Source organism: Pseudopipra pipra, chromosome W (genome assembly GCF_036250125.1).
Source record: "Pseudopipra pipra isolate bDixPip1 chromosome W, bDixPip1.hap1, whole genome shotgun sequence".
In the NCBI taxonomy this organism is placed as follows: domain Eukaryota; kingdom Metazoa; phylum Chordata; class Aves; order Passeriformes; family Pipridae; genus Pseudopipra; species Pseudopipra pipra.
Window position 1 is genome coordinate 17405554 of NC_087580.1, and position 68842 is coordinate 17474395.

The following is a 68842-nucleotide window of genomic DNA, read 5'->3' on the forward strand; positions in this document are numbered from 1 at the left end:
CCTCCAGGTCACAGTCCCTGCTTCTCGTGGAGACTTCAACTGCCCTGGCGGCAGCTGGAGAAGCAACACAGCCAAGCACCAAGAGTCCAGCAAGTTCCCGGAAAGCGGTGACGACAACTTCCTGGCCCAGGGGGCTGGAGCCTCTGACAAGCCAAAGGAACGCTGTGCTGCTCCACCTCTTCCTAACACACAGCAAAGACCTTGTTGGAGATGGGAAGGTGCGGGACAGCCGGGGCTGTAGAGACCATGGGATTGTGGTCGTCTGAAATTCCAGCCAGTGGGAAACACAGAAATAGCCAGGAGATCGAGGAGCCGACGAAAAAAAATAAACTTTTATTGCAATAAAAGGGAGACTTCACTGGACAAACCGCAGTGAGGTGGCTCAGCTCAGTGGAGGTCGCAGCCCCCTTTTAGCCCCTTTGAGTGGCGGTCTGAAAAATAAAAGCTAGACACAATCCCAGTATGGGGAACTGGAATAGTTTATTGAACACGAGAACACTATTGTAAAGGCATCTGGGGCTGTATGTTAATGAAGGGGACAACCTATGTTAATTGGGGAGTTACACAAATTTTTACTGCAATTTCCAAATAGTTAATTTTTCTTCTAGTAGGATTACATGGGGGACAGAGGGATTACAGGGGTTTAGACATGGTTTGATACAATCATCTGAAACGTCCTTTCTGATTTCTGCTGGAGCCAAGCTCGATCCATGAGGTAGAACTTTAACAGGTCTTCTGAGAAGGGTCCAGCTCCTTCAGATCACGAGGTTTTTGTCAGCCCTTGTTTTCCTTTGCTGAAAGCTGGGTTTGGGTTCCCACACCTTTGCCCCTTTTTTTTTTATTTTTCTAAAAAAATAAATGCCATCCCGGGACACGGCTTTGATGGCCACCTGCAAGCCAAGGGGAAGGGCGGGTTGAGCTCGCCGCCCGTCCCGCCCTCCTCCTCCTCCTCCTTCTCCTCCTCCTGCTGCACTCACCGGGGCTCCGTCCGCCAGGCAGGTCCCCGCGTAGACGCGGCCGAAGCCGCCGCTGCCCAGCAGCGAATGCAGCCGGTAGCGCTCGTGCAGCGGCTCCTTGGCCTTCGGTGCGGGCGAGACGTGGCCGTCAGCGTTGGGGCCGGGGCCCGGCACGGCCCCCGAGCGCCCCTCAAGCGGCCCGGGCCGGGCTTCCCCAGCCGCAGCGGGCAGCGGCGGCTCGCTGCCGGCGGCCGGGCTGGCGAGCGGCGGAGCTCTGGCCGGGGAAGCCGCCGAGGAGGCGGCAGCGGCCGCGGCGCCCGCGGCCCCCGCCGGCCCCGGCAGGCGCCGGGCTCGAGCCAGGCGGAGCCAAGGGGCGGCGAGGCCGAGCCCGTCCCACAGCCAGCCCCACAGGAGCGCCCAGCAGCGCCACAGCCGGCGCGCCGGGAGCCGGGCGAGGGCGAGACCGCGCCGGGCCGCCCAGGGCCGGGGACGGGGCGGCCCCGCCCGGCACAGGGGAACGGCCGGGGCCATGGCCCGGGCCGGCAAGGGGAGGGGGGACCGGGAACGGGACAGGGACAGCGGGAGTGGGACACTGGCACAGGGACACCGGCACAGGGACACCAGCACAGGGACACTGGGACAGCGGGACACCGGGAGAGGGAGAGGAGGACGAAGAGCTCGAGCAAGGAGAGCACGAACAAGAGTCACAGCGAGAGCGCGTCGCTACAGTCGCTGCTGCTGCCGAAGCGCAGGGGCCGTTGGTCCGTTGGTCCGTTTGTCCGTTCCCCGTTGGCCCCCGCGAGCCCCGGGGGCAGCCCCGGCCGCTCCGCTCCCAACCAGCCCCGGCCGCAGTCACGGAGCTCCCCTTCCTCCCGCCCCCACGCCAAGACCACGGCCTTTTGGAGCTGCTTCACTTTAGTTCAACTTCTTGGCTGCCAAGTTTGCAACTTCCCGCCGCTGCTCGGACCCCATCCCGCCCGCTCGGCCCGCGCTGCTGTCGCTTCCTCCCAGGCCAGCCGGGCTCGGCACTTGCCCCTCAACTTTGGCAAGGGCTTTGCTCAGTGAGGAGCCCCGGCACGTCCGGCCAGCGCCAGGCAGAGCCAGCCCCGGGGGAGGGCAGAGTAGGACGATCGGCAGGGGAAATGCAGCCCTTTGGGGTCAGCGCTGCTCCCCGACCACACCAGGGCTCTTCCTGTTTTCCCGCCTGGTTTGAGGGAAAATCGGCGGCTGCAGAGAGGATCAAGCAGAAGAGAATTAGAAGACTCTTCTTGCTGCCCTTTGGATGCCAGTCCCTCCTAAGAAATGCAGGCTTAATTTGGAATGGACACGATGGAGCAGCTTTTTCAGCACCCAATACTTAACAGCTGCCTTTCAGGGGACAATGGGAAAAGGGGGGAGAACGGGAGAAAAGGGGGACTGGGACCTCCAAAGTGAGCGAGGAGGGGGCTGAGACTGTGAAACTGAGCAGGGCAGGGGGAAGAAACACCCCCAAACCGAGCTGGGGGGGAGCTGGGGACGGTGGGGATGATGGGAAAGGGGTGGGAGAGGGGAGAAAAGGGGTGTTGGACAGTGGGCAGGGGGACAGAGGGCAGGGAGTTCCCACATGGGTCTCCCCTGCCCCCCATCACTTGAGCCCTGGAGCGGTTCCCTGGGGCTCTGGGAGGGGGCAGATCCACCCTGGGAATGTCCACTGCTTCTGTAACCCTTTGTGTGCTTGCTCTGGTGACAATTGTCCACAGATGCCCAAGCCCCCTGTCCGTCCCTGGGGGGCTGATGGGGGGACTCCCCCACTCAGTAACTGGTGCTGCAGCAGCTGTGGGGCAGAGGGGGGTGGGAAAGGGGGGTCCAGGGTGGCCCCCTGAGCTCCCAACCTGCTGGGGGGGCTGAGGGCTGCTGGGGGGGCACCCCCTGACCTGTGTCCCTGCACACCCAGGGCTGTTCCAGGTCCTGGGAAAAGCTGAGTGAACGGCCCCGACCGGGAGAGGTTCCTGCCCGGGTACATCTCCAACTGGGAGCAGCTCAGGCACTTCAGCAGAGATTTGGGCACCTGGGGGGACACCCCGTGTGGGGAGACCCAGGCCAGGCACTGGAACAGCCAAGGGGAGTTCCTGGAGAACAGACAGGATCAGGGGGACATGAACTGCTGGCACAACTACGAGAATGTGGCCCTGTTTGCCCGGCCTGGGAACCCCCATTTTTGGGGTAATCTCCCCCACATCCCACCAGAAACTCCACATCCTCCCAAATATTCCCCTGGATCTCCAAATGACCCCAAATGCCAGTAAAATGGTGGGGCTTTAGATGTCTTTGTTGAATGTCTTTGTTTTAAATTCAACAAATCAGCTCTTCCCACTGAATTTTCCAGGTCAGTTTGTGACCCCATGGATGTTTCTCCCACTGTGTTCACCCAGGTGCCTGTGGGGAACCAGGAGGATGTGGAGACCACCAGCCAGGTGTCTTCCCAATGTGGGAAGACATCACTCCTCCAGTGGGTGATGGAGTTGGAGCAGCAGACAAAGCTCTTCCCACAGTCGAGGCACCTTTAGGGCTTCCCTTACTGGTGGGTCCGTTGGTGTGAGGTCAAGGCAGAGCTCTGGCTGAAGCTCTTCCCACACTCCCCACACTTGTAGGGCCTCTCCCCGCTGTGGATGTGCCGGTGGGTGACGAGGTGGGAGTTCTGGATGAAGCCCTTCCCACAGTGGGTGCAGAGGAAGGGCCTCTCCCCTGTGTGTGTCCTTTCATGCAGGAGGAGATTCCCGCTGGTCTGAAACCTCTTCTTGCATTCCAAGCACTTGTAGGGCCGTTCTCCAGTGTGGGTGCGCTGGTGGCAGATCAGGTTGGAGCTGCAGATGAAGCTCTTCCCACATTCCCCACACATGTAGGGCCGTTCCCCGGTTTGGGTGCGCTGGTGGCAGATCAGGTGGGAGCTCTGGCTGAAGCTCTTCCAACAGTCCAAGCACTTGAAGGGCTTTTTCCTGGTGTGAGGCTGCTCATGGACATCCAGGTCAGGGCTCTGGCTCAAGCTCTCGTTGCCTTCCTGGCACAGGGTGGGTCTTTCCTCCTCAGAGCACCCTGGGCTGCCTTTGGAGACCCTCCTCCTGGGGTACCTTCGTGGTTTTCCCTCCCCGCTGCCTTCCTGCGCCGTGGAGCCCTTCAAAACGGCCTCTCCCACCAGGCTCTGCCGGGGGGATTTGTCCTCCGGGCTCTCCGTCCTCAGCTCGGGGCCTGGGGCAGGAGGGAAGAAGAACAGGGAGGGGATTTGCCTCCGGCCCAGAGGGAAGGCCAAGGACATCCCCCCAACTCCGGCCCCGGCAGGACGGTGGCGGCAGCGGGGTTGTCCTGCAGCCGGGGGCGATGCTCAGCTGGGAGATACAGGACAAGACAGGGGGAAAAGGGGCACTGACTTCCTCCTCACCTGCCTGGGGGTCCTGGGGCATCTTCCTCTTCCTCGCAGCCTCCTCCTCTATTCGGCCAAGCTTTGGGAAGGAGAAATCCTGCTGTGTGGGGAAAAACAAAGGATGAGTGCTTTGGCTGGGGGTTCCTCCTGCCCAAGGCCATCTCTAGATGTTACTGGGCGGCTTCTGGCCAAGAAAACCTCCAAACCACCAAGATTCAGCCCAAAACAACCCTCTCAGCAGTGGAGTTCCCCCTCGCTGGTCCATCCACTTTGGGGTTCTGGGGTCCCTCCTGGGTGGGCTGCTGGAGGTCTCACATGCATTGGGGAACCCCCTCTCCAGGGTTCCCGCCCTCTCTGGGCTGCCGGAGATCCCGGGAATCCCAGGGGTCCTTCCTTTATGGGCTCCTCACTTTGCCATTCTGGGGATCCCCCTTCTCTGGGCTGCTGGGGGTCCCGGGGGTCCCTGGGGCTCCCCTCTCCGGGGTCCCTTTTAGGGTGGTCGGGGGGTTTCGGGGTCCCAGGGTCCCTTCTCCCCTGACTCTCGCCTTCGAGGTGCTGGCGATCCCAAGGTGTCCAGCCCTCTCTCCAGGCTGCCGGGGGTCCCGGCTCCCCCCACAGCCCTCGCTGCTCCCCCCTCCTCTCCAGACTGCCGGGAGCTCCCCCTCTCCGGGCCCCAGTTTCAGATTCCAACCCCCGCCTGTCCCAGGGGTCCCCAAAGCCGGTGGGTTTGTCCCGTGTCCCCCCCACTCCCCGCCGGTATCCGGCGATCGCCACGTGGCTCCGGGGACCCAACATCCCCCTGCTCATCGTCGGGGCTGTGCCGGGAACCCACCCCGGGACCCCAAAAAACACCTCCCGGGGATCCCTAATATCCCCCCAAGGGGCATTTGCGGCTCAGCTTTGGGGTCCTGCAAGATCCAAACATCCCCCCGCCCCCCCAAAAAAAAATGCCAGAGTGCCTCAAGATATTTGGGGCGAGCTCCCCCTCCCCGGTCACCTGCGGGATGCGGGGGGCGATGCTCCCGGGACGCGGGGGCTGCGGATACAGCGGGCCGTGCATCCACGTGCGTTCTTTCTCCTCCTCCTCCTTCCCCTCCTCCCCCTCTCCCTCCTCCTCCCCCTCCTTCTCTTTCTCCTCCCCTCCTATTCCCACTCCTCCCATTCCCGTGGGAGCTGGGGCAGGTCGGGATGGGGCAGCGCTGGGCTCTTGGCCGCTCCCGCCCGCACTCGGCCCCCGCCGCAGCCGCCACGGCCGGGGCGGCGCGGGGGGGCCCGGCCTGGGCACCCCCCACCTCCCCTTTGCCCAAATTCCCGTCCCGGGGGGCGCTGGGGCCGAGGGGGGACCCTGGGGGGGTCCGGGGAGCGCTGGGCGCTGCGGGTCTGGCTGGCAACTGATGAGTCATCAGCGCTGCGCGCTCGGATTGGCTGAGCACTGCTTTGGGGGTGGGGCTGCAGGAAAGGGGGTTCTTTGCAGGGGAAGATATTTGGAGCTGGAAGGACTCCAAAGCTGAGCCGCAAATGCCCCTGGGGGGGATCGGGGGGGGTCCGCGGGAGGTGATTTGGTTTTGGGGGTGTCCCGGTGGCGGTTCCCGGCAGAGCCCCGGCGGTGGGCGGGGGGATGCGGGGTCCCCCCCGCGGTGGGGGTTGGTCTTGTTGGAAATGATCCAACTTGCCCAAAATTTTCGTCAGTGGCAGCAGCTGACCGGGTTTCTTTTCACGGGCTCTTGTCGCTTTGATCTTTAAAGCACCCAAACTTGGAGTTTCTCTGCACTGGCTCTGATGAGCTTCCATAAACAAAGCCCGAGGGAGCTGAAGATTGGACATCTGGGATCTTAAATTCCTGGTCCTTCAAGGACCTGTTGGAGGAACCAGAAGGTCCAAAGGGGATTAACAAAGACATTGCAGCCTGAGAGTTGGAGACTCTGTGTCTGAGGAGGAGTGCTAAGAGGACCAAAGAAGGTGGACCAAATTAGCCAGTTAAGGATAGACTACTAATTAGAGTCTTAATTAATGAAGAGAATTCATTAGTTCATTAATTGGGGTAAATTAGAAGCAATGAACATGAATTTGTTTGTTTGTTCAAATGTAGAAATGTGTGAAAAGTCTGGAAAGGGACAGGTGTGGCTGGAATGATTGGCTCCCTGTCTCTGGGAGCCAGAACAAAGCAGTGCCTGGCTCACCAACACTTCCCAGGGGCGTTGGAGGGTTTCATTTCTTCCCAACGATTTTCAGGGACAATTCTTGGTGAGCCAGGTGGGACAATGCTGTCGACCCTCCAGGGATTCCAGGACCCTGAGGACTCCAGCGAGCAGTGAAAATATTCTTCTGGGAGATCTCAGTCCCTGGATCTGGTGAGTTCAAAGCAAGATCCCTGGAATTTTATTAAGGCATTGCTGAGCATAGAAAAGGTATACCTAAGCATCCTAGAAATGGAGCTCTAGAACAGAATAGAATAGAATTGGGTTGGGAAAGTGATGCTAGAACTGTAAAAGAAGGAGTGTGATATTTGGCTTATGAGAAGAAATCCCTACTGACTGAGTGAAAGGGGTGGGTTCCAGGCCCCAGGTGTGGGTCAGGGGGTGGGTTCCAGGCCCCAGGTGTGGTTCAGGGGGTGGGTTCCAGGCCCCAGGTGTGGTTCAGGGGGTGGGTTCCAGGCCCCAGGTGTGGGTCAGGGGGTGGGTTCCAGGCCCCAGGTGTGGTTCAGGGGGTGGGTTCCAGGCCCCAGGTGTGGGTCAGGGGGTGGGTTCCAGGTTCCAGGTGTGGTTCAGGGGGTGGGTTCCAGGCCCCCCGTGTGCTTTGCCCACAGATCAGTCACACACAGAGCTCTTGCCCATAGAGCTGCTTTGGGGAGGGCTTTGCTCAGGGAACTGTGTTTGTCAAACCCAATGGTCAGTGCTGGAGAAAGTGAAGTGTTTGGGGAGTGTGTGTTACTGGGAGTGTGTGTTATAGTATTAGAATCCTGTCTGACTCAGGGATGCCCATAATAGATATAAAAAAGGAAAATTCACTTGCTGTAAGTGTTAAATGCAGTAGTTTGTTCTTGTGTGCATTTTAAAGCATTTGATGCACATTAAATATTTGAAGGAAGGTAAATTGCCACAGCAGCTGTTAAGCTGGGATTGTGTGTTCAGAGCATTCTTTAGTGTCAGCTTTAGTGTTTGCAGGGGTTGGATTTGTGTTAATTGTGCCAATATTCAATTAGTGATTAGTGAATTAGAGATTCAGTTTGTGGATTATAATACGTTTTTTCAGTTGCTGTTGTTTTGTCAGAGAAAAGAGAAGTGAACTGAAATCTCTAGATTTGTTCTTTGAACTGAGCAATAGTCAGGGTTTGGGAAGGTGTGGTTTGATGCCAGGGAGCAGCAGCAGCTGGGGAGGTTCCTCCAGCTGCAGGGGAAGGAGGCAGAAATGGTCCCAGTGAGAGAGGAGCAGAGGAAAGGATTTGGGTTTGGAAAGCTTTGGAGAGTTTAGTGTGAGAGCAGGGATTTGGAATGTGCGTGGGGAAGGGACAAACAGGAGCTGCCACAGCCTGGACTCCCCCCAGGGCTCCCGGCCAGGCAGGAAGGCTCCTGCCCTTGGAAGGTGTGTGGGGGCCCAGAGGTGTCATCCCCAGCTGAACCTCTGCTCCATGGACACTGGGGAGGGAGAACATGGATTTCTTGGGAGATCCTGGAGTGGCATGTTGGGTTTGAAATAAGAGGAAAGGACAATTTAGTCAGAAACGATTCCTGTTGTTGGTGGCACAGGGCAAAAGGAAAATGGGCCTTTCTTTCAACCATTAAAATTTGGAATTGGTAAATGGGTGTTGGCCCTTCAAATTCTTTATGTGCCTGACTGTGCTGTACCATTCCTAGGCAAGAGATGGATTTAGTGAGTTAAATGACATTTGAAAAAGGGAAAATCCAAGTTAGTGGGTGCAGCTGCTCTGTCATTCCTGGGTTTTGGTGTCATTGTGTCACTCAGGGATCCTGAGGAGGGTGAAGCCCTTCTGTGCAGGACATGGAGATGGTCCCTGGCCTGTTCAAATGCATTAAATGCTGCTGCTGAAGGAGCCCCCCCAGTGATTTTATCTGCATTGACCCCCTGGAGCCCACGGGCACCTGCTCCTGCCTGGACAGAAACCAGGAGTTTCCTTGGACTGGTGTCCCCCAGGAAGGACATTTTCCCCCCTGTTTCTGAGGCTTTTAATAGTCTTTGATCAATAAATATTTCTCCATGGGATTTCTCCTTGTGGTGTCTTCTTGAAGCCTGAAGCAAGCAGAGGAGGGGATGCCAAAGATCCGCCCTCCCCTCTCTATTGTCACTCTGCACCCCCCAGGCCCTTCCTCTGCAGTGTCCTGTCTCCCTGGACATCCCCCCTGGAACTTGTGCCCTTCCCTGCTGGCACGGGTGGGCACACCCCCCATCCCAGTCATGTTCCCAAGCACTGCCAGGGCCACCTGGGTGACCAGCAGGACATGAGTGGGGGTGGCTTGTGAGGGAGTCCCCAAAGGCTCCCTGTCCCCAGAGAGCAGAGCCACGGGGACCAGGGCAGGTCCCCCAGCAGGTCCCACTGCAAATGGCCCGGTTTGTGCTCCAGGGGTTTCCAGGGCTGCCTCGTGCCCAGACACCTGGGGGCCATTTTGTGGTCAGGGACTGGTGGGCTGCTTGTGGTTCTGCTTAAAGTTCCTGATTGCTGCTGCTTACAGTCCTGCCTACCTGCTGCTCCACACAGCTCTGTTGGGGTTGCCCATTGCTGCTCATTGTTGCCTACTGCTCCTGACAGTTCTGCTTCCTCACTGCTGCAGTGCCAAGGTGAGCCGGGAAGAACGTGAGGTGGTGGGAGCAGCCTGGGCTCACTGCCAAGGGACCGTGCGGCCGGGGCAGGGAAACAACCTGACAGGGGGATGGGGACAACCAAGGGACTGCAGCAGCAAGCAAAGATGGCCTGTGAAGGAAGAAAAGAGCGAGGCCTGGCATGGGAGGAGCGAGGGAGTGGTTCTGCAAATCGAAGGCTCTTAAAAGGGCTCGTCCCTCCCATCCTGGGGGTGCTGGAACCTGGTCACGAGTTGGGTGCACCCAACGCTGTTAATAAAGTTCTTTGTTTCACTTATTTGGCCATCTCCGAAATTTTAATGAGAGCTATTTCTCCCAGGGCAGGAGAACACACCTTAGTGCCCCCTCACATACATGTGGTGTGAGTGAGAACAGCCCAGGGCAGAAACACCCACCTGCCCGGGGGCCCCAGCAGTGGGTCAGCACCAGGCTGCAAACAGGGCAGGGCAAAACTTGGCCCTGCAGACCCCACAACCGAGGCCAAAGAGAGACCAGCCAGGCCACCACCCCCAGCCCAGCCTATTGCACCTCTGGCCACAAGAGTGGGGACCAAAGCTGTGCTTCTCCTTCCTCCTCTGCACCCAGGAGCCACAGCCCGGGGCACGATCCTGCCCCCAGCAGCACAGACTGCCAGGTCCCTGAGCCCCTGGGGCAGGAGCTCCTCGGGGTGCAGCCCCTGGGCCCTGCAGCACCACAACCTCCTGTAGGGCTGCCCCTGCCTGGGCTCCAACTGCCCAGCACGAGGGAAACCAGGAGCCAGAGAGCAGAGCTGGGGGCCTGCAGAACATCAGCATTTCCTGCCCTGCACAGCCAGGACAGTTTTCCAGAGCTCACTTAAAACAGGCCCTCCAGAACTTTCAGGGTGTTCCACAGGGCCCAGTCAGTCCCAGGATGATCCCAGTCAGTCCCAGGATGATCCCAGTCAGTCCCAGGATGATCCCAGTCACTCCTGGTCTCTCCCAGTATATCCCAGTTGCCCCCAGCTGCCCCCCCACCCCGAGCTGCCGTCGGACGCCGCCCCCCAAGATGCTGACGGGGGTCGGGGGCTCCGTGCTGGGGTTCCTCTGCCTGGGCCTGCATGGAATGAAGGGGCCAAGGTGACACTGCAGGGCCTCCTGGAACCAAAGAACCCTGAGACATTTGGGAACCTCCTGCAATCAAGGGACAATTGGGAGCCTGCAGGGCCTCCTGGAAAAAAGGGACCCTGAGACACTGTGGAAACTCCTGGAATCCAGGGGCCTTTGTGACATGGGGGCCTCATGGAACCAAAGGAACCTGGAAACATTTGGGAAGTTGTGGAATCAAGGGACCATTGTGACACTGCAGGGCCTGATGGAATTACAGGCACACTGGGACACTGTGGCAGGACATTCCCCCCTGGAATGGGACCAAGACAATGCCCTATTTGCAAATGTATCAGTGCTGGGCTGAGAGGGGCCCAGGCCAGGCCAGGAGATGTTGGAACCAGTCTGGGTTCAACCCTGAATTAACATCCTGATGGTGAGGCAACCCCTGGAGTCCAAGGGCTGTCAGTCCATCACTTTATACTGTAAAGTTCCAGTCCCCTTTCCCAGGGGCAGGTTCTTCCAACATAACCCTTCTTGGGGTGTATGGTTGGAGATTCCCCCCTTGGCTGGGGAACCCCCCCCAAGGTCAGTCCTCGAGGGTGAGCAAAAGAGATCTCCCCAGGAGCCTTGGTCTGGGGGAGTTACATCAAATGTCAACTTAATAGTTATTCATTTTTTGCCAGCTTTAGTATAATTCCTTCAATTATATTGTACTTATCCTGTACTACTGATTGTTTTAGTGTTTTATTGTGTAGTAAATAATTCTGATTAAAATTTTTTGTCTGTTCATCTGTGATAATGATGAGTTCATTTTATATCAATATATCTGATTTTCCATCATTAAAACCTGCAGGACAAAAGTGGTTCAATCACAGCTCTGTAATTCCTTAAATTCCAACCCTTGGCATAATCCAGGGCTGAGATTGGATCCAGCCGCCCCCAGGCTCCTCTCTGAGCAGGAGTTTAGAAAGCCAGGGAGTCCTTTCTGCACCTCGGGACTCAAGGGCAGGACTTCTTTAATGAACTTTGTCTAAGCCTTCCACTGCCACCGGCAACAGGGGGTGACAGGGAAAAGGGAGGGGAAAGGGGAGAAAAGGTGGGAAAAGGGGGTGAGACCCCTTCAGCTGAGCGGTTGAGGGGGTGGGACCCCCAGAGCAGAGCACGGGGAAGCTGTGGTTTGATGGGATGATCAGAAAGGGGTGGGAGAGAAGGGAAAAGGGGTGGGATCCCCAAAACTGAGTGTGAGGGGGGTTGCGACCCCCAGCCTAAGTGGGAGGGGTTGGGAGCCCCTGGCTGAGCACGGAGGGGGTCTGGAAACTGGGGGGACGTTGGGAAAGAGGAGGGAGAGGGGGGAAGAGGGAGGTGGGACAGAAGGTCGAGGGGTCCCTTTGTGTCCCCCATCACATGAGGCTTGGAGGGATTCCCTGGAGCTCAGGGGGGTTGGATCCACACTGGGGGAGTCCCTGTCCATCCCTGGGGGTCTGATGGGACACGTCACAAGACCCTGCCCTTAAAAGCTGGGGCTTTTCTCGTATAAAGTGCTGGACTGTCAGTCAGGTGTGTCCAGGCTGTGCCAGCCCAGCAGCCTTGGAGAAGTTCTCAGGGGTGTCACCTGTTTGTTCCTTTGCCCGGGGATTTTCCCAGCTCTGCCACATCTTCCCCTCTCTCTCAGGATGTTTCCCTTTGGAATTGAGGAGTCAGGCTGGTTTCAGCATTATTCAACCCAAAAGCAGCGTGACTCCCCTTCTTCATTTCCTGCCGGGGGTTTTGCAAACAGGGCCTTGTTGGAGTTGTTTTACCCCATTCCAGGCAAAGCATCCTGCTACAGGACCCCCATGGGACCCCCTACGCCCTGTCTCACCCTTTCCCTCACTGTCCCACCCGTTTCTCACCCTCCCTGCAATCCCCTGCTCCCCCCACAGCTCGGTTTGGGGGTGGCCCCCTCCCCCCCCCCTGCTCAGTTCAAGGTCTCAGCCCCTTCTCACTCACTTTGACGATGCAAAGCGTCCCTTTTCCCCCCTCTTCCACCCCTTTCCCGTCAGACCCCCAAACTCCAGCTGCCCCAGTTGCTCCCACTAAATCTGGGAGTCCTATCTCCCCCTTTCTCTCAGTTTTGTGGGTCCCACCCCCCTCCTTCTCCATTTGGGGACCCCAGCTGTTCCGATCCGCTTCGATGCAGAGGGGAACCAGGTTCTAAAACACTCCCATAAGCCAGGTTAAGGCACAAACGAGGCCAGATGCTGGATCCCAAAACGAGAATTCAACTTTGTTTTGGAACACAAAAGAGCAGAGAGAAAGAAGGGAGATAGGGCAGTGGGACAAGCTAAGGGGAACTGTTAAAAGCACAGGACAGGAGTTAGCAGCACCAGGAAGTGCCGCTGCCTTGCAAGCTGGTAGATCTCTGCTGGGCTTCTGCCCTGGTCGCCTTGTAGCCTCCGAGGAACGAACCCAACCCGCAGGGGAAGGGGGTGGCAGCAGCTCCCGCAGCAGTCCTGCAACAGCTCCCCACAGTCCCCGGGCACGGCCTTAAATCCCCTCGCCGTGGGACCCCTGGATGCCCCCTGGCCCGTTCACCAGGATCCAAGCAAAGGTCTCCTGGCACCGAGATGGGCCCCGAGTGTCCCTTGGCTGGTTCCCCGGTCTCCAAGCGAGATCCGCCGGGCACACCTTCTCCCATTTTTTGATTGTCACAAGTTTTTCTCTTGTTTGCTCCTCTGCCTGCCTCTGCTGGCTTGATGGGTGCCTCCTGGAGCTTTTGCAAGGAGCTCGGCTCCTGCAGCAGCCCGGCTGTGGCACCAAGGCTTTGGAACTCTGCTAAGGGAAAAGGTGAAGTTGCTGTTGGGCCAATGTTCCACTGCTATTGCTAAGGGAAAATGTGAAGCTGCGGTGGATGGGGAGGATGTGGAGTTGCCCTGGAACTGGCCCAGTTGAATTAAAGTGCAGGTTGAAGGGTCGGTGCTGTTGCTAAGAGAGCAGCCCTGTTGCCGGGGAGCAGCCAATGGGGAGCTGCCCAGAGGCAGCCAATGGGGAAGCTGCGTGGTGGCGCAAAGGGCCAGCCAATGGGAGAGTGCGATGGAGCCAAGTGTAGCCAATAGCCAGCCAATGGGACCCCGAGCGGACGGGCAGCCAATGAGGAGCTGTGGCCGGGAAGGTGCTGAGGGACTGCGCATGCTCTGGGCCAGTCCCCGTGGGGGGCTTTTCCCAATTGTCCCCTGTTCAACTCCCTTCAGCCTCCAACCCTGATAATTCCTGGCATCCCCCTGTCACTGCAGAGATCCACGTGGGTTCTGCACTTGACCGCCCTGGGGGAGGGGGTGAGCAGGGCATAACCAAGCTCAGGTGTGGACACCTGACATTTCTGGGGGTACCTAGAAGAGAAGCTTTGGGCAAGGTGACTGTGGTTAAACCTGTCTGGCCATCCAGGGACAGCCAAGTTGCTCTCTCCCTTCCCCTCCTCAGTCAGACAAGAGGAGAAAAGCAGGTGAAGAAATCCTTGGTCAACAGAAAGGGAGATTAACTGGAGAGAGGAAAGCAAAAAGCAAAGGCCACGTGCAGAAACCAAGAAAACCCCTGGGAGGCAAGAATTCAGTCCATGGAGAGGTTTCTTTGGAAGACAAATGTATTAATGAAGGACATCCCCGTCTGCCCCCTGCCCACCTTCCTTTCTGCCTTCCTTTCTCTCAGTTTATTGCTGATCATGCCATCCCATGGAATGGAATATCCCTTGGGTCAGTCCAGCCCAGCTGTCCCAGCCATGTCCCCTGTGAAACACTTGCCCAGCAGAGCCCATTGGGTGGGGGTGGTTGCAGAGACGCTCCCTGCGGGGCCAGCACTGCCCAGGGACAGCCAAAGCCTTGGGCTGGGACCAACAGCGCTGCAGCCACGAGCACCAACCCAGCAGGACAGGGGCTGCTCTGGGCAAAGGGAACTGCAGCCCAGCCACAGCCAGGGCAGGGCTGCTCAGGGGGCTCTGCCAGCCTCTGGTATTCTGGGACTCAATGAAGCTTTTCCTTGGAGAGCTCTTTGAAGGCCCAAGTGAGAGAGAGGCAGAAGTGCAGCTGTCAAATGCAGCAGGATAAACACAGCAGTTCCTGTGAGGAACATTTCTGCCCTCAAGCTGGGCAAGGGCCTGTGAGGTCCCTTCTCTCTGCAGGAGCTGATGGCTCAGCCCGTGACTCAGGGCTGGGCCAGGGGCTCTCCAGCTGCCCCTGCCCTGGCCTGTGACAGCCCAGCACAAGGCCCCTGGCTGGCACAGGCCCTGGGAGATCCCCTGTGCCTGAGGGCCTGGGCTCCCTCCAGCAACGGGGCTTCTCTTTGGGCTGCCCCGTCCCTCGTGCTGACCGCAGGATGGGACAGCAGCAGGCACAGCTGGGCCCTGTCTGTGCCCGCAGCTGAAAGGAGCAGCCTGGGCACAGCACGGGGAGGCTGCTGCTGGCAGGGCACAGCAAAGGGCCCGGGCAGGCTGGGCACTGGCACCCCCTTGTCCTTCCCTCAGCGTCACCCCCCCAAGGCAGTGCCCCCGGCAGAGCCCTGAGCCAGGCGGGAGGGACAGGATCTGCCTTCCCCGGGCTGGGGGTCAGGGCTGGGCCTTTCTGCTGCCTCCAACCAAGCCAGGCTGTGCTCAACATCTCAGCTGCCTGCACAGAGCCTTTGCCTCCCTGCACTCACGGCCCCCAAGGATCTGCTGGAGAGTCCCTGGGGAGGCTTTGTCAGGAATGGCCCTTGGGGGGCTCCTGAAGGCTTCAAGGGACTGCAGGGTTTTCCAAGGCCTTTGGGTTTTGCTTTGGAATCTCGCAGAAGTTTGTGCAACCCTGACCTCCAGTTCTCTGCTCTAATGAGTCCCTGAAGAGGCTTGGTCAGGAAGGGCCCTCAATGGGGCTCGTTAATGCTTGAAGGGACTAAAGGTTTATTCAGGTCCTTTGCCTTTCCTTTTGACTCTGAGTCTAGGAGAGGTTTGATCAATCATGGTCTCCAATTCTCTGCTTTAATTAGTCCCTGGAGAGGCTTTGTCAGTAGGTCCTCCAGGGTTTTTAAGGAGCTTTGGGATTTCCTTTGGAAACTGAGCCTTTGAGAGCTTTGTGCAATCATGGCCTCCAATCCTCTCCTCCAACCAGTCCATGAGGAGCCTGTCTTGGGAATGGCCCTCAGTGGGATCCATTAATGCTCTGAGATACTTTGGGTTCTCCTTCTGACTTTCACTTCTGGACAGGTTTGTGCAATCTCCCCTCAGTACCTGAGGTTCAAGGACTCAGCACCAAAAGCCCCCCGGGGCTCATTCAGATAAAGCAAGTCCTAACAAACCACGGCTCTTCCTGGGATTTTCCTCCAGTCTAGACAGTGAATTAGGAATGTTGTCCCATGGAATCAGGGGACCATTGTGACACTGCAGGGCCCCAGGGAACTCTTTTGCCCGCGACGAGGGTCAGCACAAGAGACACCGACACCAACTTTGGAGAACAAGTGTGTAATTTTCCTGCAGTGCAAAGCAGCAAAGAATGACAAAAGGCTGAGCTCAGTAACGCACCTCATCGTTCCTACCAAGAGTGCCTGGAGTGAGTAGAAAAGCTCCCTGCCCAGTTGCCCTCATCTGTTCCCCTCAGCCAGGCCCGCCCGGCAGCGGGGGAGCCCCGGTCGCAGCCAAGGGTTGGAGAACCCCTCCCGGGCACGGGAAATCCCACCCAGGGCGTCCACTCGTAGGGGAGGGCTCCATCTGTGCTGGGAGGGGGTCCAGCTTTTCTGGCCTTGCAGAAACAAGCTCACAGAGCTACGAGTGTGCAAAACCATCTGGCTCCCTTCTCCTCCTGGGTTCCACCCACAGCCTGGCCAGGGCTTAAGGGGAAAACCCAGGCAGTCAACCTGCCCCATCTGCTGCCAAACAAGGCCACACATCCACTGCCAGGGCCTTGACCACTCTCTAAAGACAGGAAGATAAAGATCACATTTTGCTCACAATCAGACATAAGATTTGATTAAGGAACACATTCAAATATCATTCACTAATGAGCTGAGACTCACAGATCTCACTAAGAAGCACATTTATTTTGTTCAGGGGCAGGTACACGGGGAGTCTTTCCACACTGCATCTTTGACCAACAAACATACACAGTTTTAGCTAAGGAGCAAATACAGGGATAAACAGACTGTTAGGTTGGAAGGTTCATCTAGAGCTCAGCTTTGGCTCAGGGCCTGTTGTTCAGCCTCAGCACTTCAGTGACAGCCACACAGGGCTTTACATGACACACACAGTTTCCAGATTCATTAGATATTCTCCCTTACTTAAGACATAGATGTTACTTTGCTTTACACAGTCAGCCCCCCTATTGCAAGTCCTTAGTTGGTCCTTTGGGGTCTCCTTCAGGGCTCTCTGGTGGGTTTTTTGGTATCTGGTGCCCCCCAAAGTTGAGGTGTCCACTTCTTGACCTCAGTTCTGAGCAGACACAGTGTCATTACCTTTCACCACAAAGACTGGAACGTTTGGGTTTGATCTTCTCTGGGCCCACAGAGCTCAGCTTCCATCCTGTTTGCTTAGTTACATCCCTGATCCAGTTCTCCAGGACCTCTCCAAGATTGGCCATAGAGAAATGTTGGGAGCAGTCTTCTATATCCCACATCAAATCCCCCTTTTTTCAGACTAAGCTCCTGAAGGGATAGAGTGTCTTAGGAGCTTTATTTCATTTTACAGCTCAAGGCATTAGAACAGCTACAGCACTGAATCCTGATGCAAGCTGAAATACAAATGCCCTTCCAGCTTTGGGGCAACCCTTCCCAGGTGTTATTTCCACACACCAATCCCACCCCGTTCCTTTGGGGACCGGCCAAGGATCAGTCATTTCCCCAGCAGGAAGGGTTTGAGGACATTGGGGGTGATTTCCCACAAACGGGCCCCTCTCATTAACACAATCCACTTGTCCTGTTCCTTTAGTGGGGGTCACAGCTTTGGACACAGGCAGGATTGTCAGAGGTGGTGGGGGGTACTTGCACACTGACTGCTGGGTCTACTTTTTGGGGAACACAAGTGCTCACCCAGTGACCAGGAATCATTTCTGCCAGAACAGGGAAGGCAGAAATGGTGAATGGCTTCCTTGTCTTTTCAGGTAAAGGAGTGCACACCCAGCAATCCCTTGGAGGCAACACTTGGGTCACGTTTGAGACTGAAAGGAGATGTAAATTTTGCTCCCAAGTCAAGACCCAATTAACTATTGTCAGGAGAGCCAAAGCAGACTTAAGCATTTGGTTTCTTCTCAGACAACCTCTCAATTACCCAAGGGGCTCTGGCCTTTGGAATTCTGCAATAATGCATCCCTGATTTGACTTGTTGTACCACTTCTACAATCAAGTGGGCACCTCTGTCTGATGACATTCCCAAATGTACCTCGAATCCAGGGATTCTTGGATTCAACAGTATTCCACTCACTTCCCCAGCCCGGTTGGTGTGACAAGGAACAGCCTCTGGCCACCCAGAGAAGGTATCCCCCAAGACTAGGAGATCTTTACACCCTCCTTTTCTGGGCAATTCAGTCACATCCATCTGCCAACATTCACCTGCAGCATTTCTACATTTTCCATCACCTGTTCCCACTCCAGTGGCAGGGTTTGGATTATTTCTCTACCACACACCACACTGCTGACTCACTGCTTGTACAGCTGGGGTCAGTTTTGGACCAAGAACCCACTTGGACAAATGTTACAGTGCAGAAACAAATACAAACACAAAACAAGGATCAGTGGAGAAAACAAAGCCAGAGACCAAATGGGGGAACACCAAATAACCCACTCAAAGAGCTGGAAGATCCACACGTCTTAGAGGGACAGGATTCCCCAAAAGAATGCCTTATTAGCCAGTGGGATCTTCCCCCATCCCAGACCAGTCCGGGGATCTGTGGTCTTCTCCAGGAAAGTCCTGGGGTCGGCGTGAAGATCCAGAGATCCCTCGGATCCACGGGAGATCAGGCAGAGGGTCCCATCTGGGGCCAGAAATGGTGCCCCAAAGCAGCAGAAAGCAAGTCCTTAACCCCAGCTGGGAGGTGTTAAGAAGCAGGCATTCTTTAGGGCAGCGTGCTGGACGCCTGCAGGAGAGTTCTTCTAATCCAGCCTGCTCAGGGACACAGGCAGGGCTTGGGATTACACCCACTGATTCCAGAGGCATTGGATATTCCCCCTTACTGAACACATGTCCATTACTGTGCTTTACACAGTCACACCCCTATTGCAAGTCCCTACTTGGTCATTTGGGGTCTTCTCTGGGGGTCTCTGGTGGGTTTTTTGGCATCTGGTGCCCCCCAAAGCTCAGGTGTCTGCTTCTTGACCTCGGTTCTCAGCATCACTGCTTTTCCCCACAGAGACCGTCATGTTTGGTTTGATCTTCTCTGGGTCCCCAGAGCTCAGCTCACATCCTGTGAGCTTGAGCTTGAGTTCCAGCCCTGATCCAATTCTCCAGGACTTCTCTAAGATTCTGTTGTTCCTTATTTGGCCAGAGCAGAATCTTGGGAGCAATGTTCTACTTCTCTCAAACCAAGGCTCCCCCTGCACCAGCCACTGCCAAACAAGGCCAGACATCGACTGCCATGGCCTCCACCACTCTCCAGATACAGAAAGAGAAAGATCAGATTTTGCTCACAATCAGACATCTTTTGTTAAGGAACAGATACAAACAGGATTCACTGATGAGCCCAGACTAACAGATCTTCCTAAGAAGCACACCTGTTTGGTTCAGGAGCAGATACACAGGTGGAGTCCCATCCCACCACATTTGTACCAACAAATAGACCCAGTTTTAGCTCAGGAGCAGATACATGGAGACACAGCCCATTAGGTTGGAAGGTTCATCTAGAGCTCAGCTTTGGCTCAGGGGCTGTTGTTCAGCCTCAGCACTTCAGTGACAGCCACACAGGGCTTTACATTACACACACAGTTTCCAGATTCCTTACAGAGTCTTGCTTACTTAATACAGACACTTGTGGGCAACACTTGGATCACCTTTGGCACTAAAAAGACATGTAAATTTTCCTCCCACGTCAACAGTGTTTGAACTGTTGTCAGAAGAGCAAAACAAGAGTGAAGCATTTTGTTTCTGCAGTCAAGTGGGAACCTCTGTCTGATGACATTCCCAAAGGCATCCCAAATACAGGGAGGATTGCACTGAACAGGATTGCAGTCTCTTTCCCAACCTGCTTAGTGCAACAAGGAACAGCCTCTGGCCACCCAGAGAAGGTATCCCCCAAGACTAGGAGATCTTTACACCCCACTTTTCTGGGCAATTCAGTCACATCCATCTGCCAACATTCACCTGCAGCATTTCTGCATTTTCCATCACCTGTTCCCACTCCAGTGGCAGGGTTTGGATTATTTCTCTTCCACACACCACACTGCTGACTCACTGCTTGTACAACTGGGGTCAGTTTTGGACCAAGAACCCACTTGGGCAAATGTTTCAATAATTTGCTTCACTCCAAGGAATCCCCTCATGTTCCCCATCCACCAGGTCACAGGAGATTGGCTCAGGGACTATTATTTGCCCACTTGGGGGAACTGCCCAGCCTCCTGGAGCAAAGTTTGCTCTAAGGTTTCAAGGAGTTGACAATCCTTAGCACTAGACTCATTTTCTTCTACTGGGAGAAGGATCTCTGTCAGGATCTCTGCCCTGGTGGTGGGGAGTTCTGTGCATCCAGAGAATTGTTTTCCATGCCGGACAAAGCTGCCCCCACTGGGAAACAATTCCCAACCAGGACTTTCCAAGGGGCTGTCTCCTAAGTCAGCTCTGCCCCAATACACTTCTCCTCTAGTCTGGAAGCAATCCCGCTCTGGGCTTCCTTTGCTGGGGCTGGGGCAGTTGACAGGTTGCTTCTTTCCTTCCTGGCCCAGCCTCCCTTGTCCTTGGAGAATTCCAAAGCCCACGGAGGCTCCTGGGCTCTGGACTACTTGCACTTTGTGTTTGGGATACCCCATATCCACTCAGCCCAAGGAAATTCCACAGGGCCACAGTCTGACCCCAACGTTGCTGCTCAGCATCAGTGGCATCAAAAGATCATCCCCACACTGCAATAAGGCTCCAAGAGGGTGGGTTTGGACTTCTCCATTCCTCCAGTCCCTTTGCCAATTGAGTTCCAGATATTGGGGGGCTATTTTTAAACCCCTGCAAGAGGACCACCAAAGTCAGATGGGTTTTCCTCCCCAGCTTTGCATTTTCCCATTGGAAAGCAAAAAGCTCTTGACTTTCCCAACTCAAAGGGAGACACAAAAAGGCAGTTTTCAAACCTAATGCTGTGAAACATATTAAACCCTCATTTAGGGGAGTTAGCAAAGTGTAAGGATTCACTATGACTGCTTGTATATCTTCTACTCTGTTCTTTACAGCTCTAAGGTCTTGGACTAACTGGCATAGCCTTCCATTTGCCTGCTTGACTGGCAAAACTGGAGCATTCCATTTAGATTCACCTTCTTTTCACAAGCAAAATTTCATCAATTGTTCTACAAAGGGTGAGAATCCCTTACAACTTTCTATTTGCAAAGGACATTGCTTTGGCCTCACCAACCCCACTCCAGGTTTCTCTGGAATTCTCACGGGTTCTGCTCTCTTGGATCATGGAGGCACCTCTCCAGCCCATCCTGTTGGAACCACTGCATCCCCAAGTGATGGTGGCAGATGGATTACTTCTGCTTTGGGAGACTCTCATGCAAAACTAGAAACTTGCACAGAATTAGGCTCTGCAATAATAACCTATATTGGACCATTTTTCAATTGGATTGTGGCATTTCATTTTGCCAAGAGATCTCTCCCAAGCAGAGGCTTTGGGGAATTGGGGAAATACAAAAACTGGGGAGCCAACCACTGTTTTCCCAATTTCAAAGCCACAGCATTAAAAATGGCCCAGTTTCCCAATTCCCTGGCACACCAGACAATTGTTCTAGAATTGTCCCTTGAGTTTCATTTCCCTGGATTTAACACAGAGGAACAAGTTCCCACAGCCACAAACAATTGTGCTTAGCTTGGCTGGAACCAGATGTTCTGATGGGGAAGAATCCTCTGGTGCCCCCTCAGTCGTCTTCAGTGATGCCACGAGAGGGTTCGGAGGGTTCTGAAGTTTCAGTTGTGGACAATCCCATTTCCAGTGTCCATCTTTCTTACAGGATGCACAGGGACTGATCCCAAGTCTCCTGGGGGGATGTTTGAAGCAGGCTGCCCACGCTCTCATCCTCTTCCTCTCCCCGGGGCACCATTTCCTCAGGGATTTCTTCCAGAACTGCAACTCCAACCTCCAACAATGTCCCCAAATTAGACTGATCTTGTCCCTCAGCTTGATTTTCCTTTCCGGGCTCACACCAAGGGCTCTGAGGGCGCTGCATTCACACCACAATCTTTCTGCCCTTTCACACGTTCTGCAAAGGGAAAAACACAGCACCAGACATAACCTCCTTCCACTTCTGTTCCCCTTCTCAAACAGCATCAACTGCAACAATGGATTCTAATTCAGTGTTCCAGAACAGCCACCCATTGATTCCAACACTCCATTAAATTCTCCCTGGGAGAATTTACAAGTACAGAACAATAGTGATTGATAAAACAAAGCCAAAGACCAAATTCCAGAATTCCAAAGAACCCACCCAAAGGGCTGGAAGATCCACAGGTCTCAGATGAGCAGGATTCCCAAAATACCAAAGAACCCCCAGTGCACTGAAAGATCCATACGTTTGACATGGGCAGGATTCCCCAAAAGAATGCCTTGTTATCCACTGGGATCTTACCTGTGTCCCAGACTGGGCTGGGGATCTGTGCTCTTCTGCAGCAAAGTCCTGGTGCTGGCGTGAAGATCCAGAGATCCCTCGGATCCGCGGGAGATCAGGCAGAGGTGTCCTGTCTGGGGGCCAAAAATGATACCCAAAAGCTGCTGAGATACAGCTCGAGCAAGCTGAAAACTAAACTGTCATTTGGGGTCATCCCAGATCGATTGGATTTCAGCAATTACTCAACACAGGTGCCACCTCCTCCAGCCAAGCCCAGGAGATCAACCTCCTCAGCAGCTGCAAGAGCGGGATGTTCATGTGCCTGCTGCCATCTCCCCAAAGCCATTATCCCACTGCTGCTGACAAGATGGGCAAGAGGAGCATCTACCTCCCAAGATCTGCTGCCGCAAGAAGAGCGTGTCCCAAAGGATGTCCTCAGCCTTCTCAGAGGGGACGTCAGATCCTCTCCAGGGATGGTCCCAGCCCTTCCCAACCCGGACTGGGCACCAGCTCCAACTCTTCCCTGGAAAACAAACAACAAATTCATGAACAGAGATTACAAACCAAAAGTGGAAACAAGAAAAAAAGGTAAAATGTTAACCTTCTGTCAGGGTTCTGAGGAAGGCCCAAGCCCTGCAGGCCAAAGGAAAACCCCCCCTCCTCCAGCTGAGGAAAACCCAGGCCTTCTCCCTGCCCTGCTGCACTGGCCCAAAGAAAGGCTCCTAAGCCAAGGCAGCCCAAGCCTTTCCTGGCCTGCAGCCCAAAGCAGCTGGTGTTCTGCAGCCCCGCCTTTGCTCCCCCCACGGGGGTTTGTTTTTGGCAGGCTGGCTGCCCCTGCCCCAGCCCCGCCCAGCAAAGGGGCAGTGGCAGAGGCTGGGGGCAGAGCCGGGCTCCCCTTTCACAGCCAGCCCAGAGCACCTGCCTGCCCTCCTGCCAAGAAGCAGCTTGGCAGCCGGCTGAAGAATTCCTCAGGTTCCCCATCAGCAAAGGGGGAACCTTCGGTGCCCAGCCAGGCTGAGCAATGCCCGTGTCCGGGAGCACCCCCTGGGTGTGGACTCATCTGCAAACGGCGTGTGGAGCACGGCTTGGAGGAAGGGGCCAGAATCAAAGTCCATCCTCTTCAGCTCGCCGGCGTCCAGGTCAACTGAGAGCTTGTCATCCCTGACGTCGTCCTCGATGTCTCCAGCAGCAGGCCCACCCGGCACAGCTTCTCCAGAGGCCCCTTCTCCTTCCCTGGGGGCCAGACCAGGCTGTCAGCGTTCTGCCGAGGGCCCAGCTGTCTGTGAAGCGGGACGAGCAAAACCAGGTTGGATGGTGGCCACCAGCACTTGGGAGACCGGGTCTGCAGCCCAGCTCCAGCACAAAGAGGGGCGTGTTCCCATGGGATGACCCCCCCCCAGTGCTACAGGCTGACAAAAAAGTCTGGTTTCCTTTGCTTCTTATTGCCAAGAGATGTGTGGAGGTGTTACCTGCCAGGCCCCGGGATCAAAGGGAGCACGTGGATCTCTCCCGTCTTCTAGGGCAGGGGAATGCCCTGCACCCAAGGATGGCACAACAGGTCTTCCAGTGCTGGCCTGTCCGAGGGGCGGATGGACAAACACCACCTGATAAGGTGCTGGCAACCTGGGGGGAAAATGGCCGGTCAGTTGGAGAAGGATCCTGTCCCCTCTGTCCCACTGTCCACGTGCCCAGGCTGTGCTGGCTGTGCTCAGAGCTGTGCCCAAACTTCTCCATCGATTCTCCCTTTTGGAGGAGAGCAGGATGGCAGGACACAGGCCACCTCCTCCAGCCACCCATGGGACACAAACAGCTTCAAGAGCGGCGTCCTCGTGAGCCCGCTGCCCTCTCCCAACACCGTTATTCCCCCCGTGCCACAAAGATTGGTATCCACCTGGAGAGACCCGTGCTGGGAACGGGAGCTGGGCCCAGATGGTGTTGGGGCCTTTGCGGAAAGGGTGCTTCCCGCAGACCATCTGGTAGAGCAGGATGCCCAGGGACCAGATGGTCGCCTCCTCGCCGTGGTAGCGCTTGAGGTAGATCCACTCTGGCGGGCTGTATGACAGTGTTCCTACGGAATACAGACGCAGTTCAGCAGGTGGATGCTGCCTGCTCCCAGAGCCTCACCCCAGCAGCCCTGGCAATGTGGGGCCTGCCCCAGTGGCACACGCTGTGACCCACTGCCTTCTCGCCGGCCCCTGACTCTTGGTTACAAACTCTGGGTTGGAGAAGAAGCCGCTGGTGTCCAAGAGGGCAGCGGAAGCCCTGGCAAGGCCCAACCATTTCATGCAAGGGAAAAACCCACCCAGTGGTGGGGAAAAGCCGTGCCTTCTCCCCGCCCCACTGCACTGCCCCCAACAATTCATCATAAGCCAAGGCAAACAAGGCGAGCGGAGCAGCCCAAGCCCTTCCTCGCCTGCACACCAAGCCATCTGGTGCACAGTTCTGACCCCCTTCTCTGCTACCCTCACGGGGGTTTTGGTCAGGCTGGCTCCCCCCTGCCCCAGACCCAGCCTGGGACAGGGTGGGTGGCACAGGCTGTCGCCAAGGCCGGGGCCTGTCTCACAGTAACCCCCAGCCCCATCCAAAAGCAACTTGGCTGAAGAACTAATCCTGTTCCCCCTCGGCCAAAGGGGCAATCTCCACTGCCACACCCGGGCATGGCCATGCGATGCCCGGCACCAGGAGCATCCCCCGGCTGTGGGCTCACCTGCAAACTGGGTGTAGACCGTGTCCTTAAGGAAGGTGCCACATCCAAAGTCGAGGAGCTTGGCCTCGCCGGTGGCCAGGTGGAGGAGGATGTTCTGGGGCTTGATGTCCCGGTGCAGGACGCCGCAGCTGGTGCAGTGCCGCACGGCCTGCAGCACCTGGCGAAACAGCCCCCACGCCATCTCCTCCGGCAGGAACCCCCACGCCCTCAGTAAGCGAGAGAGGTCCTGAGACGGCTCCGGATGCTCCATCACCAACAGGAACCCGTTGGGGAGCTCGAACCACTCCAGCAGCTGGATGACACCAGGGAAGCCATTGGACACCTTGTCCAGCAGCACGATCTCCAGGGGGGCCCGGGTGCCGTCGGGCTGCGGGGGGACCACGGGGTCGTCAGTGGGGCTGATGCCGTGCCTGTCTGCCTGCTCCCCCTCGGCCAGCCCTGGATGCTCCCCGTCCCCCACCGAGCCCACGGCCACTCTCCCTCCAGGTGTCCCGGCGGCTTCCACCCTGCCGGGCCTCGGCTCGTCCCCGCCCGTCCCGCCCCGCTTTCTGCCGCTGGCCCCGCTCGCTCACCAGCTCGCCCCAGCGCCGGATGCCATCCCGGGACACGGCTTTGATGGCCACCTGCAAGCCGAGGGGAAGGGCGGGTTGAGCTCGCCGCCCGTCCCGCCCTCCTCCTCCTCCTCCTCCTCCTCCTCCTGCTGCACTCACCGGGGCTCCGTCCGCCAGGCAGGTCCCCGCGTAGACGCGGCCGAAGCCGCCGCTGCCCAGCAGCGAATGCAGCCGGTAGCGCTCGTGCAGCGGCTCCTTGGCCTTCGGTGCGGGCGAGACGTGGCCGTCAGCGCTGGGGCCGGGGCCCGGCACGGCCCCCGAGCGCCCCTCAAGCGGCCCGGGCCGGGCTTCCCCAGCCGCAGCGGGCAGCGGCGGCTCGCTGCCGGCGGCCGGGCTGGCGAGCGGCGGAGCTCTGGCCGGGGAAGCCGCCGAGGAGGCGGCAGCGGCCGCGGCGCCCGCGGCCCCCGCCGGCCCCGGCAGGCGCCGGGCTCGAGCCAGGCGGAGCCAAGGGGCGGCGAGGCCGAGCCCGTCCCACAGCCAGCCCCACAGGAGCGCCCAGCAGCGCCACAGCCGGCGCGCCGGGAGCCGGGCGAGGGCGAGACCGCGCCGGGCCGCCCAGGGCCGGGGACGGGGCGGCCCCGCCCGGCACAGGGGAACGGCCGGGGCCATGGCCCGGGCCGGCAAGGGGAGGGGGGACCGGGAACGGGACAGGGACAGCGGGAGTGGGACACTGGCACAGGGACACCGGCACAGGGACACCAGCACAGGGACACTGGGACAGCGGGACACCGGGAGAGGGAGAGGAGGACGAAGAGCTCGAGCAAGGAGAGCCCGAACAAGAGTCAGAGCGAGAGCGCGTCGCTACAGTCGCTGCTGCTGCCGAAGCGCAGGGGCCGTTGGTCCGTTGGTCCGTTTGTCCGTTCCCCGTTGGCCCCCGCGAGCCCCGGGGGCAGCCCCGGCCGCTCCGCTCCCAACCAGCCCCGGCCGCAGTCACGGAGCTCCCCTTCCTCCCGCCCCCACGCCAAGACCACAGCCTTTTGGAGCTGCTTCACTTTAGTTCAACTTCTTGGCTGCCAAGTTTGCAACTTCCCGCCACTGCTCGGACCCCATCCCGCCCGCTCGGCCCGCGCTGCTGTCGCTTCCTCCCAGGCCAGCCGGGCTCGGCACCTGCCCCTCAACTTTGGCAAGGGCTTTGCTCAGTGAGGAGCCCCGGCACGTCCGGCCAGCGCCAGGCAGAGCCAGCCCCGGGGGAGGGCAGAGCAGGACGATCGGCAGGGGAAATGCAGCCCTTTGGGGTCAGCGCTGCTCCCCGACCACACCAGGGCTGGTCCTGTTTTCCCGCCTGGTTTGAGGGAAAATCGGCGGCTGCAGAGAGGATCAAGCAGAAGAGAATTAGAAGACTCTTCTTGCTGCCCTTTGGATGCCAGTCCCTCCTAAGAAATGCAGGCTTAATTTGGAATGGACACGATGGAGCAGCTTTTTCAGCACCCAATATTTAACAGCTGCCTTTCAGGGGACAATGGGAAAAGGGGGGAGAACGGGAGAAAAGGGGGGCTGGGACCTCCAAAGTGAGCGAGGAGGGGGCTAAGACTGTGAAACCGAGCAGGGAAGGGGGAAGAAACACCCCCAAACCGAGCTGGGGGGGAGCTGGGGACGGTGGGGATGATGGGAAAGGGGTGGGAGAGGGGAGAAAAGGGGTGTTGGACAGTGGGCAGGGGGACAGAGGGCAGGGGGTTCCCACATGGGTCTCCCCTGTCCCCCATCACTTGAGCCCTGGAGCGGTTCCCTGGGGCTCTGGGAGGGGGCAGATCCGCCCTGGGAATGTCCACTGCTTCTGTAACCCTTTGTGTGCTTGCTCTGGTGACGATTGTGCACAGGTGCCCAAGCCCCCTGTCCGTCCCTGGGGGGCTGATGGGGGGACTCCCCCACCCAGTAACTGGTGCTGCAGCAGCTGTGGGGCAGATGAGGGTGGGAAAGGGGGGTCCGGGGTGGCCCCCTGAGCTCCCAACCTGCTGGGGGGGCTGAGGGCTGCTGGGGGGGCACCCCCTGACCTGTGTCCCTGCACACCCAGGGCTGTTCCAGGTCCTGGGAAAAGCCGAGTGAACAGCCCCGACCGGGAGAGGTTCCTGCCCGGGTACATCTCCAACTGGGAGCAGCTCAGGCACTTCAGCAGAGATTTGGGCACCTGGGGGGGACACCCCGTGTGGGGAGACCCAGGCCAGGCACTGGAACAGCCAAGGGGAGTTCCTGGAGAACAGACAGGATCAGGGGGACATGAACTGCTGGCACAACTACGACAATGTGGCCCTGTTTGCCCGGCCTGGGAACCCCCATTTTTGGGGTAATCTCCCCCACATCCCACCAGAAACTCCAAATCCTCCCAAATATTCCCCTGGATCTCCAAATGACCCCAAATGCCAGTAAAATGGTGGGGCTTTAGATGTCTTTGTTGAATGTCTTTGTTTTAAATTCAACAAATCAGCTCTTCCCACTGAATTTCCCAGGTCAGTTTGTGACCCCATGGATGTTTCTCCCACTGTGTTCACCCAGGTGCCTGTGGGGAACCAGGAGGATGTGGAGACCACCAGCCAGGTGTCTTCCCAATGTGGGAAGACATCACTCCTCCAGTGGGTGATGGAGTTGGAGCAGCAGACAAAGCTCTTCCCACAGTCGAGGCACCTTTAGGGCTTCCCTTACTGGTGGGTCCGTTGGTGTGAGGTCAAGGCAGAGCTCTGGCTGAAGCTCTTCCCACACTCCCCACACTTGTAGGGCCTCTCCCCGCTGTGGATGTGCCGGTGGGTGACGAGGTGGGAGTTCTGGATGAAGCCCTTCCCACAGTGGGTGCAGAGGAAGGGCCTCTCCCCTGTGTGTGTCCTTTCATGCAGGAGGAGATTCCCGCTGGTCTGAAACCTCTTCTTGCATTCCAAGCTCTTGTAGGGCCGTTCTCCAGTGTGGGTGCGCTGGTGGCAGATCAGGTTGGAGCTGCAGATGAAGCTCTTCCCACATTCCCCACACATGTAGGGCCATTCCCCGCTGTGGGTGCGCTGGTGGCAGATCAGGTGGGAGCTCTGGCTGAAGCTCTTCCAACAGTCCAAGCACTTGGAGGGCTTTTTCCTGGTGTGAGGCTGCTCATGGACATCCAGGTCAGGGCTCTGGCTCAAGCCCTCGTCGCCTTCCCGGCACAGGGTGGGTCTTTCCTCCTCAGAGCACCCTGGGCTGGCTTTGGAGACCCTCCTCCTGGGGTACCTTCGTGGCTTTCCCTCCCCGCTGCCTTCCTGCGCCGTGGAGCCCTTCAAAACGGCCTCTCCCACCAGGCTCTGCCGGGGGGATTTGTCCTCCGGGCTCTCCGTCCTCAGCTCGGGGCCTGGGGCAGGAGGGAAGAAGGACAGGGAGGGGATTTGCCTCCGGCCCACAGGGAAGGCCAAGGACATCCCCCCAACTCCGGCCCCGGCAGGACGGCGGCAGCGGGGTTGTCCTGCAGCCGGGGGCGATGCTCAGCTGGGAGATACAGGACAAGACAGGGGCAAAGGGGCACTGACTTCCTCCTCACCTGCCTGGGGGTCCTGGGGCATCTTCCTCTTCCTCGCAGCCTCCTCCTCCATCTGGCCAAGGTTTGGGAAGGAGAAATCCTGCTGTGTGGGGAAAAACAAAGTGTGAGTGCATTGGCTTGTGGGTTCCTCCTGCCCAAGGCCATCTCTAGATGTTACTGGGCGGCTTCTGGCCAAGAAAACCTCCAAACCACCAAGATTCAGCCCAAAACAACCCTCTCAGCAGTGGAGTTCCCCCTCGCTGGTCCATCCACTTTGGGGTTCTGGGGTCCCTCCTGGGTGGGCTGCTGGAGGTCTCACATGTATTGGGGAACCCCCTCTCCAGGGTTCCCGCCCTCTCTGGGCTGCCGGAGATCCCGGGAATCCCAGGGCTCCTTCCTTTATGGGCTCCTCACTTTGCCATTCTGGGGATCCCCCTTCTCTGGGCTGCTGGGGGTCCCGGGGGTCCCGGGGGCTCCCCTCTCCGGGGGCCCTTTTAGGGTGGTCGGGGGCTTTCGGGGTCCCAGGGTCCCTTCTCCCCTGACTCTCGCCTTCGGGGTGCTGGCGATCCCAAGGTGTCCAGCCCTCTCTCCAGGCTGCCGGGGGTCCCGGCTCCCCCCACCGCCCTCGCTGCTCCCCCCTCCTCTCCAGACTGCCGGGAGTTCCCCCTCTCCGGGCCCCCGTTTCAGATTCCAACCCCCGCCTGTCCCAGGGGTCCCCAAAGCCGGTGGGTTTGTCCCGTGTCCCCCCCACTCCCCGCCGGTATCCGGCGATCGCCACGTGGCTCCGGGGACCCAACATCCCCCTGCTCATCGTCGGGGCTGTGCCGGGAACCCACCCCGGGACCCCCAAAAAACACCTCCCGGGGATCCCCAATATCCCCCCAAGGGGCATTTGCGGCTCAGCTTTGGGATCCTGCAAGACCCAAACATCCCCCTGCAGCCCAAAAAAAATCCCAGAGTGCCTCAAGATATTTGGGGCGAGCTCCCCCTCCCCGGTCACCTGCGGGATGCGGGGGGCGATGCTCCCGGGACGCGGGGGCTGCGGATACAGCGGGCCGTGCATCCACGTGCGTTCTTTCTCCTCCTCCTCCTTCCCCTCCTTCCCCTCTCCCTCCTCCTCTCCCTCCCTCTCTTTCTCCTCCCCTCCTATTCCCACTCCTCCCATTCCCGTGGGAGCTGGGGCAGGTCGGGATGGGGCAGCGCTGGGCTCTTGGCCGCTCCCGCCCGCACTCGGCCCCCGCCGCAGCCGCCACGGCCGGGACGGCGCGGGGGGGCCCGGCCTGGGCACCCCCCACCTCCCCTTTGCCCAAATTCCCGTCCCGGGGGGCGCTGGGGCCGAGGGGGGACCCTGGGGGGGTCCGGGGAGCGCTGGGCGCTGCGGGTCTGGCCGGCAACTGATGAGTCATCAGCGCTGCGCGCTCGGATTGGCTGAGCACTGCTTTGGGGGTGGGGCTGCAGGAAAGGGGGTTCTTTGCAGGGGAAGACATTTGGAGCTGGAAGGACTCCAAAGCTGACTCTGTGTCTGAGGAGGAGTGCTAACAGGACCAAAGAACGTGGACCAAATTAGCCAGTTAAGGATAGACTACTAATTAGAGTCTTAATTAATGAAGAGAATTCATTAGTTCATTAATTGGGGTAAATTAGAAGCAATGAACATGAATTTGTTTGTTTGTTCAAATGTAGAAATGTGTGAAAAGTCTGGAAAGGGACAGGTGTGGCTGGAATGATTGGCTCCCTGTCTCTGGGAGCCAGAACAAAGCAGTGCCTGGCTCACCAACACTTCCCAGGGGCGTTGGAGGGTTTCATTTCTTCCCAACGATTTTCAGGGACAATTCTTGGTGAGCCAGGTGGGACAATGCTGTCGACCCTCCAGGGATTCCAGGACCCTGAGGACTCCAGCGAGCAGTGAAAATATTCTTCTGGGAGATCTCAGTCCCTGGATCTGGTGAATTCAAAGCAAGATCCCTGGAATTTTATTAAGGCATTGCTGAGCATAGAAAAGGTATACCTAAGCATCCTAGAAATGGAGCTCTAGAACAGAATAGAATAGAATTGGGTTGTGAAAGTGATGCTAGAACTGTAAAAGAAGGAGTGTGATATTTGGCTTATGAGAAGAAATCCCTACTGACTGAGGGAAAGGGGTGGGTTCCAGGCCCCAGGTGTGGTTCAGGGGGTGGGTTCCAGGCCCCAGGTGTGGGTCAGGGGGTGGGTTCCAGGCCCCAGGTGTGGGTCAGGGGGTGGGTTCCAGGCCCCAGGTGTGGTTCAGGGGGTGGGTTCCAGGCCCCAGGTGTGGGTCAGGGGGTGGGTTCCAGGCCCCAGGTGTGGTTCAGGGGGTGGGTTCCAGGCCCCCCGTGTGCTTTGCCCACAGATCAGTCACACACAGAGCTCTTGCCCATAGAGCTGCTTTGGGGAGGGCTTTGCTCAGGGAACTGTGTTTGTCAAACCCAATGGTCAGTGCTGGAGAAAGTGAAGTGTTTGGGGAGTGTGTGTTACTGGGAGTGTGTGTTATAGTATTAGAATCCTGTCTGACTCAGGGATGCCCATAATAGATATAAAAAAGGAAAATTCACTTGCTGTAAGTGTTAAATGCAGTAGTTTGTTCTTGGGTGCATTTTAAAGCATTTGATGCACATTAAATATTTGAAGGAAGGTAAATTGCCACAGCAGCTGTTAAGCTGGGATTGTGTGTTCAGAGCATTCTTTAGTGTCAGCTTTAGTGTTTGCAGGGGTTGGATTTGTGTTAATTGTGCCAATATTCAATTAGTGATTAGTGAATTAGAGATTCAGTTTGTGGATTATAATACGGTTTTTCAGTTGCTGTTGTTTTGTCAGAGAAAAGAGAAGTGAACTGAAATCTCTAGATTTGTTCTTTGAACTGAGCAATAGTCAGGGTTTGGGAAGGTGTGGTTTGATGCCAGGGAGCAGCAGCAGCTGGGGAGGTTCCTCCAGCTGCAGGGGAAGGAGGCAGAAATGGTCCCAGTGAGAGAGGAGCAGAGGAAAGGATTTGGGTTTGGAAAGCTTTGGAGGGTTTAGTGTGAGAGCAGGGATTTGGAATGTGCGTGGGGAAGGGACAAACAGGAGCTGCCACAGCCTGGACTCCCCCCAGGGCTCCCGGCCAGGCAGGAAGGCTCCTGCCCTTGGAAGGTGTGTGGGGGCCCAGAGGTGTCATCCCCAGCTGAACCTCTGCTCCATGGACACTGGGGAGGGAGAACATGGATTTCTTGGGAGATCCTGGAGTGGCATGTTGGGTTTGAAAGAGGAGGAAAGGACAATTTAGTCAGAAACGATTCCTGTTGTTGGTGGCACAGAGCAAAAGGAAAATGGGCCTTTCTTTCAACCATTAAAATTTGGAATTGGTAAATGGGTGTTGGCCCTTCAAATTCTTTCTGTGCCTGACTGTGCTGTACCATTCCTAGGCAAGAGATGGATTTAGTGAGTTAAATGACATTTGAAAAAGGGAAAATCCAAGTTAGTGGGTGCAGCTGCTCTGTCATTCCTGGGTTTTGGTGTCATTGTGTCACTCAGGGATCCTGAGGAGGGTGAAGCCCTTCTGTGCAGGACATGGAGATGGTCCCTGGCCTGTTCAAATGCATTAAATGCTGCTGCTGAAGGAGCCCCCCCAGTGATTTTATCTGCATTGACCCCCTGGAGCCCACGGGCACCTGCTCCTGCCTGGACAGAAACCAGGAGTTTCCTTGGACTGGTGTCCCCCAGGAAGGACGTTTTCCCCCCTGTTTCTGAGGCTTTTAATAGTCTTTGATCAATAAATATTTCTCCATGTGATTTCTCCTGTGGTGTCTTCTTGAAGCCTGAAGCAAGCAGAGGAGGGGATGCCAAAGATCCGCCCTCCCCTCTCTATTGTCACTCTGCACCCCCCAGGCCCTTCCTCTGCAGTGTCCTGTCTCCCTGGACATCCCCCCTGGAACTTGTGCCCTTCCCTGCTGGCACGGGTGGGCACACCCCCCATCCCAGTCATGTTCCCAAGCACTGCCAGGGCCACCTGGGTGACCAGCGGGACATGAGTGGGGGTGGCTTGTGAGAGAGTCCCCAAAGGCTCCCTGTCCCCAGAGAGCAGAGCCACGGGGACCAGGGCAGGTCCCCCAGCAGGTCCCACTGCAAATGGCCCAGTTTGTGCTCCAGGGAGGAGGTTTTATCACAAGCAGGGGTTTCCAGGGCTGCCTCGTGCGCAGACACCTGGGGGCCATTTTGTTTGGAAAGCTGAGGAGCCATTTTGTGGTCAGGGACTGGTGGGCTGCTTGTGGTTCTGCTTAAAGTTCCTGATTGCTGCTGCTTACAGTCCTGCCTACCTGCTGCTCCACACAGCTCTGTTGGGGTTGCCCATTGCTGCTCATTGTTGCCTACTGCTCCTGACAGTTCTGCTTCCTCACTGCTGCAGTGCCAAGGTGAGCCGGGAAGAACGTGAGGTGGTGGGAGCAGCCTGGGCTCACTGCCAAGGGACCGTGCGGCCGGGGCAGGGAAACAACCTGACAGGGGGATGGGGACAACCAAGGGACTGCAGCAGCAAGCAAAGATGGCCTGTGAAGGAAGAAAAGAGCGAGGCCTGGCATGGGAGGAGCGAGGGAGTGGTTCTGCAAATCGAAGGGTCTTAAAAGGGCTCGTCCCTCCCATCCTGGGGGTGCTGGAACCTGGTCACGAGTTGGGTGCACCCAACGCTGTTAATAAAGTTCTTTGTTTCACTTATTTGGCCATCTCTGAAATTTTAATGAGAGCTATTTCTCCCAGGGCAGGAGAACACACCTTAGTGCCCCCTCACATACATGTGGTGTGAGTGAGAACAGCCCAGGGCAGAAACACCCACCTGCCCGGGGGCCCCAGCAGTGGGTCAGCACCAGGCTGCAAACAGGGCAGGGCAAAACTTGGCCCTGCAGACCCCACAACCGAGGCCAAAGAGAGACCAGCCAGGCCACCACCCCCAGCCCAGCCTGTTGCACCTCCGGCCACAAGAGTGGGGACCAAAGCTGTGCTTCTCCTTCTTCCTCTGCACCCAGGAGCCCCAGCCCGGGGCACGATCCTGCCCCCAGCAGCACAGACTGCCAGGTCCCTGAGCCCCTGGGGCAGGAGCTCCTCGGGGTGCAGCCCCTGGGCCCTGCAGCACCACAACCTCCTGTAGGGCTGCCCCTGCCTGGGCTCCAACTGCCCAGCACGAGGGAAACCAGGAGCCAGAGAGCAGAGCTGGGGGCCTGCAGAACATCAGCATTCCCTGCCCTGCACAGCCAGGACAGTTTTCCAGAGCTCACTTAAAACAGCCCCTCCAGAACTTTCAGGGTGTTCCACAGGGCCCAGTCAGTCCCAGGATGATCCCAGTCAGTCCCAGGATGATCCCAGTCACTCCTGGTCTCTCCCAGTATATCCCAGTTGCCCCCAGCTGCCCCCCCACCCCGAGCTGCCGTCGGACGCCGCCCCCCAAGATGCTGACGGGGGTCGGGGGCTCCGTGCTGGGGTTCCTCTGCCTGGGCCTGCATGGAATGAAGGGGCCAAGGTGACACTGCAGGGCCTCCTGGAACCAAAGAACCCTGAGACATTTGGGAACCTCCTGCAATCAAGGGACAATTGGGAGCCTGCAGGGCCTCCTGGAAAAAAGGGACCCTGAGACACTGTGGAAACTCCTGGAATCCAGGGGCCTTTGTGACATGGGGGCCTCATGGAACCAAAGGAACCTGGAAACATTTGGGAAGTTGTGGAATCAAGGGACCATTGTGACACTGCAGGGCCTGATGGAATTACAGGCACACTGGGACACTGTGGCAGGACATTCCCCCCTGGAATGGGACCAAGACAATGCCCTATTTGCAAATGTATCAGTGCTGAGCTGAGAGGGGCCCAGGCCAGGCCAGGAGATGTTGGAACCAGTCTGGGTTCAACCCTGAATTAACATCCTGATGGTGAGGCAACCCCTGGAGTCCAAGGGCTGTCAGTCCATCACTTTATACTGTAAAGTTCCAGTCCCTTTTCCCAGGGGCAGGTTCTTCCAACATAACCCCTCTTGGGGTGTATGGTTGGAGATTCTCCCCTTGGCTGGGGAACCCCCCCAAGGTCAGTCCTCGAGGGTGAGCAAAAGAGATCTCCCCAGGAGCCTTGGCCTGCGGGAATTATCAAATGTCTACTTAATAGTTATTAATTTTTTGCCAGTTTTAGTATAATTCCTTCAATTATATTGTACTTATCCTGTACTACTGGTAGTTTTAGTGTTTTATTGTGTAGTAAATAATTCTGATTAAAATTTTTTGTCTGTTCATCTGTGATAATGATGAGTTCATTTTATATCAATATATCTGATTTTCCATCATTAAAACCTGCAGGACAAAAGTGGTTCAATCACAGCTCTGTAATTCCTTAAATTCCAACCCTTGGCATAATCCGGGGCTGAGATTGGATCCAGCCGCCCCCAGGCTCCTCTCTGAGCAGGAGTTTAGAAAGCCAGGGAGTCCTTTCTGCACCTCGGGACTCAAGGGCAGGACTTCTTTAATGAACTTTGTCTAAGCCTTCCACTCCCCCCGGCAACAGGGGATGACAGGGAAAAGGGAGGGGAAAGGGGAGAAAAGGTGGGAAAAGGGGGTGAGACCCCTTCAGCTGAGCGGTTGAGGGGGTGGGACCCCCAGAGCAGAGCACGGGGAAGCTGTGGTTTGATGGGATGATCAGAAAGGGGTGGGAGAGAAGGGAAAAGGGGTGGGATCCCCAAAACTGAGTGTGAGGGGGGTTGCGACTCCCAGCCTAAGTGGGAGGGGTTGGGAGCCCCTGGCTGAGCACGGAGGGTCTGGAAATTGGGGGGACGTTGGGAAAGAGGAGGGAGAGGGGGGAAGAGGGAGGTGGGACAGAAGGTCGAGGGGTCCCTTTGTGTCCCCCATCACATGAGGCTTGGAGGGATTCCCTGGAGCTCAGGGGGGTTGGATCCACACTGGGGGAGTCCCTGTCCATCCCTGGGGGTCTGATGGGACACGTCACAAGACCCTGCCCTTAAAATGGGGGGCTTTTCTCGTATAAAGTGCTGGACTGTCAGTCAGGTGTGTCCAGGCTGTGCCAGCCCAGCAGCCTTGGAGAAGTTCTCAGGGGTGTCACCTGTTTGTTCCTTTGCCCGGGGATTTTCCCAGCTCTGCCACATCTTCCCCTCCCTCTCAGGATGTTTCCCTTTGGGATTGAGGAGTCAGGCTGGTTTCAGCATTATTCAACCCAAAAGCAGCGTGACTCCCCTTCTTCATTTCCTGCCGGGGGTTTTGCAAACAGGGCCTTGTTGGAGTTGTTTTACCCCATTCCAGGCAAAGCATCCTGCTACAGGACCCCCATGGGACCCCCTACGCCCTGTCTCACCCTTTCCCTCACTGTCCCACCCGTTTCTCACCCTCCCTGCAATCCCCTGCTCCCCCCACAGCTCGGTTTGGGGGTGGCCCCCTCCCCCACCCTGCTCAGTTCAAGGTCTCAGCCCCTTCTCACTCACTTTGATGATGCAAAGCTCGTCCCTTTTCCCCCCTCTCCCACCCCTTTCCCGTCAGACCCCCAAACTCCAGCTGCCCCAGTTGCTCCCACTAAATCTGGGAGTCCTACCTCCCCCTTTCTCTCAGTTTTGTGGGTCCCACCCCCCTCCTTCTCCATTTGGGGACCCCAGCTGTTCCGATCCGCTTCGATGCAGAGGGGAACCAGGTTCTAAAACACTCCCATAAGCCAGGTTAAGGCACAAACGAGGCCAGATGCTGGATCCCAAAACGAGAATTCCACTTTGTTTTGGAACACAAAAGAGCAGAGAGAAAGAAGGGAGATAGGGCAGTGGGACAAGCTAAGGGGAACTGTTAAAAGCACAGGACAGGAGTTAGCAGCACCAGGAAGTGCCGCTGCCTTGCAAGCTGGTAGATCTCTGCTGGGCTTCTGCCCTGGTCGCCTTGTAGCCTCCGAGGAACAAACCCAACCCGCAGGGGAAGGGGGTGGCAGCAGCTCCCGCAGCAGTCCTGCAACAGCTCCCCACAGTCCCCGGGCACGGCCTTAAATCCCCTCGCCGTGGGACCCCTGGATGCCCCCTGGCCCGTTCACCAGGATCCAAGCAAAGGTCTCCTGGCACCGAGATGGGCCCCGAGTGTCCCTTGGCTGGTTCCCCGGTCTCCAAGCGAGATCCGCCTGGCACACCTTCTCCCATTTTTTGATTGTAACAAGTTTTTCTCTTGTTTGCTCCTCTGCCTGCCTCTGCTGGCTTGCTGGGTGCCTCCTGGGGCTTTTGCAAGGAGCTCGGCTCCTGCAGCAGCCCGGCTGTGGCACCAAGGCTTTGGAACTCTGCTAAGGGAAAAGGTGAAGTTGCTGTTGGGCCAATGTTCCACTGCTATTGCTAAGGGAAAATGTGAAGCTGCGGTGGATGGGGAGGATGTGGAGTTGCCCTGGAACTGGCCCAGTTGAATTAAAGTGCAGGTTGAAGGGTCGGTGCTGTTGCTAAGAGAGCAGCCCTGTTGCCGGGGAGCAGCCAATGGGGAGCTGCCCAGAGGCAGCCAATGGGGAAGCTGCGTGGTGGCGCAAAGGGCCAGCCAATGGGAGAGTGCGATGGAGCCAAGTGTAGCCAATAGCCAGCCAATGGGACCCCGAGCGGACGGGCAGCCAATGAGGAGCTGTGGCCGGGAAGGTGCTGAGGGACTGCGCATGCTCTGGGCCAGTCCCCGTGGGGGGCTTTTCCCAATTGTCCCCTGTTCAACTCCCTTCAGCCTCCAACCCTGATAATTCCTGGCATCCCCCTGTCACTGCAGAGATCCACGTGGGTTCTGCACTTGACCGCCCTGGGGGAGGGGGTGAGCAGGGCATAACCAAGCTCAGGTGTGGACACCTGACATTTCTGGGGGTACCTAGAAGAGAAGCTTTGGGCAAGGTGACTGTGGTTAAACCTGTCTGGCCATCCAGGGACAGCCAAGTTGCTCTCTCACTTTCCCTCCTCAGTCAGACAAGAGGAGAAAAGCAGGTGAAGAAATCCTTGGTCAACAGAAAGGGAGATTAACTGGAGAGAGGAAAGCAAAAAGCAAAGGCCACGTGCAGAAACCAAGAAAACCCCTGGGAGGCAAGAATTCAGTCCATGGAGAGGTTTCCTTGGAAGACAAATGTATTAATGAAGGACATCCACGTCTGCCCCCTGCCCACCTTCCTTTCTGCCTTCCTTTCTCTCAGTTTATTGCTGATCATGCCATCCCATGGAATGGAATATCCCTTGGGTCAGTCCAGCCCAGCCGTCCCAGCCATGTCCCCTGTGAAACACTTGCCCAGCAGAGCCCATTGGGTGGGGGTGGTTGCAGAGACGCTCCCTGTGGGGCCAGCACTGCCCAGGGACAGCCAAAGCCTTGGGCTGGGACCAACAGCGCTGCAGCCACGAGCACCAACCCAGCAGGACAGGGGCTGCTCTGGGCAAAGGGAACTGCAGCCCAGCCACAGCCAGGGCAGGGCTGCTCAGGGGGCTCTGCCAGCCTCTGGTATTCTGGGACTCAATGAAGCTTTTCCGTGGAGAGCTCTTTGAAGGCCCAAGTGAGAGAGAGGCAGAAGTGCAGCTGTCAAATGCAGCAGGATAAACACAGCAGTTCCTGTGAGGAACATTTCTGCCCTCAATCTGGGGAAGGGCCTGTGAGGTCCCTTCTCTCTGCAGGAGCTGATGGCTCAGCCCGTGACTCAGGGCTGGGCCAGGGGCTCTCCAGCTGCCCCTGCCCTGGCCTGTGACAGCCCAGCACAAGGCCCCTGGCTGGCACAGGCCCTGGGAGATCCCCTGTGCCTGAGGGCCTGGGCTCACTCCAGCAACGGGGCTTCTCTTTGGGCTGCCCCGTCCCTCGTGCTGACCGCAGGATGGGACAGCAGCAGGCACAGCTGGGCCCTGTCTGTGCCCGCAGCTGAAAGGAGCAGCCTGGGCACAGCACGGGGAGGCTGCTGCTGGCAGGGCACAGCAAAGGGCCCGGGCAGGCTGGGCACTGGCACCCCCTTGTCCTTCCCTCAGCGTCACCCCCCCAAGGCAGTGCCCCCGGCAGAGCCCTGAGCCAGGCGGGAGGGACAGGATCTGCCTTCCCCGGGCTGGGGGTCAGGGCTGGGCCTTTCTGCTGCCTCCAACCAAGCCAGGTTGTGCTCAACATCTCAGCTGCCTGCACAGAGCCTTTGCCTCCCTGCACTCACGGCCCCCAAGGATCTGCTGGAGAGTCCCTGGGGAGGCTTTGTCAGGAATGGCCCTTGGGGGGCTCCTGAAGGCTTCAAGGGACTGCAGGGTTTTCCAAGGCCTTTGGCTTTTGCTTTGGAATCTCGCAGAAGTTTGTGCAACCCTGACCTCCAGTTCTCTGCTCTAATGAGTCCCTGAAGAGGCTTGGTCAGGAAGGGCCCTCAATGGGGCTCGTTAATGCTTGAAGGGACTAAAGGTTTATTCAGGTCCTTTGCCTTTCCTTTTGACTCTGAGTCTAGGAGAGGTTTGATCAATCATGGTCTCCAATTCTCTGCTTTAATTAGTCCCTGGAGAGGCTTTGTCAGTAGGTCCTCCAGGGTTTTTAAGGAGCTTTGGGATTTCCTTTGGAAACTGAGCCTTTGAGAGCTTTGTGCAATCATGGCCTCCAATCCTCTCCTCCAACCAGTCCATGAGGAGCCTGTCTTGGGAATGGCCCTCAGTGGGATCCATTAATGCTCTGAGATACTTTGGGTTCTCCTTCTGACTTTCACTTCTGGACAGGTTTGTGCAATCTCCCCTCAGTACCTGAGGTTCAAGGACTCAGCACCAAAAGCCCCCCGGGGCTTATTCAGATAAAGCAAGTCCTAACAAACCACGGCTCTTCCTGGGATTTTCCTCCAGTCTAGACAGTGAATTAGGAATGTTGTCCCATGGAATCAGGGGACCATTGTGACACTGCAGGGCCCCAGGGAACTCTTTTGCCCGCGACGAGGGTCAGCACAAGAGACACCGACACCAACTGTGGAGAACAAGTGTGTAATTTTCCTGCAGTGCAAAGCAGCAAAGAATGACAAAAGGCTGAGCTCAGTAACGCACCTCATCGTTCCTACCAAGAGTGCCTGGAGTGAGTAGAAAAGCTCCCTGCCCAGTTGCCCTCATCTGTTCCCCTCAGCCAGGCCCGCCCGGCAGCGGGGGAGCCCCGGTCGCAGCCAAGGGTTGGAGAACCCCTCCCGGGCACGGGAAATCCCACCCAGGGCGTCCACTCGTAGGGGAGGGCTCCATCTGTGCTGGGAGGGGGTCCAGCTTTTCTGGCCTTGCAGAAACAAGCTCACAGAGCTACGAGTGTGCAAAACCATCTGGCTCCCTTCTCCTCCTGGGTTCCACCCACAGCCTGGCCAGGGCTTAAGGGGAAAACCCAGGCAGTCAACCTGCCCCATCTGCTGCCAAACAAGGCCACACATCCACTGCCAGGGCCTTGACCACTCTCTAAACACAGGAAGATAAAGATCACATTTTGCTCACAATCAGACATAAGATTTGATTAAGGAACACATTCAAATATCATTCACTAATGAGCTGAGACTCACAGATCTCACTAAGAAGCACATTTATTTTGTTCAGGGGCAGGTACACGGGGAGTCTTTCCACACTGCATCTTTGACCAACAAACATACACAGTTTTAGCTAAGGAGCAAATACAGGGATAAACAGACTGTTAGGTTGGAAGGTTCATCTAGAGCTCAGCTTTGGCTCAGGGCCTGTTGTTCAGCCTCAGCACTTCAGTGACAGCCACACAGGGCTTTACATGACACACACAGTTTCCAGATTCATTAGATATTCTCCCTTACTTAAGACATAGATGTTACTTTGCTTTACACAGTCAGCCCCCCTATTGCAAGTCCTTAGTTGGTCCTTTGGGGTCTCCTTCAGGGCTCTCTGGTGGGTTTTTTGGTATCTGGTGCCCCCCAAAGTTGAGGTGTCCACTTCTTGACCTCGGTTCTGAGCAGACACAGTGTCATTACCTTTCACCACAAAGACTGGAACGTTTGGGTTTGATCTTCTCTGGGCCCACAGAGCTCAGCTTCCATCCTGTTTGCTTAGTTAACATCCCTGATCCAGTTCTCCAGGACCTCTCCAAGATTGGCCATAGAGAAATGTTGGGAGCAGTCTTCTATATCCCACATCAAATCCCCCTTTTTTCAGACTAAGCTCCTGAAGGGATAGAGTGTCTTAGGAGCTTTATTTCATTTTACAGCTCAAGGCATTAGAACAGCTACAGCACTGAATCCTGATGCAAGCTGAAATACAAATGCCCTTCCAGCTTTGGGGCAACCCTTCCCAGGTGTTATTTCCACACACCAATCCCACCCCGTTCCTTTGGGGACCGGCCAAGGATCAGTCATTTCCCCAGCAGGAAGGGTTTGAGGACATTGGGGGTGATTTCCCACAAACGGGCCCCTCTCATTAACACAATCCACTTGTCCTGTTCCTTTAGTGGGGGTCACAGCTTTGGACACAGGCAGGATTGTCAGAGGTGGTGGGGGGTACTTGCACACTGACTGCTGGGTCTACTTTTTGGGGAACACAAGTGCTCACCCAGTGACCAGGAATCATTTCTGCCAGAACAGGGAAGGCAGAAATGGTGAATGGCTTCCTTGTCTTTTCAGGTAAAGGAGTGCACACCCAGCAATCCCTTGGAGGCAACACTTGGGTCACGTTTGAGACTAAAAGGAGATGTAAATTTTGCTCCCAAGTCAAGACCCAATTAACTATTGTCAGGAGAGCCAAAGCAGACTTAAGCATTTGGTTTCTTCTCAGACAACCTCTCAATTACCCAAGGGGCTCTGGCCTTTGGAATTCTGCAATAATGCATCCCTGATTTGACTTGTTGTACCACTTCTACAATCAAGTGGGCACCTCTGTCTGATGACATTCCCAAATGTACCTCGAATCCAGGGATTCTTGGATTCAACAGTATTCCACTCACTTCCCCAGCCCAGTTGGTGTGACAAGGAACAGCCTCTGGCCACCCAGAGAAGGTATCCCCCAAGACTAGGAGATCTTTACACCCTCCTTTTCTGGGCAATTCAGTCACATCCATCTGCCAACATTCACCTGCAGCATTTCTACATTTTCCATCACCTGTTCCCACTCCAGTGGCAGGGTTTGGATTATTTCTCTACCACACACCACACTGCTGACTCACTGCTTGTACAGCTGGAGTCAGTTTTGGACCAAGAACCCACTTGTGCAAATGTTACAGTGCAGAAACAAATACAAACACAAAACAAGGATCAGTGGAGAAAACAAAGCCAGAGACCAAATGGGGGAACACCAAATAACCCACCCAAAGAGCTGGAAGATCCACACGTCTTAGAGGGACAGGATTCCCCAAAAGAATGCCTTATTAGCCAGTGGGATCTTCCCCCATCCCAGACCAGTCCGGGGATCTGTGGTCTTCTCCAGGAAAGTCCTGGGGCCGGCGTGAAGATCCAGAGATCCCTCGGATCCACGGGAGATCAGGCAGAGGGTCCCATCTGGGGCCAGAAATGGTGCCCCAAAGCAGCAGAAAGCAAGTCCTTAACCCCAGCTGGGAGGTGTTAAGAAGCAGGCATTCTTTAGGGCAGCGTGCTGGACGCCTGCAGGAGAGTTCTTCTAATCCAGCCTGCTCAGGGACACAGGCAGGGCTTGGGATTACACCCACTGATTCCAGAGGCATTGGATATTCCCCCTTACTGAACACATGTCCATTACTGTGCTTTACACAGTCACACCCCTATTGCAAGTCCCTACTTGGTCATTTGGGGTCTTCTCTGGGGGTCTCTGGTGGGTTTTTTGGCATCTGGTGCCCCCCAAAGCTCAGGTGTCTGCTTCTTGACCTCGGTTCTCAGCATCACTGCTTTTCCCCACAGAGACCGTCATGTTTGGTTTGATCTTCTCTGGGTCCCCAGAGCTCAGCTCACATCCTGTTTGCTTGAGTTCCAGCCCTGATCCAATTCTCCAGGACTTCTCTAAGATTCTGTTGTTCCTTATTTGGCCAGAGCAGAATCTTGGGAGCAATGTTCTACTTCTCCCAAACCAAGGCTCCCCCTGCACCAGCCACTGCCAAACAAGGCCAGACATCGACTGCCATGGCCTCCACCACTCTCCAGATACAGAAAGATCAGATTTTGCTCACAATCAGACATCTTTTGTTAAGGAACAGATACAAACAGGATTCACTGATGAGCCCAGACTAACAGATCTTCCTAAGAAGCACACCTGTTTGGTTCAGGAGCAGATACACAGGTGGAGTCCCATCCCACCACATTTGTACCAACAAATAGACCCAGTTTTAGCTCAGGAGCAGATACATGGAGACACAGCCCATTAGGTTGGAAGGTTCATCTAGAGCTCAGCTTTGGCTCAGGGGCTGTTGTTCAGCCTCAGCACTTCAGTGACAGCCACACAGGGCTTTACATTACACACACAGTTTCCAGATTCCTTACAGAGTCTTGCTTACTTAATACAGACACTTGTGGGCAACACTTGGATCACCTTTGGCACTAAAAAGACATGTAAATTTTCCTCCCACGTCAACAGTGTTTGAACTGTTGTCAGAAGAGCAAAACAAGAGTGAAGCATTTTGTTTCTGCAGTCAAGTGGGAACCTCTGTCTGATGACATTCCCAAAGGCATCCCAAATACAGGGAGGATTGCACTGAACAGGATTGCAGTCTCTTTCCCAACCTGCTTAGTGCAACAAGGAACAGCCTCTGGCCACCCAGAGAAGGTATCCCCCAAGACCAGGAGATCTTTACACCCCCCTTGTCTGGGCAATTCAGTCACATCCATCTGCCAACATTCACCTGCAGCATTTCTGCATTTTCCATCACCTGTTCCCACTCCAGTGGCAGGGTTTGGATTATTTCTCTTCCACACACCACACTGCTGACTCACTGCTTGTACAACTGGGGTCAGTTTTGGACCAAGAACCCACTTGTGCAAATGTTTCAATAATTTGCTTCACTCCAAGGAATCCCCTCATGTTCCCCATCCACCAGGTCACAGGAGATTGGCTCAGGGACTATTATTTGCCCACTTGGGGGAACTGCCCAGCCTCCTGGAGCAAAGTTTGCTCTACTGTTTCAAGGAGTTGACAATCCTTAGCACTAGACTCATTTTCTTCTACTGGGAGAAGGATCTCTGTCAGGATCTCTGACCTGGTGGGGGGGAGTTCTGTGCATCCAGAGAATTGTTTTCCATGCCGGACAAAGCTGCCCCCACTGGGAAACAATTCCCAACCAGGACTTTCCAAGGGGCTGTCTCCTAAGTCAGCTCTGCCCCAATACACTTCTCCTCTAGTCTGGAAGCAATCCCGCTCTGGGCTTCCTTTGCTGGGGCTGGGGCAGTTGACAGGTTGCTTCTTTCCTTCCTGGCCCAGCCTCCCTTGTCCTTGGAGAATTCCAAAGCCCACGGAGGCTCCTGGGCTCTGGACTACTTGCACTTTGTGTTTGGGATACCCCATATCCACTCAGCCCAAGGAAATTCCACAGGGCCACAGTCTGACCCCAACGTTGCTGCTCAGCATCAGTGGCATCAAAAGATCATCCCCACACTGCAATAAGGCTCCAAGAGGGTGGGTTTGGACTTCTCCATTCCTCCAGTCCCTTTGCCAATTGAGTTCCAAATATTGGGGCCTATTTTTAAACCCCTGCAAGAGGACCACCAAAGTCAGATGGGTTTTCCTCCCCGGCTTTGCATTTTCCCATTGGAAAGCAAAAAGCTCTTGACTTTCCCAACTCAAAGGGAGACACAAAAAGGCAGTTTTCAAACCTAATGCTGTGAAACATATTAAACCCTCATTTAGGGGAGTTAGCAAAGTGTAAGGATTCACTATGACTGCTTGTATATCTTCTACTCTGTTCTTTACAGCTCTAAGGTCTTGGACTAACTGGCATAGCCTTCCATTTGCCTGCTTGACTGGCAAAACTGGAGCATTCCATTTAGATTCACCTTCTTTTCACAAGCAAAATTTCATCAATTGTTCTACAAAGGGTGAGAATCCCTTACAACTTTCTATTTGCAAAGGACATTGCTTTGGCCTCACCAACCCCACTCCAGGTTTCTCTGGAATTCTCACGGGTTCTGCTCTCTTGGATCATGGAGGCACCTCTCCAGCCCATCCTGTTGGAACCCCCAAGTGATGGTGGCAGATGGATTACTTCTGCTTTGGGAGACTCTCATGCAAAACTAGAAACTTGCACAGAATTAGGCTCTGCAATAATAACCTATATTGGACCATTTTTCAATTGGATTGTGGCATTTCATTTTGCCAAGAGATCTCTCCCAAGCAGAGGCTTTGGGGAATTGGGGAAATACAAAAACTGGGGAGCCAACCACTGTTTTCCCAATTTCAAAGCCACAGCATTAAAAATGGCCCAGTTTCCCAATTCCCTGGCACACCAGACAATTGTTCTAGAATTGTCCCTTGAGTTTCATTTCCCTGCATTTAACACAGAGGAACAAGTTCCCACAGCCACAAACAATTGTGCTTAGCTTGGCTGGAACCAGATGTTCTGATGGGGAAGAATCCTCTGGTGCCCCCTCAGTCGTCTTCAGTGATGCCACGAGAGGGTTCGGAGGGTTCTGAAGTTTCAGTTGCGGACAATCCCATTTCCAGTGTCCATCTTTCTTACAGGATGCACAGGGACTGCTCCCAAGTCTCCTGGGGGGATGTTTGAAGCAGGCTGCCCATGCTCTCGTCCTCTTCCTCTCCCCGGGGGCACCATTTCCTCAGGGATTTCTTCCAGAACTGCAACTCCAACCTCCAACAATGTCCCCAAATTAGACTGATCTTGTCCCTCAGCTTGATTTTCCTTTCCGGGCTCACACCAAGGGCTCTGAGGGCGCTGCATTCACACCACAATCTTTCTGCCCTTTCACACGTTCTGCAAAGGGAAAAACACAGCACCAGACATAACCTCCTTCCACTTCTGTTCCCCTTCTCAAACAGCATCAGCTGGAACAATGGATTCTAATTCAGTGTTCCAGAACAGCCACCCATTGATTCCAACACTCCATTAAATTCTCCCTGGGAGCTGTTCCTCCGGGGGGGCCGCCAATCTTCATCCAATATTGCAAAATGCAACCAAGGGGGGACTTCTTCCAAATTCCCCCTTCAGATTGCCCACTTCCCAGCTCTAAACAGTAGACCCAAAATGGTACAATACAGAAACAAATACAAGTACAGAACAATAGTGATCGATAAAACAAAGCCAGAGACCAAATTCCAGAATAACAAAGGACCCACCCAAAGTGCTGGAAGATCCACAGGTCTCAGATGAGCAGGATTCCCAAAATACCAAAGAACCCCCCAGTGCACTGAAAGATCCATACGTTTGACATGGGCAGGATTCCCCAAAAGAATGCCTTGTTATCCACTGGGATCTTACCTGTGTCCCAGACTGGGCTGGGGATCTGTGCTCTTCTGCAGCAAAGTCCTGGTGCTGGCGTGAAGATCCAGAGATCCCTCGGATCCGCGGGAGATCAGGCAGAGGTGTCCTGTCTGGGGGCCAAAAATGACACTGAAAAGCAGCAGAAACAAACTTCTTCACCCCAATTTGGAGATGTTAAAAAGAGCATTCTTCTTTATTCAGCATGCTGGGCGTTCAGAGGAGAGCTCCTCTAATGCACCGTGCCAAAGGACAGACAGGGCTGTTTATTACACACACTGTTTACATGTGCATTCAATAGTCTGGCTTACTTAATACAGATTCAGTACTTTGCTTTACACAGCCACACCCCTATTGGAAGTCCTTTTCTGGTCCTTCCGGGCCTTCTCTGTCATCCTGACCTCAGTTCTTGAGCAGCACAGCACCATTGTGTTTCACCACCAAAAATAAAGTTTGTTCTTTCATTATCTGGGTACCCAGAGCTTAGTTTGCATCCTGCTGGTTTGGGACATCCCTTATCTAATTCTCTAGGACTTCTCCAGGATTACATTGTTCCTCATTTGGGCACTCCGGGGGACTGTGAGTTTCTATTTCTTCTCTCAGTGGTTTGATGGAGACCATGAGGAGCTGGGAACTCATTGCAGGGACAGGAGGGAGCAGTTGGGAAGTACTAGGCAGGTGGGGGAGAGAAGTGTTCAGAGAACAGCTGAGATACAGCTCGAGCAAGCTGAAAACTAAACTGTCATTTGGGGTCATCCCAGATCGACTGGATTTCAGCAATTACTCAACACAGGTGCCACCTCCTCCAGCCAAGCCCAGGAGATCAACCTCCTCAGCAGCTGCAAGAGCGGGATGTTCATGTGCCTGCTGCCATCTCCCCAAAGCCATTATCCCACTGCTGCTGACAAGATGGGCAAGATGAGCATCTACCTCCCAAGATCTGCTGCTGCAAGAAGAGCATGTCCCAAAGGATGTCCTCAGCCTTCTCAGAGGGGACGTCAGATCCTCTCCAGGGATGGTCCCAGCCCTTCCCAACCCGGACTGGGCACCAGCTCCAACTCTTCCCTGGAAAACAAACAACAAATTCATGAACAGAGATTACAAACCAAAAGTGGAAACAAGAAAAAAAGGTAAAATGTTAACCTTCTGTCAGGGTTCTGAGGAAGGCCCAAGCCCTGCAGGCCAAAGGAAAACCCCACCTCCTCCAGCTGAGGAAAACCCAGGCCTTCTCCCTGCCCTGCAGCACTGGCCCAAAGAAAGGCTCCTAAGCCAAGGCAGCCCAAGCCTTTCCTGGCCTGCAGCCCAAAGCAGCTGGTGTTCTGCAGCCCTGCCTTTGCTCCCCCCACGGGGGTTTGTTTTTGGCAGGCTGGCTGCCCCTGCCCCAGCCCCGCCCAGCAAAGGGGCAGTGGCAGAGGCTGGGGGCAGAGCCGGGCTCCCCTTTCACACCCAGCCCAGAGCACCCGCCCGCCCTCCTGCCAAGAAGCAGCTTGGCAGCCGGCTGAAGAATTCCTCAGGTTCCCCATCAGCAAAGGGGGAACCTTCGGTGCCCAGCCAGGCTGAGCAATGCCCGTGTCCGGGAGCACCCCCTGGGTGTGGACTCATCTGCAAACGGCGTGTGGAGCACGGCTTGGAGGAAGGGGCCAGAATCAAAGTCCATCCTCTTCAGCTCGCCGGCGTCCAGGTCAGCTGAGAGCTTGTCATCCCTGACGTCGTCCTCGATGTCTCCAGCAGCAGGCCCACCCGGCACAGCTTCTCCAGAGGCCCCTTCTCCTTCCCTGGGGGCCAGACCAGGCTGTCAGCGTTCTGCCGAGGGCCCAGCTGTCTGTGAAGCGGGACGAGCAAAACCAGGTTGGATGGTGGCCACCAGCACTTGGGAGACCGGGTCTGCAGCCCAGCTCCAGCACAAAGAGGGGCATGTTCCCATGGGATGACCCCCCCCCAGTGCTACAGGCTGACAAAAAAGTCTGGTTTCCTTTGCTTCTTATTGCCAAGAGATGTGTGGAGGTGTTACCTGCCAGGCCCCGGGATCAAAGGGAGCACGTGGATCTCTCCCGTCTTCTAGGGCAGGGGAATGCCCTGCACCCAAGGATGGCACAACAGGTCTTCCAGTGCTGGCCTGTCCGAGGGGCGGATGGACAAACACCACCTGATAAGGTGCTGGCAGCCTGGGGGGAAAATGGCCGGTCAGTTGGAGAAGGATCCTGTCCCCTCTGTCCCACTGTCCACGTGCCCAGGCTGTGCTGGCTGTGCTCAGAGCTGTGCCCAAACTTCTCCATCGATTCTCCCTTTTGGAGGAGAGCAGGATGGCAGGACACAGGCCACCTCCTCCAGCCACCCATGGGACACAAACAGCTTCAAGAGCGGCGTCCTCGTGAGCCCGCTGCCCTCTCCCAACACCGTTATTCCCCCCGTGCCACAAAGATTGGTATCCACCTGGAGAGACCCGTGCTGGGAACGGGAGCTGGGCCCAGATGGTGTTGGGGCCTTTGCGGAAAGGGTGCTTCCCGCAGACCATCTGGTAGAGCAGGATGCCCAGGGACCAGATGGTCGCCTCCTCGCCGTGGTAGCGCTTGAGGTAGATCCACTCTGGCGGGCTGTATGACAGTGTTCCTACGGAATACAGACGCAGTTCAGCAGGTGGATGCTGCCTGCTCCCAGAGCCTCACCCCAGCAGCCCTGGCAATGTGGGGCCTGCCCCAGTGGCACACGCTGTGACCCACTGCCTTCTCGCCGGCCCCTGACTCTTGGTTACAAACTCTGGGTTGGAGAAGAAGCCGCTGGTGTCCAAGAGGGCAGCGGAAGCCCTGGCAAGGCCCAACCATTTCATGCAAGGGAAAAACCCACCCAGTGGTGGGGAAAAGCCGTGCCTTCTCCCCGCCCCACTGCACTGCCTCAACAATTCATCATAAGCCAAGGCAAACAAGGCGAGCAGAGCAGCCCAAGCCCTTCCTCGCCTGCACACCAAGCCAGCTGGTGCACAGTTCTGACCCCCTTCTCTGCTACCCTCATGGGGGTTTTGGTCAGGCTGGCTCCCCCCTGCCCCAGACCCAGCCCGGGACAGGGTGGGTGGCACAGGCTGTCGCCAAGGCCGGGGCCTGTCTCACTGTAACCCCCCAGCCCCATCCAAAAGCAACTTGGCTGAAGAACTAATCCTGTTCCCCCTCGGCCAAAGGGGCAATCTCCACTGCCACACCTGGGCATGGCCATGCGATGCCCGGCACCAGGAGCATCCCCCGGCTGTGGGCTCACCTGCAAACTGGGTGTAGACCGTGTCCTTAAGGAAGGTGCCACATCCAAAGTCGAGGAGCTTGGCCTCGCCGCTGGCCAGGTGGAGGAGGATGTTCTGGGGCTTGATGTCCCGGTGCAGGACGCCGCAGCTGGTGCAGTGCCGCACGGCCTGCAGCACCTGGCAGAACAGCCCCCACGCCATCTCCTCCGGCAGGAACCCCCACGCCCTCAGTAAGCGAGAGAGGTCCTGAGACGGCTCCGGATGCTCCATCACCAACAGGAACCCGTTGGGGAGCTCGAACCACTCCAGCAGCTGGATGACCCCAGGGAAGCCATTGGACACCTTGTCCAGCAGCACGATCTCCAGGGGGGCCCGGGTGCCGTCAGGCTGCGGGGGGACCACGGGGTCGTCAGTGGGGCTGATGCCGTGCCTGTCTGCCTGCTCCCCCTCGGCCAGTCCTGGATGCTCCCCGTCCCCCACCGAGCCCACGGCCACTCTCCCTCCAGGTGTCCCGGCGGCTTCCACCCTGCCGGGCCTCGGCTCGTCCCCGCCCGTCCCGCCCCGCTTTCTGCCGCTGGCCCCGCTCGCTCACCAGCTCGCCCCAGCGCCGGATGCCATCCCGGGACACGGCTTTGATGGCCACCTGCAAGCCGAGGGGAAGGGCGGGTTGAGCTCGCCGCCCGTCCCGCCCTCCTCCTCCTCCTCCTTCTCCTCCTCCTGCTGCACTCACCGGGGCTCCGTCCGCCAGGCAGGTCCCCGCGTAGACGCGGCCGAAGCCGCCGCTGCCCAGCAGCGAATGCAGCCGGTAGCGCTCGTGCAGCGGCTCCTTGGCCTTCGGTGCGGGCGAGACGTGGCCGTCAGCGTTGGGGCCGGGGCCCGGCACGGCCCCCGAGCGCCCCTCAAGCGGCCCGGGCCGGGCTTCCCCAGCCGCAGCGGGCAGCGGCGGCTCGCTGCCGGCGGCCGGGCTGGCGAGCGGCGGAGCTCTGGCCGGGGAAGCCGCCGAGGAGGCGGCAGCGGCCGCGGCGCCCGCGGCCCCCGCCGGCCCCGGCAGGCGCCGGGCTCGAGCCAGGCGGAGCCAAGGGGCGGCGAGGCCGAGCCCGTCCCACAGCCAGCCCCACAGGAGCGCCCAGCAGCGCCACAGCCGGCGCGCCGGGAGCCGGGCGAGGGCGAGACCGCGCCGGGCCGCCCAGGGCCGGGGACGGGGCGGCCCCGCCCGGCACAGGGGAACGGCCGGGGCCATGGGCCGGGCCGGCAAGGGGAGGGGGACACCGGCAATGGGACAGGGACAGCGGGAGTGGGACACTGGCACAGGGACACCGGCAATGGGACACCGGCACAGGGACACTGGGACAGCGGGACACCGGGAGAGGGAGAGGAGGACGAAGAGCTCGAGCAAGGAGAGCCCGAACAAGAGTCAGAGCGAGAGCGCGTCGCTACAGTCGCTGCTGCTGCCGCTGCTGCTGCCGAAGCGCAGGGGCCGTTGGTCCGTTGGTCCGTTTGTCCGTTCCCCGTTGGCCCCCGCGAGCCCCGGGGGCAGCCCCGGCCGCTCCGCTCCCAACCAGCCCCGGCCGCAGTCACGGAGCTCCCCTTCCTCCCGCCCCACGCCAAGACCACGGCCTTTTGGAGCTGCTTCACTTTAGTTCAACTTCTTGGCTGCCAAGTTTGCAACTTCCCGCCGCTGCTCGGACCCCATCCCGCCCGCTCGGCCCGCGCTGCTGTCGCTTCCTCCCAGGCCAGCCGGGCTCGGCACTTGCCCCTCAACTTTGGCAAGGGCTTTGCTCAGTGAGGAGCCCCGGCACGTCCGGCCAGCGCCAGGCAGAGCCAGCCCCGGGGGAGGGCAGAGCAGGAGCATCGGCAGGGGAAATGCAGCCCTTTGGGGTCAGCGCTGCTCCCCGACCACACCAGGGCTCTTCCTGTTTTCCCGCCTGGTTTGAGGGAAAATGGGCAGCTGCACAGAGGATCAAGCAGAAGAGAATTAGAAGACTCTTCTTGCTGCCCTTTGGATGCCAGTCCCTCCTAAGAAATGCAGGCTTAATTTGGAATGGACACGATGGAGCAGCTTTTTCAGCACCCAATACTTAACAGCTGCCTTTCAGGGGACAATGGGAAAAGGGGGGAGAACGGGAGAAAAGGGGGGCTGGGACCTCCAAAGTGAGCGAGGAGGGGGCTGAGACTGTGAAACCGAGCAGGGCACGGGGAAGAAACACCCCCAAACCGAGCTGGGGGGGAGCTGGGGACGGTGGGGATGATGGGAAAGGGGTGGGAGAGGGGAGAAAAGGGGTGTTGGACAGTGGGCAGGGGGACAGAGGGCAGGGGGTTCCCACATGGGTCTCCCCTGTCCCCCATCACTTGAGCCCTGGAGCGGTTCCCTGGGGCTCTGGGAGGGGGCAGATCCGCCCTGGGAATGTCCACTGCTTCTGTAACCCTTTGTGTGCTTGCTCTGGTGACGATTGTGCACAGGTGCCCAAGCCCCCTGTCCGTCCCTGGGGGGCTGATGGGGGGACTCCCCCACCCAGTAACTGGTGCTGCAGCAGCTGTGGGGCAGAGGGGGGTGGGAAAGGGGGGTCCGGGGTGGCCCCCTGATCTCCCAACCTGCTGTGGGGGCTGAGGGCTGCTGGGGGGGCACCCCCTGACCTGTGTCCCTGCACACCCAGGGCTGTTCCAGGTCCTGGGAAAAGCCGAGTGAACGGCCCCGACCGGGAGAGGTTCCTGCCCGGGTACATCTCCAACTGGGAGCAGCTCAGGCACTTCAGCAGAGATTTGGGCACCTGGGGGGGACACCCCGTGTGGGGAGATCCAGGCCAGGCACTGGAACAGCCAAGGGGAGTTCCTGGAGAACAGACAGGATCAGGGGACATGAACTGCTGGCACAACTACGACAATGTGGCCCCGTTTGCCCGGCCTGGGAACCCCCATTTTGGGGTAATCTCCCCCACATCCCACCAGAAACAACAAATCCTCCCAAATATTCCCCTGGATCTCCAAATGACCCCAAATGCCAGTAAAATGGTGGGGCTTTAGATGTCTTTGTTGAATGTCTTTGTTTTAAATTCAACAAATCAGCTCTTCCCACTGAATTTTCCAGGTCAGTTTGTGACCCCATGGATGTTTCTCCCACTGTGTTCACCCAGGTGCCTGTGGGGAACCAGGAGGATGTGGAGACCACCAGCCAGGTGTCTTCCCAATGTGGGAAGACATCACTCCTCCAGTGGGTGATGGAGTTGGAGCAGCAGACAAAGCTCTTCCCACAGTCGAGGCACCTTTAGGGTTTCCCTTACTGGTGGGTCCGTTGGTGTGAGGTCAAGGCAGAGCTCTGGCTGAAGCTCTTCCCACACTCCCCACACTTGTAGGGCCTCTCCCCGCTGTGGATGTGCCGGTGGCTGACGAGGTGGGAGTTCTGGATGAAGCCCTTCCCACAGTGGGTGCAGAGGAAGGGCCTCTCCCCTGTGTGTGTCCTTTCATGCAGGAGGAGATTCCCGCTGGTCTGAAACCTCTTCTTGCATTCCAAGCTCTTGTAGGGCCGTTCTCCAGTGTGGGTGCGCTGGTGGCAGATCAGGTGGGAGCTCTGGCTGAAGCTCTTCCAACAGTCCAAGCACTTGAAGGGCTTTTTCCTAGTGTGAAGCTGCTCATGGACGTCCAGGTCAGGGCTCTGGCTCAAGCTTTCGTCCCCTTCCCGGCACAGGGTGGGTCTTTCCTCCTCAGAGCATCCTGGGCTGGCTTTGGAGACCCTCCTCCTGGGGCACCTTCGTGGCTTTCCCTCCCCGCTGCCTTCCTGCGCCGTGGAGCCCTTCAAAACGGCCTCTCCCACCAGGCTCTGCCGGGGGGATTTGTCCTCCGGGCTCTCCGTCCTCAGCTCGGGGCCTGGGGCAGGAGGGAAGAAGGACAGGGAGGGGATTTGCCTCCGGCCCAGAGGGAAGGCCAAGGACATCCCCCCAACTCCGGCCCCGGCAGGACGGCGGCGGCAGCGGGGTTGTCCTGCAGCCGGGGGCGATGCTCAGCTGGGAGATACAGGACAAGACAGGGGCAAAGGGGCACTGACTTCCTCCTCACCTGCCTGGGGGTCCTGGGGCATCTTCCTCTTCCTCGCAGCCTCCTCCTCCATCTGGCCAAGCTTTGGGAAGGAATTATTCTATGTAAACTCATTCCCTTCTGCCCAGAGTAACTCAAACTAATACACATATATCAGACTTACAGGCTCATGCCATAGAGTTTAGAGACAGACTTCCCAAAGGGATGAATTTTTCCTGGTTTAGGAGGGAAAACAAGGTGTGGGTGCATTGGGTTGGCGGTCCCTCTGTTACAACCCACCCCAGGAAAAGAGGGGGGGTAACCCAGGTTTTATCAATAATTCCTTTGGGGTGGATTAAAGCGAAACGACACTAAATAATCGGTGTCTGAAAACATATATTGACAAGATTTATTTTCACAATTTTGTATCAATAGGGATGTTAACATTTTGGGTGCTGTCATAACCTTTCGGGGGAGGAGGAAAACAAATGCATAGGGGAGAGAAAGACAGGGTAAGAGTAAGGGAGAGCAAGAGAAAAAAAAGGAAAGGTGAGAGTGGTATAATCACCACCCACTGGATCCAGCGACGTCTTGATCCGCAGGCGGTGGGGGAGAAGAAGAAGAAAAACCCCGCCAAAACCCCCAAAGTCACCAGTCAGTATCTATATCCTTTGCAGCTCCCCCAAGGCGGGGAGTTGTTTCCATAGGGTGCTGTCTCCCTTTTTGGCGCGGAGTTCGTGGTCTCTTCCCACCTTTTCTTTTCGGGGCTTGACATCTTCTGCACTGGAGGAGGGGGGATGGGCCCAGTTGCCCATCAGAAAGTCAAAAGCCTGCAGAAGTCTCTTAGAATGCAGAAATCATTAACTGTTCCAGTCTCTGACACCCTCCTGCCCAGCTCCATCTCTAGAAGTCACCTGGAATCACCAGGAATCACCTCCAAACCACCAAGATTCAGCCCAAAACAACCCTCTCAGCAGTGGAGTTCCCCCTCGCTGGTCCATCCACTTTGGGGTTCTGGGGTCCCTCCTGGGTGGGCTGCTGGAGGTCTCACATGTATTGGGGAACCCGCTCTCCAGGGTTCCCGCCCTCTCTGGGCTGCCGGAGATCCCGGGAATCCCAGGGGTCCTTCCTTTATGGGCTCCTCACTTTGCCATTCTGGGGATCCCCCTTCTCTGGGCTGCTGGGGGTCCCGGGGGTCCCGGGGGCTCCCCTCTCCGGGGTCCCTTTTAGGGTGGTCGGGGGGTTTCGGGGTCCCAGGGTCCCTTCTCCCCTGACTCTCGCCTTCGAGGTGCTGGCGATCCCAAGGTGTCCAGCCCTCTCTCCAGGCTGCCGGGGGTCCCGGCTCCCCCCACAGCCCTCGCTGCTCCCCCCTCCTCTCCAGACTGCCGGGAGCTCCCCCTCTCCGGGCCCCCGTTTCAGATTCCAACCCCCGCCTGTCCCAGGGGTCCCCAAAGCCGGTGGGTTTGTCCCGTGTCCCCCCCACTCCCCGCCAGTATCCGGCGATCGCCACGTGGCTCCGGGGACCCAACATCCCCCTGCTCATCGTCGGGGCTGTGCCGGGAACCCACCCCGGGACCCCAAAAAACACCTCCCGGGGATCCCCAATATCCCCCCAAGGGGCATTTGCGGCTCAGCTTTGGGGTCCTGCAAGATCCAAACATCCCCCTCAAGATATTTGGGGCGAGCTCCCCCTCCCCGGTCACCTGCGGGATGCGGGGGGCGATGCTCCCGGGACGCGGGGGCTGCGGATACAGCGGGCGGTGCATCCACGTGCGTTCTTTCTCCTCCTCCTCCTTCCCCTCCTCCCCCTCTCCCTCCTCCTCTCCCTCCTTCTCTTTCTCCTCCCCTCCTATTCCCACTCCTCCCATTCCCGTGGGAGCTGGGGCAGGTCGGGATGGGGCAGCGCTGGGCTCTTGGCCGCTCCCGCCCGCACTCGGCCCCCGCCGCAGCCGCCACGGCCGGGACGGCGCGGGGGGGCCCGGCCTGGGCACCCCCCACCTCCCCTTTGCCCAAATTCCCGTCCCGGGGGGCGCTGGGGCCGAGGGGGGACCCTGGGGGGGTCCGGGGAGCGCTGGGCGCTGCGGGTCTGGCTGGCAACTGATGAGTCATCAGCGCTGCGCGCTCGGATTGGCTGAGCACTGCTTTGGGGGTGGGGCTGCAGGAAAGGGGGTTCTTTGCAGGGAAGACATTTGGAGCTGGAAGGACTCCAAAGCTGAGCCGCAAATGCCCCTGGGGGGGATCGTGGGGGGTCCGCGGGAGGGGATTTGGTTTTGGGGGTGTACCGGTGGCGGTTCCCGGCAGAGCCCCGGCGGTGGGCGGGGGGATGCGGGGTCCCCCCCGCGGTGGGGGTTGGTCTTGTTGGAAATGATCCAACTTGCCTCAAATTTTAGTCAGTGGCAGCAGCTGACCGGGTTTCTTTTCACGGGCTCTTGTCGCTTTGATCTTTAAAGCACCCAAACTTGGAGTTTCTCTGCACTGGCTCTGATGAGCTTCCATAAACAAAGCCCGAGGGAGCTGAAGATTGGACATCTGGGATCTTAAATTCCTGGTCCTTCAAGGACCTGTTGGAGGAACCAGAAGGTCCAGAGGGGATTAACAAAGACATTGCAGCCTGAGAGTTGGAGACTCTGTGTCTGAGGAGGAGGGCTAACAGGACCAAAGAACGTGGACCAAATTAGCCAGTTAAGGATAGACTACTAATTAGAGTCTTAATTAATGAAGAGAATTCATTAGTTCATTAATTGGGGTAAATTAGAAGCAATGAACATGAATTTGTTTGTTTGTTCAAATGTAGAAATGTGTGAAAAGTCTGGAAAGGGACAGGTGGGGCTGGAATGATTGGCTCCCTGTCTCTGGGAGCCAGAACAAAGCAGTGCCTGGCTCACCAACACTTCCCAGGGGCGTTGGAGGGTTTCATTTCTTCCCAACGCTTTTCAGGGACAATTCTTGGTGAGCCAGGTGGGACAATGCTGTCGACCCTCCAGGGATTCCGGGACCCTGAGGACTCCAGCGAGCAGTGAAAATATTCTTCTGGGAGATCTCAGTCCCTGGATCTGGTGAGTTCAAAGCAAGATCCCTGGAATTTTATTAAGGCATTGCTGAGCGTATAAAAGGTATACCTAAGCATCCTAGAAATGGAGCTCTAGAACAGAATAGAATAGAATTGGGTTGTGAAAGTGATGATAAAACTGTAAAAGGAGGAGTGTGATATTTGGCTTATGAGAAGAAATCCCTACTGACTGAGTGAAAGGGGTGGGTTCCAGGCCCCAGGTGTGGGTCAGGGGGTGGGTGCCAGGCCCCAGGTGTGGGTCAGGGGGTGGGTTCCAGGCCCCAGGTGTGGTTCAGGGGGTGGGTTCCAGGCCCCAGGTGTGGGTCAGGGGGTGGGTTCCAGGCCCCAGGTGTGGGTCAGGGGGTGGGTTCCAGGCCCCAGGTGTGGGTCAGGGGGTGGGTTCCAGGCCCCAGGTGTGCTTTGCCCACAGATCAGTCACACACAGAGCTCTTGCCCATAGAGCTGCTTTGGGGAGGGCTTTGCTCAGGGAACTGTGTTTGTCAAACCCAATGGTCAGTGCTGGAGAAAGTGAAGTGTTTGGGGAGTGTGTGTTACTGGGAGTGTGTGTTATAGTATTAGAATCCTGTCTGACTCGGGGATGCCCATAATAGATATAAAAAAGGAAAATTCACTTGCTGTAGAGTGTTAAATGCAATAGTTTGTTCCTGTGTGCATTTTAAAGCATTTGGTGCACATTAAATATTTGAAGGAAGGTAAATTGCCACAGCAGCTGTTAAGCTGGGATTGTGTGTTCAGAGCATTCTTTAGTGTCAGCTTTGGTGTTTGTAAGGGTTGGATTTGTGTTAATTGTGCCAATATTCAATTAGTGATTAGTGAATTAGAGATTCAGTTTGTGGATTATAATACGGTTTTTCAGTTGCTGTTGTTTTGTCAGAGAAAAGAGAAGTGAACTGAAATCTCTAGATTTGTTCTTTGAACTGAGCAATAGTCAGGGTTTGGGAAGGTGTGGTTTGATGCCAGGGAGCAGCAGCAGCTGGGGAGGTTCCTCCAGCTGCAGGGGAAGGAGGCAGAAATGGTCCCAGTGAGAGAGGAGCAGAGGAAAGGATTTGGGTTTGGAAAGCTTTGGAGGGTTTAGTGTGAGAGCAGGGATTTGGAATGTGCGTGGGGAAGGGACAAACAGGAGCTGCCACAGCCTGGACTCCCCCCAGGGCTCCCGGCCAGGCAGGAAGGCTCCTGCCCTTGGAAGGTGTGTGGGGGCCCAGAGGTGTCATCCCCAGCTGAACCTCTGCTCCATGGACACTGGGGAGGGAGAACATGGATTTCTTGGGAGATCCTGGAGTGGCGTGTTGGGTTTGAAAGAGGAGGAAAGGACAATTTAGTCAGAAATGATTCCTGTTGTTGGTGGCACAGGGCAAAAGGAAAATGGGCCTTTCTTTCAACCATTAAAATTTGGAATTGGTAAATGGGTGTTGGCCCTTCAAATTCTTTATGTGCCTGACTGTGCTGTACCATTCCTAGGCAAGAGATGGATTTAGTGAGTTAAATGACATTTGAAAAAGGAAAAATCCAAGTTTTTCGGTGCAGCTGCTCTGTCATTCCTGGGTTTTGGTGTCATTGTGTCACTCAGGGATCCTGAGGAGGGTGAAGCCCTTCTGTGCAGGACATGGAGATGGTCCCTGGCCTGTCCAAATGCATTAAATGCTGCTGCTGAAGGAGCCCCCCCAGTGATTTTATCTGCATTGACCCCCTGGAGCCCACGGGCACCTGCTCCTGCCTGGACAGTAACCAGGAGTTTCCTTGGACTGGTGTCCCCCAGGAAGGACGTTTTCCCCCCTGTTTCTGAGGCTTTTAATAGTCTTTGATCAATAAATATTTCTCCATGGGATTTCTCCTTGTGGTGTCTTCTTGAAGCCTGAAGCAAGCAGAGGAGGGGATGCCAAAGATCCGCCCTCCCCTCTCTATTGTCACTCTGCACCCCCCAGGCCCTTCCTCTGCAGTGTCCTGTCTCCCTGGACATCCCCCCTGGAACTTGTGCCCTTCCCTGCTGGCACGGGTGGGCACACCCCCCATCCCAGTCATGTTCCCAAGCACTGCCAGGGCCACCTGGGTGACCAGCGGGACATGAGTGGGGGTGGCTTGTGAGAGAGTCCCCAAAGGCTCCCTGTCCCCAGAGAGCAGAGCCACGGGGACCAGGGCAGGTCCCCCAGCAGGTCCCACTGCAAATGGCCCGGTTTGTGCTCCAGGGAGGAGGTTTTATCACAAGCAGGGGTTTCCAGGGCTGCCTCGTGCGCAGACACCTGGGGGCCATTTTGTTTGGAAAGCTGAGGAGCCATTTTGTGGTCAGGGACTGGTGGGCTGCTTGTGGTTCTGCTTAAAGTTCCTGATTGCTGCTGCTTACAGTCCTGCCTACCTGCTGCTCCACACAGCTCTGTTGGGGTTGCCCATTGCTGCTCATTGTTGCCTACTGCTCCTGACAGTTCTGCTTCCTCACTGCTGCAGTGCCAAGGTGAGCCGGGAAGAACGTGAGGTGGTGGGAGCAGCCTGGGCTCACTGCCAAGGGACCGTGCGGCCGGGGCAGGGAAACAACCTGACAGGGGGATGGGGACAACCAAGGGACTGCAGCAGAAAGCAAAGATGGCCTGTGAAGGAAGAAAAGAGCGAGGCCTGGCATGGGAGGAGCGAGGGAGTGGTTCTGCAAATCGAAGGGTCTTAAAAGGGCTCGTCCCTCCCATCCTGGGGGTGCTGGAACCTGGTCACGAGTTGGGTGCACCCAACGCTGTTAATAAAGTTCTTTGTTTCACTTATTTGGCCATCTCCGAAATTTTAATGAGAGCTATTTCTCCCAGGGCAGGAGAACACACCTTAGTGCCCCCTCACATACATGTGGTGTGAGTGAGAACAGCCCAGGGCAGAAACACCCACCTGCCCGGGGGCCCCAGCAGTGGGTCAGCACCAGGCTGCAAACAGGGCAGGGCAAAACTTGGCCCTGCAGACCCCACAACCGAGGCCAAAGAGAGACCAGCCAGGCCACCACCCCCAGCCCAGCCTATTGCACCTCTGGCCACAAGAGTGGGGACCAAAGCTGTGCTTCTCCTTCCTCCTCTGCACCCAGGAGCCACAGCCCGGGGCACGATCCTGCCCCCAGCAGCACAGACTGCCAGGTCCCTGAGCCCCTGGGGCAGGAGCTCCTCGGGGTGCAGCCCCTGGGCCCTGCAGCACCACAACCTCCTGTAGGGCTGCCCCTGCCTGGGCTCCAACTGCCCAGCACGAGGGAAACCAGGAGCCAGAGAGCAGAGCTGGGGGCCTGCAGAACATCAGCATTTCCTGCCCTGCACAGCCAGGACAGTTTTCCAGAGCTCACTTAAAACAGGCCCTCCAGAACTTTCAGGGTGTTCCACAGGGCCCAGTCAGTCCCAGGATGATCCCAGTCAGTCCCAGGATGATCCCAGTCAGTCCCAGGATGATCCCAGTCACTCCTGGTCTCTCCCAGTATATCCCAGTTGCCCCCAGCTGCCCCCCCACCCCGAGCTGCCGTCGGACGCCGCCCCCCAAGATGCTGACGGGGGTCGGGGGCTCCGTGCTGGGGTTCCTCTGCCTGGGCCTGCATGGAATGAAGGGGCCAAGGTGACACTGCAGGGCCTCCTGGAACCAAAGAACCCTGAGACATTTGGGAACCTCCTGCAATCAAGGGACAATTGGGAGCCTGCAGGGCCTCCTGGAAAAAAGGGACCCTGAGACACTGTGGAAACTCCTGGAATCCAGGGGCCTTTGTGACATGGGGGCCTCATGGAACCAAAGGAACCTGGAAACATTTGGGAAGTTGTGGAATCAAGGGACCATTGTGACACTGCAGGGCCTGATGGAATTACAGGCACACTGGGACACTGTGGCAGGACATTCCCCCCTGGAATGGGACCAAGACAATGCCCTATTTGCAAATGTATCAGTGCTGGGCTGAGAGGGGCCCAGGCCAGGCCAGGAGATGTTGGAACCAGTCTGGGTTCAACCCTGAATTAACATCCTGATGGTGAGGCAACCCCTGGAGTCCAAGGGCTGTCAGTCCATCACTTTATACTGTAAAGTTCCAGTCCCCTTTCCCAGGGGCAGGTTCTTCCAACATAACCCTTCTTGGGGTGTATGGTTGGAGATTCCCCCCTTGGCTGGGGAACCCCCCCCAAGGTCAGTCCTCGAGGGTGAGCAAAAGAGATCTCCCCAGGAGCCTTGGTCTGGGGGAGTTACATCAAATGTCAACTTAATAGTTATTCATTTTTTGCCAGCTTTAGTATAATTCCTTCAATTATATTGTACTTATCCTGTACTACCGGTAGTTTTAGTGTTTAGATTGTGTAGTAAATAATTCTGATTAAAATTTTTTGTCTGTTCATCTGTGATAATGATGAGTTCATTTTATATCAATATATCTGATTTTCCATCATTAAAACCTGCAGGACAAAAGTGGTTCAATCACAGCTCTGTAATTCCTTAAATTCCAACCCTTGGCATAATCCGGGGCTGAGATTGGATCCAGCTGCCCCCAGGCTCCTCTCTGAGCAGGAGTTTAGAAAGCCAGGGAGTCCTTTCTGCACCTCGGGACTCAAGGGCAGGACTTCTTTAATGAACTTTGTCTAAGCCTTCCACTGCCACCGGCAACAGGGGGTGACAGGGAAAAGGGAGGGGAAAGGGGAGAAAAGGTGGGAAAAGGGGGTGAGACCCCTTCAGCTGAGCGGTTGAGGGGGTGGGACCCCCAGAGCAGAGCACGGGGAAGCTGTGGTTTGACGGGATGATCAGAAAGGGGTGGGAGAGAAGGGAAAAGGGGTGGGATCCCCAAAACTGAGTGTGAGGGGGGTTGCGACCCCCAGCCTAAGTGGGAGGGGTTGGGAGCCCCCGGTTGAGCACGGAGGGTCTGGAAATTGGGGGGACGTTGGGAAAGAGGAGGGAGAGGGGGGAAGAGGGAGGTGGGACAGAAGGTCGAGGGGTCCCTTTGTGTCCCCCATAACATGAGGCTTGGAGGGATTCCCTGGAGCTCAGGGGGGTTGGATCCACACTGGGGGAGTCCCTGTCCATCCCTGGGGGTCTGATGGGACACGTCACAAGACCCTGCCCTTAAAATGGGGGGCTTTTCTCGTATAAAGTGCTGGACTGTCAGTCAGGTGTGTCCAGGCTGTGCCAGCCCAGCAGCCTTGGAGAAGTTCTCAGGGGTGTCACCTTTGTTCCTTTGCCCGGGGATTTTCCCAGCTCTGCCACATCTTCCCCTCTCTCTCAGGATGTTTCCCTTTGGAATTGAGGAGTCAGGCTGGTTTCAGCATTATTCAACCCAAAAGCAGCGTGACTCCCCTTCTTCATTTCCTGCCGGGGGTTTTGCAAACAGGGCCTTGTTGGAGTTGTTTTACCCCGTTCCAGGCAGAGCATCCTGCTACAGGACCCCCATGGGACCCCCTATGCCCTTTCTCACCCTTTCCCTCACTGTCCCACCTGTTTCCCACCCTCCCTGCAATCCTCTACTCCCCCCACAGCTCGGTTTGGGGGTGGCCCCCTCCCCCCCCCCTGCTCAGTTCAAGGTCTCAGCCCCTTCTCACTCACTTTGACGATGCAAAGCTCGTCCCTTTTCCCCCCTCTCCCACCCCTTTCCCATCAGACCCCCAAACTCCAGCTGCCCCAGTTGCTCCCACTAAATCTGGGAGTCCTACCTCCCCCTTTCTCTCAGTTTTGTGGGTCCCACCCCCCTCCTTCTCCATTTGGGGACCCCAGCTGTTCCGATCCGCTTCGATGCAGAGGGGAACCAGGTTCTAAAACACTCCCATAAGCCAGGTTAAGGCACAAACGAGGCCAGATGCTGGATCCCAAAACGAGAATTCCACTTTGTTTTGGAACACAAAAGAGCAGAGAGAAAGAAGGGAGATAGGGCAGTGGGACAAGCTAAGGGGAACTGTTAAAAGCACAGGACAGGAGTTAGCAGCACCAGGAAGTGCCGCTGCCTTGCAAGCTGGTAGATCTCTGCTGGGCTTCTGCCCTGGTCGCCTTGTAGCCTCCGAGGAACAAACCCAACCCGCAGGGGAAGGGGGTGGCAGCAGCTCCCGCAGCAGTCCTGCAACAGCTCCCCACAGTCCCCGGGCACGGCCTTAAATCCCCTCGCCGTGGGACCCCTGGATGCCCCCTGGCCCCTTCACCAGGATCCAAGCAAAGGTCTCCTGGCACCGAGATGGGCCCCGAGTGTCCCTTGGCTGGTTCCCCGGTCTCCAAGCGAGATCCGCCTGGTACACCTTCTCCCATTTTTTGATTGTAACAAGTTTTTCTCTTGTTTGCTCCTCTGCCTGCCTCTGCTGGCTTGATGGGTGCCTCCTGGAGCTTTTGCAAGGAGCTCGGCTCCTGCAGCAGCCCGGCTGTGGCACCAAGGCTTTGGAACTCTGCTAAGGGAAAAGGTGAAGTTGCTGTTGGGCCAATGTTCCACTGCTATTGCTAAGGGAAAATGTGAAGCTGCGGTGGATGGGGAGGATGTGGAGTTGCCCTGGAACTGGCCCAGTTGAATTAAAGTGCAGGTTGAAGGGTCGGTGCTGTTGCTAAGAGAGCAGCCCTGTTGCCGGGGAGCAGCCAATGGGGAGCTGCCCAGAGGCAGCCAATGGGGAAGCTGCGTGGTGGCGCGAAGGGCCAGCCAATGGGAGAGTGCGATGGAGCCAAGTGTCGCCAATAGCCAGCCAATGGGACCCCGAGCGGACGGGCAGCCAATGAGGAGCTGTGGCCGGGAAGGTGCTGAGGGACTGCGCATGCTCTGGGCCAGTCCCCGTGGGGGGCTTTTCCCAATTGTCCCCTGTTCAACTCCCTTCAACCTCCAACCCTGATAATTCCTGGCATCCCCCTGTCACTGCAGAGATCCACGTGGGTTCTGCACTTGACCGCCCTGGGGGAGGGGGTGAGCAGGGCATAACCAAGCTCAGGTGTGGACACCTGACATTTCTGGGGGTGCCTAGAAGAGAAGCTTTGGGCAAGGTGACTGTGGTTAAACCTGTCTGGCCATCCAGGGACAGCCAAGTTGCTCTCTCCCTTCCCCTCCTCAGTCAGACAACAGGAGAAAAGCAGGTGAAGAAATCCTTGGTCAACAGAAAGGGAGATTAACTGGAGAGAGGAAAGCAAAAAGCAAAGGCCACATGCAGAAACCAAGAAAACCCCTGGGAGGCAAGAATTCAGTCCATGGAGAGGTTTCTTTGGAAGACAAATGTATTAATGAAGGACATCCACGTCTGCCCCCTGCCCACCTTCCTTTCTGCCTTCCTTTCTCTCAGTGTATTGCTGATCATGCCATCCCATGGAATGGAATATCCCTTGGGTCAGTCCAGCCCAGCCGTCCCAGCCATGTCCCCTGTGAAACACTTGCCCAGCAGAGCCCATTGGGTGGGGGTGGTTGCAGAGACGCTTCCTGCGGGGCCAGCACTGCCCAGGGACAGCCAAAACCTTGGGCTGGGACCAACAGCGCTGCAGCCACGAGCACCAACCCAGCAGGACAGGGGCTGCTCTGGGCAAAGGGAACTGCAGCCCAGCCACAGCCAGGGCAGGGCTGCTCAGGGGGCTCTTCCAGCCTCTGGTATTCTGGGACTCAATGAAGCTTTTCCGTGGAGAGCTCTTTGAAGGCCCAAGTGAGAGAGAGGCAGAAGTGCAGCTGTCAAATGCAGCAGGATAAACACAGCAGTTCCTGTGAGGAACATTTCTGCCCTCAATCTGGGGAAGGGCCTGTGAGGTCCCTTCTCTCTGCAGGAGCTGATGGCTCAACCCGTGACTCAGGGCTGGGCCAGGGGCTCTCCAGCTGCCCCTGCCCTGGCCTGTGACAGCCCAGCACAAGGCCCCTGGCTGGCACAGGCCCTGGGAGATCCCCTGTGCCTGAGGGCCTGGGCTCCCTCCAGCAACGGGGCTTCTCTTTGGGCTGCCCCGTCCCTCGTGCTGACCGCAGGATGGGACAGCAGCAGGCACAGCTGGGCCCTGTCTGTGCCCGCAGCTGAAAGGAGCAGCCTGGGCACAGCACGGGGAGGCTGCTGCTGGCAGGGCACAGCAAAGGGCCCAGGCAGGCTGGGCACTGGCACCCCCTTGAAGGAGAGTGGCACCGGAGGCACCGCCATGTTGCCCCTGCCGTGTGCCGGAAGTGAAGCCGCCACCCCCAGGTTCAGGCATTTCGCCGGGAAGGGGGGAGGATGACTGTGACGGACAAATAGACAGCGAGTCTATAGAGGACACAGAAGAGAATCTGCTAGCTCCCTTTAGCCAGGGCGCTCCACTAACACCCTTTGGCCGCGCAGCGGCCATGAGACCGCTGCAGAACAACCACGCAGCAACATGGATGCAGCAAGCTTACTCCGGCCGTGAGGCGGAAGTGAAAGTGCCTCTTCCGTCACCACCAGTTCAACCAACTCACAACAAATGCACAACAGTTAAAGCATCACTGTGGCTCTCCTACCCAGAAACCAACCCACAGCCCTCACCAGCCTCAGAACAGCTTCTATGCCGAAGATGGCCTGATGGAGGAGGAAGAAGAGATATTGACTCCCTAGAAAGCTTAGCTGAGCTGTGGCAAACTGAATTCAGTGAGACAAGAGAACCAGAAAAAGGACAAGCAGTTTTGAATCCTGCAAAAGAGGAAGAACAGCAAACATGGCTACAGCTACTACTTCAGCTCGAGGAAGAAGATGTAGACTGGGAAAGCACACAGAACATCTGCCTACCCAAGCCCAGACCATCAGCAAAGTCAAAGCTACCAACGTTGAAGTGGACAGCACGTGTACTGACGGCGTTGCTGGCAATGACAGTGGTTGGTTTTGTACTGCGAGAATTTCAGCTGGGACAACACCATCCACCTCCTGACAGAACCAACAACCTAGAGGTAGCATTGCAAAACACAGCAGACATACAGCTATCAACTACCATGTTTAATTTTCTAAGTCACAGAAGGGCAACTTTACTAATTGACAGATGATCTGCTATTATAAAAAGTTCTTTTGTGTTACAGAGGGTAAGAATAATAATAAGAGGGGCCCCAAATCAAGTATTTACTTCTCACTATTTTAAAATGCTGTTAGACAAGATGCCATACACAACATGGAAAGCCAAACTTAAACAAGTAGCAAACAAACAACCAGTTACAATTTCAACTGCAGAAACACATAACTCTTTATACACAGTCACTGCAAGAGCCTTGAGAAAGCAAAACAAACAAAACCTTCATACAACACAAGCCCAAAGATGCTCCACAAAGTTGCAACATACAGCAATACACACCTCTAGATCTACTCAAAACACAAACATGCATAAATTGACCTATACCCAAATTGAACAATTAGAATGGGAGGCAAAGACAGGAATATCAAACATCCTGATAGCAGCAAAACACGGGACTGAACTACAATCCACCTTGACTGCCTTAACTGACGCCATCCAAAAAGCAGGTCTGCAGCTTGCCCCAGAAAAAATTCAACGCACCCAACCTTGGACCTACCTCGGATGGAGGATCACTCAACAGGAAATCATGCCACAACCAGTGACTTTCAAAGTAACGGACACTATGACCCTGAATGATTTGCAAGGGCTTTTAGGAGCCATTAACTGGCTGAGGCCTGTCTTGGGCATCACAACAGAGGAATTGCACCCCCTCTTCGAGCTACTTAAAGGTGACCCAACTCTCACATCTATTCGATCCCTAACCCCATGATGCCTTAAGCCCCTAATGGTTTTCATTTTTCTAATATTTGTAAGACTTATGAGTTTTATAAGTAGGTTTAAAAGCAGAAACCCCTTCCTTCTTTGTCCCTTGTCCCTTTCCCTTTCTCCAGTACCCTTGTTTATACATTCCCTAACCCTCTTACCCCATTCTGTGCTCCCCATATCAATCCTGCTTCTGAATACAGCAGAATTGTTTAGTCTTTTGTCAAGGCAAGGCCTAGACAGTTGACAGAACAGCATATCTGGGCCTAAACCACAGAATAGGTCAAGAATTAGGTAAATATGTGCCCTTTGTGCTCTGATGAAGTTGAAGATGATGAAGTAAGTGGTCCCAAAAAGACCCCAGACCCAATTCTCAGGGGGAAGGCCAGGGGCGGTCCAGAGGAAGGGCCAAAGGGTGGACACATCTGGGATTGGATGGATAATGTTATAAAAGGTAACCTTTCGGGCACGGCCGGCGCGCGCGTCGTATACCATCTACTGCCTTGGCAAATAAACCCTTTCTTATCTCACCCCTAATTAACTGCTCCGGAGATTTTTTTCAGCACCAAAATACACCGGCAACAGTGGTGGCCCGTACGGGGAGAACTGGACCGGGGACTTCTTCAGACTGGAATTTTCATCAGCAGGAATATTCCTCAGCAAGCCGGCTTTTATCTGAGAGAAATTCCCGCCGGTCTGAGAAGCCCAGCTCCACGGAACCCACGAAAACAAGCACGGAGCATAGAGGTGAGATAAGGAAACGGTACCTATCTGGTTAATTAGCAGCTGCGGGAAAGTTTTGTGTCCCGGGATAGGGGGCACGGATTCCTGAAAATTTTGACTTGGGCCCTCGAAACAGTCTAGAGAGTCAATTTTCAGGGGGAGGCGAACGGGTTGGTTCGCCAATTACCCAGGTCAGGGCGGGAGTTCAGCCTAGGGGCTGTTCTGGTTTTGGAGGGGACGCCCTCCGGTGCTCTGACGCTGTGGGAGAGCCAGTGGGGCTCTGGAGTCGGTGTGACTCGGTAAATAGCTGAGAGGTTACGTTAACAGCCTCGTGACCTAAAGGTTGTCATCTCGAGACCCAGTGTGTTTGACTGGTTTGCTTCTGTTTTGCAAGCATGGGTTGTGTGGATTCAAAATTTAAGATCCCTAAAGAAACCCCCCTTAGTTTGGTTCTAAAACACTGGAAAACTTTAGCTGGTTCTGAGGCACCTTTAAAGAAGGAAGAGCTGTGTAGGTTGTCTCTAAATATTTGGCCGTTGTTTGGACAACTGAGAGGGATAGCATGGCCGAAATTTGGTCCGTTTGAACTCAATACAGTGCTTCGATTGATCTCGCTTCTTCATGTAGAACAGAGGTGGCGAGAAATTCGATACGCAGAGTTGTTTTTGTTCCTATTAACACGTCCTGGATTGGGGGTGGAAGATAAGAGAAACGAAAGCTCAGAAAGGGCAGAAAAATCGGAAATAGAGTTAGAAAAAGAGGGAAAAGATCAAGTTAAAACTACCCCTGTCTCACGAGTTTTATTTAAAAACACGGGGAATGGTGATTTAAATGTGTTAATGTCACCTAATGAGAGAACAAACAGCCCGGGAGAGGCTAGAGATGCAGGAGAAGCTGCCCGGGGACCAGCCCCTGCTGAGCAGGCAGGAGCCATCGGCGGACCCCCTGGTGTGGATTTGGCTGCACCGGGAGGGATTAGGCAAATTAAAGCCTCTGGAGAAGTTAGCTCAGGTCCAACGGAAGTGAGTCCTGTCGGTTTAGTTGGAGTACGCACAGAGGTGCAGGTGAAATCAACTTTTGTTGAAGCCGCTTTCAGCGCGGCAGAGCAGAGTGAAAGTTATGCAGACGCTGCGGGGCTGGCTAGCCCAGAAATAACATCTAGTTTGATTGCAACAAGAGAAACAGCAGGAGAAACTCCTGGCCCCACAGGGGCAATGGCTGCGGAGTCTGCCCTGTCTGTTCCACCGAGCAGGAAAGCAGTCTGTAGCTCTGCAGCAGCTGGCAGCTTTGCCAGGATAGATAAAGTTGTCATAACAGCGGCAGAAGTGAGCTCGAAAGTAGAGAAACTAGTAATAACTGAAGGTGATAGTTGTACCGGTAGCAGTGAAGAGAAGGCGTCGGCCCCAAATGTAGAAGTGTTTCTGAGAACGAGTAGCCCAGCACCAAGGATGGGTGCTCAGGCAGCTGGTTTTATCGGTGGTGATAGCGATATAAGAACTGTTAGAACGGAATTGCATGCCCCAAGTGCAAGGGATATGAACTGGTCCAAAATGTATGAAACCAGGCAAAAGGCAAATGAGTCGCCCACAGAGTTTTTGAACAGATTGAAAGATGTTGTTAGAAAATATATTGATATTGATTTAGAATCAGACGTGGGAAAGAAACAGCTGGCACGCTTGTTTGTGGGACGGTCCACAAACGATATGAAAAAGAAATTATTAGAGATAGCCTGGGCAGTATACCAGAACAGAGAGCAGAAAGTTAGTACGGTGGGCGGTGAGGCGATTATAAGAACAGCCATTGCCGCGGCAACAGAACTCCCGGCTCAGAGAGCAGGGGAGGCTTCTAGAATGGCCGTTACCATGGCGACAGAACTGGCTGGTGCCGTGAAGAAAAAAGTGTTGCCTGTGTGTGATACAGTGAGGATGCGTGTGATGGAGAAAGCGAGATTAGAGCAGGGAGTGATCCCGAAGCTTAAAACTGTGGCGAGCACAATAAAGCGAAGACAAGAAAAGCTAGTCCCAGTTGTTGCTCCGACCAATGAAGAGGTTTTGGCTCCTATTGGTATGGTCCAGGCAGAGACAGCAAATGCGAGTACCAGGAAGGCTATGAGACCGTTGA

General features: G+C 56.3%; 2 protein-coding genes and 1 long non-coding RNA gene across 3 annotated transcripts; all 3 read right to left on the reverse strand.

The window, feature by feature from the left end:
• Nucleotides 1–18842: 18842 nt before the first annotated feature.
• On the reverse strand, nt 18843–22323 carry LOC135406468 (uncharacterized). The gene is made up of 2 exons (XR_010426270.1): nt 21978–22323; nt 18843–21611 (listed from the first exon to the last, which is right to left on the reverse strand). It is a non-coding gene; the product is annotated as an uncharacterized LOC135406468 (long non-coding RNA).
• Nucleotides 22324–22867: 544 nt separating this feature from the next.
• LOC135406469 (serine/threonine-protein kinase pim-3-like) lies at nt 22868–25959 on the reverse strand. Its single transcript, XM_064640830.1, has 4 exons — nt 25236–25959; nt 24664–25030; nt 23426–24024; nt 22868–23236 (listed from the first exon to the last, which is right to left on the reverse strand). Exons 1-4 carry the CDS (start codon nt 25881–25883, stop codon nt 23210–23212), a joined length of 1641 nt encoding a protein of 546 aa, XP_064496900.1. The 5' UTR covers nt 25884–25959; the 3' UTR covers nt 22868–23209.
• A 19186-nt stretch (nt 25960–45145) lies between these two features.
• Nucleotides 45146–51210, reverse strand: LOC135406452 (serine/threonine-protein kinase pim-3-like). Its single transcript, XM_064640826.1, has 7 exons — nt 50030–51210; nt 49892–49942; nt 49320–49686; nt 48082–48680; nt 47001–47892; nt 46071–46183; nt 45146–45566 (listed from the first exon to the last, which is right to left on the reverse strand). The coding sequence occupies exons 1-5, from the start codon at nt 50537–50539 to the stop codon at nt 47866–47868; spliced, it is 1554 nt and encodes a 517-aa protein (XP_064496896.1). The 5' UTR covers nt 50540–51210; the 3' UTR covers nt 45146–45566; nt 46071–46183; nt 47001–47865.
• Nucleotides 51211–68842: the final 17632 nt, after the last annotated feature.

Coding starts and splice junctions, on each gene's coding strand:
- LOC135406469 (XM_064640830.1), bottom strand. CDS start 25,883: ATGGCCCCGGCCGTTCCCCTGTGCCGGGCGGGGCCGCCCCGTCCCCGG. Junction 25,031..25,235: donor TCCGGCGCTGGGGCGAGCTG/GTGAGCGAGCGG, acceptor GTCCCCCCGCAG/CCCGACGGCACCCGGGCCCC. Junction 23,237..23,425: donor TTGATCCCGGGGCCTGGCAG/GTAACACCTCCA, acceptor CCCGCTTCACAG/ACAGCTGGGCCCTCGGCAGA.
- LOC135406452 (XM_064640826.1), bottom strand. CDS start 50,539: ATGGCCCCGGCCGTTCCCCTGTGCCGGGCGGGGCCGCCCCGTCCCCGG. Junction 49,687..49,891: donor TCCGGCGCTGGGGCGAGCTG/GTGAGCGAGCGG, acceptor GTCCCCCCGCAG/CCTGACGGCACCCGGGCCCC. Junction 47,893..48,081: donor TTGATCCCGGGGCCTGGCAG/GTAACACCTCCA, acceptor CCCGCTTCACAG/ACAGCTGGGCCCTCGGCAGA.